This window comes from Geotrypetes seraphini, chromosome 11 (genome assembly GCF_902459505.1).
Source record: "Geotrypetes seraphini chromosome 11, aGeoSer1.1, whole genome shotgun sequence".
NCBI lineage: Eukaryota > Metazoa > Chordata > Amphibia > Gymnophiona > Dermophiidae > Geotrypetes > Geotrypetes seraphini.
Genome location: NC_047094.1, coordinates 25,852,559 through 25,924,647, shown reverse-complemented (window position 1 = coordinate 25,924,647; position 72,089 = coordinate 25,852,559). Strand labels below are relative to the sequence as shown.

General features: G+C 44.7%; 1 protein-coding gene across 2 annotated transcripts; it reads right to left on the bottom strand.

The window, feature by feature from the left end:
- Nucleotides 1-14,175: 14,175 nt before the first annotated feature.
- Nucleotides 14,176-53,386, bottom strand: RAC1 (Rac family small GTPase 1). Of its 2 annotated transcripts, XM_033963226.1 has the most exons (7): nt 53,126-53,386; nt 43,567-43,638; nt 43,226-43,343; nt 42,063-42,098; nt 41,609-41,671; nt 23,370-23,529; nt 14,176-16,092 (listed from the first exon to the last, which is right to left on the bottom strand). In XM_033963226.1, exons 1-7 carry the CDS (start codon nt 53,158-53,160, stop codon nt 15,962-15,964), a joined length of 615 nt encoding a protein of 204 aa, XP_033819117.1. In that variant the 5' UTR covers nt 53,161-53,386; the 3' UTR covers nt 14,176-15,961. The 2 variants fall into 2 exon arrangements, with proteins under 2 accessions (XP_033819117.1, XP_033819118.1); XM_033963227.1 differs by lacking the exon at nt 42,063-42,098 and having other exon boundaries at nt 53,126-53,371.
- Nucleotides 53,387-72,089: the final 18,703 nt, after the last annotated feature.

Below are 72,089 nucleotides of genomic sequence, written 5' to 3'. Positions count from 1 at the left end.
TTCAGCGTCCTTCTCCACCCCTTTGTATTCCCCCATGTGCTTTCAGCGTCCTTCTCCCTCCTCTGTCTTCAAGTGCTTTCAGCGTCCTTCTCCCCCCCTCCTTCTCTACCGCCCCGGGTGCGGTGCAGCACAGCCAGCCAGGTCCCCTTACTTTTGTGGCACTTCCCCGACCGACTGACAACAGCCCCGGTCCGACAAACCTCCCTGCCCTTAACTGCGAATCTAAATTACCTTATTACAGCTGCTGTAAGAAGATAATTTAGATTCGCAGCTACAGGGCAGGGAGGATTGTCGGACCGGGGCTGTTGTCGGTCGGTCGGGGAAATGCCACAAAAGTAAGGGGACCTGGCCGGCTGTGCTGCAACCGGGGCGGGGTGTGGCGGGGCGGACCGCCCCGTCCCTTGGTAGCCATTCGAACCGCGAGGCTACTCTCCTCCTTACCTGCACTGCCTGCAGCACAGAGCCAAACGGAAGTCTTCCCGACTCAGTCGCGCGGCTCTTCTCTCTACCTTCTCTGCTTGCAGCACAGAGCCGAACGGAAGTCTTCCCGACGTCAGCGCTGACGTCGGAGGGAGGGAGGGCTTTAAGCTTTAAGCCCTCCCTCCCCTCCGACGTCAGCGCTGACGTCGGGAAGACTTCCGTTCGGCTCTGTGCTGCAAGCAGAGAAGGTAGAGAGAAGAGCCGCGCGACTGAGTACATCCAGCCCCGCAGGAACCCCGCGACCCTCGGAGGCGTCCCCACGGGATCCCCGCGACCCTAGGGGGCGTCCCCACGGGATCCCCGTGACCCAAAGTGGGAACCCGCGGGATGCCCGCGGGATTCCCGTCGTCCCTGTGCAGCTCTCTAACCTATATCATGCAGCTGTTGGTTATGTTTCTATCTCCACTTGCTGGTTGATGAGTATAACTATTCCACTGTTCTAGAATAGGGTGAAGGACTAAAAGGAAAGAAAATTATTTAGATAAGACCTAATTTCTCCATACTGAGCATTTAAAGCTGCAGTGTGCCCTTATTAGGAGGAGCATGCAGGACTGGGAACTGGAACTGTACTGGATTAAGAAGAACATTTATACAGGCTCTTTGTAAAAGTGGCAGGTATTCCTGGGTGCCTTAGGGCTCAATCTACATCAATACAAGCATCATCCTAGGGAGAATCTAGGGCTGCTGCGCACAGAGGGATGGTTATAATTGAATTCTTTATTTAACACTAAGATTAGAGGTCTAGGTTAGGAAGTGTTGTGCCTTTGGAAAAGTGGTTGTTGAAGGGGCTTTGTCCATTATCTGGGCTGAGTTTAGCAGGATCGAGCTGAATTTGTTTTTACCTGCTAATTTCTTTTCCTTCATTCTTGCTAAACTAGTCCAAAATAGGATTTCCATATTGCTCCAGAAAAAGGAGGACAGATTGAGACATCTGGGTTTTACTTCCATATGGTAATCCTAGTTCAAGACTCATGCTGGAACAGTCTACCTTCTTGTATGTCTCAGATTCTGGGTTTTTGGATCACAAATTATCCTGCTAGAGGTTTTTGGGTGGTTGTCTTAAATGCTGGATTATTTCCTTTATACTGTATAGTTAGGGTTCTTTAACTTCAGCTTGGACTGGTAGATTTATTCTTTATACTAGTGATGTCATTGAAACTAGTGTTGTCTGCCTCAGTCTACCCCTAAGAGAGACATAACACTTCTAGGCTGGTCTCACAGGATCAAGCAAACAATGCTAACTCACCTGTAGCAGATCACACCTACTGTTGTGCAGGAGCTCCCTAATAGAGCTTAACACAGCCAGCTCCTAAGAGAGATGATGGGTGGGATGCTGAGGACCTGTATTTTACTAAAGGAGAACATCTCGTACAAGGCCACAGCTAGCAAATCTTCTCAGATGGGATTGCCCTGATACTAGCTGCATGCAACAGTAAAACTGGTGGCGAGGAAACCGGTGATGGAATTCAAAACAGAGTGGCACAAACAGAGGATCTCCAATTAGAAAACAAATGGTAGAAAACAGTGTTCTTCAACTGCCGGTTTGTAGAAGTTTTCTACCGGCACACCCATTGGGCAGAACACTGTTCTTCAGCTGCCGATCCATGGTGTGATCAATGTGGTGTCTTTGGGCTAGCTCGCCGGGAGAGAGATAACAACAGTAGTCGGAATGCTTTTATTTTTTTTTTATATAGTGATTGATTTACATCTGCTGTCTGTTCAGGAAGAAAGGCATTTGTTTCTCTTTCGCTGGGGTTATACTGCTTGCAGAGTCTTGCATCTTAGGGTTTTGTTTGTAAATATTAGTACTTTTAGTTTTTGGTCCTGCATTTGCATGGGGTTATCTGTTTTCTGGTAGGAATGAATGTTTAATTTTGTAGTTAACCATTATATATAATAATTATATATAATAGTATAATAATTATAATAATTATATATAATAGTACTAATTGTAACACCATTTTATATATATATATATATATATATAATTATAATAATTATATATAATTGTAACACCATTTTATATATATATATATATATATATATATATATATATATATATATATATATATATATATATATAAAATGGTGTTACAATTAGTACTATTATGGGGGTGGAGATGGGCACAATTTAGCCCAGTGTTCATCAACTGCCAGTCTGCAAAATAATTATTTTATTTCCACCAGTCCATAGGTGTCAAAAGGTTAAAGAACTAAGGCTGGTTTTGGATAGACTTGCATGGTCTGTGTACCATATGTGGTGATTTGGTGTAGGATGGGCTAGGGAGGGCATCAATGGCAACTCCACTAACTTGGAACATGCAGATGTTACTGGCCAGACCTTATAGTCCTGCAAACAGGATGGTTGGATAAGCTGGAGTGAGTTTAGATGGCAACTTCAGCAGTTGGAACCTAGGACAATACCAGGTGAACTTTAGTCTATGGCCCAGAAATATCAATGAAGATACAAATTAATTTAATCATGTAATGGGCAGACTGGATGGACCGTTCAGGTCTATCTGCCATCATTTACTATGTTATAAGAAAGGTACTGTGACAGCCAGATACAGTGTCTAGGCTTTTGTGGAAGGCAGCCTAGAAAAGAAAAAATAGGCCTAGAGAGGACAGAGTTGGATTCTAATTGCCAAAGCTATTGTGGAGGACCAACTGGCCAAACCTATTGCCACATTGGAACTTCCCTTCCAAAACAATAGTGAGATGTGAATACCACAGCTCTGCAGTCTCCTCCACAAAGGGTAGTGATATTTCCTCATCACAAATATGAGATACCTTAAATAACTGTATGCATCTTTCAAGTCAAGAGGACATAACCAGTCTCCTTTCTGGAAGTAGGAAATGAGATGCCCAAGGGAAGTCACCTTGAATTTCTCCTGAAATAAACTTGTTGGAGGCCCTCAAGGCTAGAATAAGATAGAATCCCACCTTTACCTTATTTGGGATGGTCAAGGAACAAGGAGTAAAATCCATAGCCCGGAACTTCCTCTCCAATGTCAGAATGTGGGGGGGGGGGGGGGGGGGGGAGCCCTTGTGCAGTTGCTGATGCACAGTCAGAAGAAGTGCAACCAGAGACTCATGAAATCACCAGGCAACAAAGGTAGGAAAAATGATTTTCAATTTAGTCATCAAAATGTGTCCGTTTTGAGAATTTATAACTGCTGTCTATATTTTGCACTATGGCCCCCTGTTCCAAAACACAATAACAGTTTTTAGCACAGGGAGCCTATGAGCTTCGGGAGCAGTGCGGGGCATTCAGCGCAGCTTATTATAAGGGGAAGGGGTATATTTGTTTATTTTTGTATAGTTGTTACTGAGGTGACATTGCATATTTTAAAGTCATCTGCCTTGACCTCTTTGGGGAAAAAAACCCCTGAATATAAATAATTAACATTTTCTCTGCGTACAGTGTGCTTTGTGTTTTTTTTTTAATTTTATTGTTGGTAGATCATTTTGACTTGGTCATTTTAAAAGTAGCTCGCAAGCCAAAAAAGTGTGGGAACCCCTGCTCTAGTGTGTCCAATAGGGCTGCTGTGGCAGAGACCAAAAACACACATGGCAGCCGGTACCTTAAGTTAATTGTCAAACAAACATGCATTAGCTGGAAAGCAGATTCCTGTTGCACCACAGTGCCCCCATGCAACAGACCGTAGCACGTGATATCACATTACAGGACACAAGACACCACTGTGAACTCAAAAAGGAAACTGTAAATACCAAATCCTGGCTGGTAGACTTGTGGCCCTAGACAGGAGAAAATGCACATATCCAACCTCACTGCAGATCTACTGGCACAAAAACAGTAAGGACTGCTGTACTGTCCTCGGTGCAAACTAGAAATTGCTGTGGGGTAGTTATATCATAGCTCCCTCTAGAACAGTTATTCAACCACCGGTCCGCAAAAAGTGCCGGTGTCAGCTGACGTGAAACTTCCTGTTGCCGTCGCTATGCCGACACTCCTGCCTTCCACCTTCTACTCCTGCCGTGTATGTCTCCGCACCCTCAGACAAGCAGGGGCAGCTTTGTGTGCTTTTAACTTCGGCACACAGCTGCCCCTAAGCAGTATTTTAGCCACGGTTTCATGAGGCAGCCTCGGGGCCTTTGATAGGCCGGCCCACATCACATCATCAAAGCGGGCCGGCCTACCAAAGGCCCCGAGGCTGCCTCATGAAACCGCGGCTAAAATACTGCTTAGGGGCAGCTGTGTGCTGAAGTTAAAAGCACACAGAGCTGCCGCTAGCCTACATCGAGGAAACATTTGCTGGAGAGGGAAGGGAGAAGGGGTACTCCTGGACAAGGGAGGGGAAGGAGCTACTGGTGACAGGGGAGAAGGGAAAGGGAAGAGAGTTACTGTTGGATAAGGGGAGGAAGAAAGGGAGAAGGTACTGCTGGAACATTGGAAGGAAACAGCTGGCAGGGAGATTAGAGGAGGGGAAGGAGTCAGGATGGAATGGAGAGATCAGATGAGGGAAAGGGGAGAGAAAGAGGAATGACAAAGTAGAAAGAGATAGATGCTGGGTAGGGGGATCAGATGAAAAATAAGGAAAGAGGGACAAAGATGCTAGATCTGGTGTAGGAGAGAGGGACATAGAAATAACGCAGATACCATATGGAAGGAGGAGGGGTAGAGGGCAGACAATGGATGGATGAGGCAGATGCTGGATTGAAGAGACAGAGGGCAGATGCTGGATGGAAGAGAGTGAAAAGAAGATGAAAGCAGAAACCAGAGACGACAAAAGGTAGAAAAAAATAATTTTATTTCTATCTTGTGATTAGAATATAATCAGATTTAAAATATGTATCCTGCTAGAGCTGATGTTAGACATAACTGGGGAGTGCAAAGCCCAGGCAGTGCTTCTTTAGCTTCTAGCTGGCTTAGGGCTCTCTCTGACCAGGAGGCAGTTGCCCAAGTTGCACTCCCCCTAACACCATTCCTGCCATGTGTGACTGCAGTATTCCGTTAGCATGATATTTGTGTAGCATTCTGTAATAATTTGGCTTATTCAGTTTTCTTGATAGTAGAGGGGATATATGTGAAGGGGAGGGGAGACGGGGTTTTGTTGATCCTTGCCCTGTATTATTTATATTTATAAAATGACAATTGTACAGAATATTGTTTCTTTTTATACTTTAATAAAATATGTTCAATATAAAATCATAATAACTATTTGAGGCTTGTGCGGATGGGATCAGATGGTTAATGGGACCAAGCTCGCGGGGATGGGGCGGCAATGGGGGTTTTAAAAATTTCAGTCTTATTAGTTTGCCGGTCCACAAAATTATTTTATTTCCGCCGGTCCATAGGTGTAAAAAGGTTGAAGAACACTGCTCTAGAACAGTGGTCTCAAACTCAAACCCTGTGCAGGGCCACATTTTGGATTTGTAGGGCCGCAGAAAAAATAGTTCATGTCTTATTAAAGAAGGAGAAATTAGGTTCTTACCTGCTAATTTACTTTCTTTTAGCTTTTCCAGACCAGTAGAGGTTAATCATTACAAATGGGTATATATCCAATCATGACCAGCAGGTGGAGACTGAAAACAAAACTGTGGGATAGTATATAATATACTCCCTTCTCTATTTACCTCAGTCTGCCGAATAGCCAAGCAGAACCAAGAACTGGAAAACAGAAAGAAAACAATACTCCGAACAGGAATAACAACTAACATACCCAAATGCTGTTGGAAAATGCAGAGGAGAAATACAAGAAGGAAAATGTCCCCACAGCTCGCCAGCTAAGCCAGCCGAACCACAGCCGCTGTTCTTTAATTCTCCCCGGCCCTAGAAAAATACTAGAAACCGCAGCAAAAATCAAAAACTGCCCGCGAAACAGCCCCAACAACAACAGACAGGGTGGGGACCTCTACTGGTCTGGAGAAGCTAAAAGAAAGTAAATTAGCAGGTAAGAACCTAATTTCTCCTTCTTTAGCACTCTCCAGACCAGTAGAGGTTAATCTTTACAAATGTGATGTACCAAAGCAGTCCCTCTCACGGGCGGGACCCCCGCAGGGCCGATACCAGAACACGCTCACCGAACACCGCGTCCCAACGCGCCTGAACATGTACCCGATAATGACTAACAAAGGAATGCAAGGAGGACCAAACCGCAGCCTTACAAATATCCACTGGAGGCACGAGCGACGACTCAGCCCAAGAAGCTGCCTGATCCCGAATGGAATGAGCCTTGAGAAACTCCGGAACGGGCTTGTCTCAGAAGATAAGCGGAAGCAATCGTCTCCTTGATCCAGCGCGCAATAGTAGCCTTAGAAGCGCCAGCCCCCCGACGAGGACCCGCCAGAAGGACAAAGAGATGATCGGATTTCCAGACTTCCTGGGTCCGCTGCACATAAGAGCGAAGGACCCGACCGACATCCAACTTGCGCAGCTGCCGTTGCTCAGAAGAGCCCTCCCGACTACCCAAGACTAGGAGGACCACCGATTGATTGACATGAAAAGGAAAAACTACTTTCGGCAGAAAGGAAGGAACAGGCCGCAAGACAACCCGCTCCCTAGAAAACTCCAAGAAAGGAGCCCTACAAGAGAAAGCCTGTAGCTCAGAAATACGCCTAGCGGAAGTAATGGCCACCAAAAAGACCGCCTTCAGAGTAAGGTCCTTCAAAGAGCAGCCGTCCAATGGCTCGAAAGGCGGGCGCGCCAAAACAGAGAGAACCAGATTGAGATCCCAAGATGGAACAGAGGGCCGTATGGTAGGCCTGAGCAACTTGGCCACCCGCAAAAAGCGAATCACATCAGGAATGGCCGACAAACGCTGACCTGTCACCAACCCTCGAAAAGCCGACAGGGCCGCAAGTTGAACCCGGAGAGAAGACCAAGCCAGGCCTCTATCCAGGCCATCCTGCAAGAACTCTAGAATGGTAGGCAGGGAAGCGCGAAAAGAGACCACTCCCCGCGCCCAGCACCACCCCTCAAAGAGACGCCAAACCCGCACATAAGCCCGAGAGGTAGAAAGCCTCCAGGACCCCAAGAGCTTAGAGATCACCTTATCTGAATATCCCTTCTTACTAAGGCAACCCCTTTCAAGAGCCAAGCCGTAAAACAGAAGGGAGACTGGTCGAACATGGGAATGGGACCCTGCGTCAGAAGATCGTCCAAGAGAGGCAGAGGAAGAGGATCCGCCACCAGATGCCTCACCAGGTCTGCGTACCACGGACGTCGAGGCCAATCCGGAGCCACCAGAACCACCAGACCCGGATGGTGAACAATGCGAAGAAGTACTCTGCCCACTAATGGCCAAGGAGGGAACACATACAACAGCCCCTCTGTTGGCAATGGTTGGACCAGAGCATCCAGACCCTTGGCCAGACTGTCCCTGCAACGACTGAAGAAGCGGGGCACTTTGGCGTTGCCACTCGTGGCCATCAGGGGCCGCCCCCAAGCCTGCACTATCAACTGCAAAGCCACGGAGCCGAGACACCACTCTCCTGGATCCAAGAAGTGACGACTGAGGAAGCCCGCCTGAACATTTTCTACCCCGGCAATGTGAGAGGCCGAGAGGTGCAGAAGATGGGACTCCGCCCAAATCATGAGCCGAGCCGCCTCCTGCGCCACCTGAGTGCTCTTGGTGCCCCCCGACGATTGACATAAGCCACCGCCGTGGCATTGTCCGACAGGACTCTGACCGACTTGCCCAACAAAAGGGAATGGAAAACTAACAGCGCCGGACGGACCGCTCTGGTCTCCAACACGTTGATCGACCAGGAGGCCTCCTCCGTGGACCAGGTGCCCTGAGCTGAGTGACCCAAACACTGAGCCCCCCAACCGAGGAGACTCGCATCCGTATGGAGCACCGTCCACTGCGGGAGATCCAGACCCACCCCTTGAACCAGGTGAGGGGTCCAGAGCCACCAATGCAAACTGCAGCGCGCCACGCCTCACAGGGGGACAGGAACATCCAAACCGTGCCTCTGGGGTGACCACCTCCAGAGCCGAGTATACTGAAGAGGACGCATGTGGGCCCGCGCCCACCTCACCACGTCCAGGGACGCCGCCATCGACCCCAAGACTTGGAGGAAATCTCGCGCCCGAGGACACCGTGACGCCAAAAGAAGGCGAATCTGAGATTGCAATTTGCTTACCCGGGCCTCTGGAAGGAAGACCTTCCCCAAGGAGGTGTCTAACAGAACCCCAAGGTACTCCAGACGCTGAGCCGGGACCAACCGACTTTTGGAAAGGTTGACCACCCGAGCCGTAACCCAGGAGCTCTCCTGCAACGACTTTGCCTGAATCAACCAGTCATCCAGGTAAGGGTGCACCAGCAAGGCCGCCGCGACGACCACCATCACCTTGGTGAACGTCTGGGGAGCCGTGGCCAGACCAAAGGGAAGCGCACAGAACTGATAGTGCCAACCCAAGATCGCAAAGCGAAGGAAGCGCTGATGAGAGGCCCGAATGGGAACATGCAAGTAGGCCTCCGTCAGATCGAGAGAAGTGAGAAACTCCCCCGGCTGAACCGCCAGAATGACCGACCGCAGAGTTTCCATGCGAAAAGAGGGAATCTTGAGAGCCCTGTTGACCCCCTTCAAATCCAGGATGGGCCGAAAAGTCCCCTCCTTCTTGGGCACCACAAAGTAAATTGAGTACCTGCCGGTGCACCACTCTGGAGGGGGCACTGGAACAACTGCCTTGAGATCTAGCAAGCGCTGAAGGGTCTGGCGAAAAGCCTGCATCTTCCAAGGAGCCTGACATGGAGAGGCTAGGAAAAGGTCCGGCAGAGAGCGGGCGAACTCCAGGGCATAACCGTCCCGCACCACCTCCAGGACCCACTGATCGGACGTGATCTCGGCCCATCTTGGGAAAAAATTTGCACAGCCAGGCCCCCACCGGAACCAAAGGGGGCGCCGGCAAGGAGTCATTGTGCAGGACGGGAAGCGGGGGAACCGGTGGAAGGATTCCCTGCCCCCCGAAAGGGCTGCATGCGCCGGAAAAACCGACCCCGGGAAAACCCTGGAGCCGGGAAAGAAGCATCCCCACGCCCAGGACGATACTTGCGGAACTCCCGCAAACGCTCCCGGGTAGTGCCACCCCGAGACGCCGGGCGGGCATGGTCCTCAGGCAGACGGGGCACCTTTGAGTCCGTCAGAGTCTGAAGCAACTTATCTAATTCCTCCCCAAACAAAAAAGACCCCCGGAAGGGAAATTTAGTAAGTTTAGCTTTGGACGCAGCATCCGCCGACCAAGCGCGAAGCCACAAAATACGCTGTGCGGCCACGCCAAAGGCCATAGACTTAGCCGAGATCCGCACCAAGTCATAAAGAGCATCCGAGAGGAACGAGGCAGCCATCTCAATCTTCGCCACCTCCTGATCCACCAAAGACCAGTCATCAGACTCCCGATCCAGGACACGCTCAGCCCACCGAAACATGGTGCGAGCCACCAGCCCCCCACAAATAGCCGCCTGGACCCCAAAGGCAGAGACCTGAAAATTTTGCTTAAGAATGTTCTCCAACTTGCGCTCCTCAGAGTCCCGCAAGGCAGAACCGCCCTCAACAGTCACGGTATGCCGCTTAGAAATCGCCAAGACCACCGCGTCTACGACTGGCGACGTTAAAGTAGCCCGATCCCCCTCTGGGATGGGATACAAACGAGCCATGACGCGCGCTAAACGAAACGGCGCCTCCGGCGTTTTCCACTGCTCCAGTACAATATCCCGAATATCCTGATGCATGGGAAAAGAGCGGGAAACGGTACGGATCCCCCGAAGCAGAGGGTCCCCCACACATGGAGTCTCCGGCGGCGCATCCTCAAAACACAACACCGAAGAAACCTGTTGAATCAGGTCCGGTAGCTCATCTCTCTGAAAAAGGCGCACCACGGACGCCTCTTCGCCGGAGGACGGGAAACCCGACAACCCGCCGCCAGCGGCCGTCCCCTCAAGAGGGTCCTGGAAATCCTCAAAAGGGTCCAGGTCCTTATCCAGACCGACACGCTCCTCAGACCATAAATCCTCGTCCCAAGACACCCGTGGACGCTTGGACGAGGGAGGAGGAGGAGGGGACGCCACAACAGACGAGAGAGGCAAAGCCGCAGGGAGCGCGGAGGAAACCCCACTCCCCGAAACCCCCTGGGCGCATCCGGGACCCCCAGCTGCCTGAAAATAGGCTCTGCACAATGAAAAAAATAAATCAGGGGAAAAACCCTCCGGGGGTCCCAAGGGACTCCCTGCCACAGCAGGGGACCCAGCAGAAACCTGCCCTTGTTTTTCCAATACAGGGGGAAGGTCACCTGAGGTGGAAGACAAAATGGAGGGGCCAGACTGTGAAAATGGCGACTTTCCCGCCAAAAATGCTCCCTCTATAGCCTGTAGCAGCTGAGAAGCCTGAACAGTCCCAGCCGCTAAAACAGGCAAGTCGGAATCAGCTGTCAAAAAATCAGCTGAGAGGGAATCCTTCAGGGAATCCCTCCGTGGGCAGTTGGGGAAGACCGGGCTTTCCCACTGCTCCCAGCTGACTCGCGAGGCACCATCGGCAGGGAGCTCTGGGCGCCTGCAGCCGCTGCCGACGGAGCTCCACCACCTCACCGGCCCAAACTACCGAATTCAGTCTGGCCGCAAGTGCCTCGCGGCTGGACCGAATTGTGTCCCACTCCCCAGGAGAAGGGCACAATTGCTCCATACGCGACCTAGCTAGAAACAAAGTGCCGGTTAGATGAAAAAAATACAGTAAAAAATAGTAACCTGACAGGGAAGCAACCCTGCAGACCGGCACTACCTCAGGATTTTTTTTTTTTTAACAGAACAGACTCCACAGGCTCTCGAAGCAATATGCCTTGCTTGATTTAGGGGGCAAGGCTTACTGCTGAGGCTCCTCTAAAAAAATGTGGGGAGGTGGAGGAAGTGGGGGGAGGGACCCCGCTCGAGACCCGCCGGGTTTGACACCCCCGAGGTCGGACGGACCCCCAAACAGGGCCCGCCCAAGCTCCGTCCGGCCAAAAACAGGGACTAGAAACCCCCTAAACAAATTCCAATAGCCCTACCAAGGGAGATGGGTACAGATCACTCAACACCTGCTGGAGACTGAAAGAAGACTGAGGTAAATAGAGAAGGGAGTATATTATATACTGTCCCACAGTTTTGTTTTCAGTCTCCACCTGCTGGTCATGATTGGATATATACCCATTTGTTTTTTTTTTAATATCTTTATTCGTTTTTACATTATGCAAACAGGTGTACAATAATTCAAGTCATACTATACATTCTTCACTTGAAACTCTACATTCATTTTATACCATAAACTATCTCCCCTCCCTCCCTTTCCATATATTACCCCTCATAATGTCATAAAACCCACCCATCCCTCCTCCCCCTACATATATTTAATGGGGATAAATATAATTATTTATTTATTATAATACTCAATTAATGGTCTCCACACCTCTTTAAATTTCTTATAATAACCTCTCTTGATTGCCAATGTTTTTTCCATTTCATACACCTGACAAACCGAACTCCACCAGAAACAATAATTCAATCCTCTATAGTCTTTCCAGTTATGTGTTATATGTTGGATGGCAACTCCTGTTAAAATCATTAACAGTTTGTTATTATTCGATGAAATTTGACTTTTGGTCCTCATAGACATTCCAAACAAAACTGTGTCATATGATAGGGCCACAGGATTCTCTAACATACAATTTATTTGACCCCAGATCAATTTCCAAAAATTATTAATAAAAGGACAATAAAATAATAAATGATCTAGAGTTCCAGCCTCAAGATGACAATGCCAACATCTATTAGACTTAGAGCAATCCAATTTTTGTAAGCGAACAGGGGTCCAGAGTGCTCTATGCAACAGGAAAAACCATGTTTGCCTCATAGACGCAGACATTGTACATCTTATCCTCCAAGACCAAATACGTGGCCATTGAGATGCATTAATTTGATGCTTAATCTCAATGCTCCAAATATCTCTAAGTACAGTCCTTGGTTTTTTATTTAAATATCCAGATAATGTTTTATACCACTGTGCGGCCTGGTGACCCATAAAATCTGCCTGGAAGCATAAGAATTCTAGAGTAAAATGAGTATTTAAAGACTTCCATTCAGGGAACCCTGCCTGAATAGCCTGCTTCAATTGCAACCACTTATAACTTTGTTTTTTATTAAGTCCAAATTTATGTTGCAATTGTGAAAACTCCAGCAGCTTACCATCATTAATAACATCATCTAAAGTACGTATTCCTGCTTCAATCCAATCCTTCCAGACAATCATAAAACCGCCTATTTGTATCTTGGAGTTCAGCCATATATTTTGACAAGTAGATTTTTGAATAGTAATAGGAGTTAAGTTGTTTACATACTTTAATGTTGTCCATGTGTCCATTAATATCCTATTGGTTTTCCTTATTCTAGGCATTTTAATGCTAAGCAGATGACGAAGCCTGATAGGAGACATGAGCTGCCACTCCAACCATAACCAATCTGGAAGCTTCTCCATGAGTTCTGGGAGGACCCAATACATACCTTGGCGCAATATATAGGATTGATGAAACCTATAAAAATTTGGAAAATTTACCCCTCCCTCCTCAATTGGTTTTTGTAAAGTCACTAGAGCAATTCTTACAGCTTTACCCAGCCAAATAAATTTACTAAGAATATTATTTAACTTTTTGTAAAAAGACCCCTGAAAAAAAACTGGTATCATTCCCATTTGATAACAAACCACAGGCAATATCATCATTTTGACAGTTTGAACTCTTCCCCACCAAGATAAATGTAAAGGATTCCATTGCTCACATAACTCTGTTACTTTTTGCAATAAACTTTTTTCATTCATTTGTAAAGATACCCATTTGTAAAGATTAACCTCTACTGGTCTGGAGAGTGCTAAATAAATGACAATTTTGCATGAGGTAAAACTCTTTATAGTTTATAAATCTCTCCACCCCAAAGTTAATCCTACCCAGCCTCCCGGTCTTAGTTTCAGCTAATTACCGCAACCTGCAGAGAGGATTGTGGTGCTGTAGCGTTCATTGCAGGCTTCCATCAGCCTCCGCCCCTCCTCTGACATCAGGGGCAGAATCGCAGCAGAGGAAACATGCTGCTGAGGATGACGGCAGCCTGCAAAGATCGCTACAGTACTGACAATCCTCTCTGCAGGCTGCAGTAATTATCTGAAGGTAAGAGCAAGAGGCCAGTGGGGGAAGCCAGAGGATGCTGCAAAGAGTGGGCAGCACTAGTACAGACCATGGGTCGTGAGTTTGAGACCACTGCTCTAGAAGAAATTCTGGGAATACAACTTTCTTATTTGTTTGGTTAGGAATCCTTCTTTTCAGAATAAAAAAGGCATGTTCTCAATCATACAAAGCAAGTACACTACCCTGGATATAACAAGTCTTTTGCTTTTATATCATACACTTCCAAAATTCAATAACTAATCAAAACAAGTAACATACAGAGAAGACTGCTGCAGTGCTGAAAATCAGGGAAAACCTATCCCAGCGTTACCACATTCTGCTCAAAGTGGAGTACATCAAAACAAAATGAAATGAGCTTAGGTGGAGAAGACGGACCTCTCAGCAACTTAGAGTCTCACACCCCTCCATCTTTTAGATGTCTTATATGTATTTTGTCCATAGCCACAAATTGTTTTCAAATTATTTGAAGAGGAATATTTGCACAAAGTAGAGTCCAAAATTTACTAAAAATTCAGCCATTAACAATAACTGATTCAAGGGTTTATTAATTCAAACATGCACGTAAAACACTAATTGCATTAGCAAAAATCAATGTAAAAACACTGTTCACAATATTGCAACTTTTGCAAAAGTTCTTTAATTTTGTTCTAGTGGTTGGAAGGCTGTAGTTTGACATTTTTCATTCTTGCCAGTGTTTATACTGTACAGGACATTGTTATCACAAGCATTAATTTACAGAACCTCACAGATCCAAGATAACAGTACTAATAAAACAAAAATGATGTATATGTAGGTGAGGTAAAGGACAATGTTAATATTAGTAAGTTACAGTGTTGGTATACCTGGCAAAAACAGGAAAGTTTCAGAAGATTCGTAATTTAAAAGAATGTCAAAAGTAGAAAAAATGTCTGTAAAGCTAATTCACATGATTTTTACACCTAGTGTTAAACTACTAAAGAAAGCTCCTTATTCCAGACTTACTTGACCAAAGCTAACAGGAATACATTTCAGCTTTCTACACTACAAAAATGCAAGATGCTAGTATAACAGAATGATCCTAAAATATAAGTTCTATTGCTCAGTAAGAAAGACATTCTAAGAAAAGCATTTAGTTTAACATTTGTGGGAATGACCAGTTTGAAACCATATCAAATGAATGCCCAAACGAAAACCTTTGAATCAAATACTTAGAAAACCAACCTATATTGTATTTGTGACAATTTCCTTTCATTAATCCTATGTCCATTTTGCCTTGTGATTCTCATTTTCAGAAAGTTAAAATACTGTCACTCATCACATGCAAAATCCAAATGTGTTTTTACATCCATCTCAAAATCTTACTCTTTAGAGAACATCTTTTAATTTTATATACAACGGGCCCATTCAGACATTTCCTCTATCAAGTTAGTATATTTGCCAACAGCTGAATCAGACAGACAATCTCACTAACTTGATCTATACTACAGCCTCCAAGTAACCTTCTGTCTATGAAAACAAACAGATGGAACTGAGTAACTTCTTGAATTGGGGGGGGGATTTTTACAAATCTGTCCCGATGATCCTGTTTTCAGGCTATCCATAACGAGCACACACAATTCATTGCAGATAGCCCAAAAAAAAAAAAAATTTGATTGGCCGATGGCTAACATGAACATGTTTAGGATACATGCTAGAATATCTTTTTGAACAAGATGAGGGAGTGCTAAGTCAGCTCTTGTTAAATCCAGCATTCAGTGAACTAAAATTTTAGGCAAATACTTCACTTTATTCTACAATACAATGCAGTGAAGATAAGATAAGATGGGTTAGAATGAATGCATCAAACCACAATATACCATTTCATTGTGGACACTGAACTTTTACATAAAGGCAAAAAACAACAACAAAAAAACCCAGTAACTTTATATATCAAAGTATCAGAACTTAACAGCAATTACAGACAAAATGTCAATTTTTCTTGTAGCGCTTTAGTGTTTGTAGCACAGTAATGCTTTTAAGTTCAGTTTATATTTTGGCAACATTTTTGATTAGTCTCCGAGCAAGAAATGAATTTTCTATTTAAAAATAAGGCCTTTAAACTTGGATTATCTTATTGAGGATTTAATTCTACTAGCCTGAAGTATTTGTCAAATATTTAAACAAGACCATGTTTTACATAGGTTCAAAAATGGTATTTTTTTTAAATTTTTTTAGAGAAAAATAAAACTAAATTATAAACAAAAAAAGGAGGGGAAATTGGCATTTTGAGTCTGAACTTCCAATGTTCTGAGCAAAGCTTACAAGGTTCAGAGTGGATTGGGGTGAGGTTAATGTTCACAGCAACCTGCATTTTCTCTTCTTCTTCTTGATGGGAGGTGGACAGAGAACAGCTCTAATGGCTTCATCAAACACAGTCTTGAGACCTCGCTGTGTAAGTGCCGAGCATTCCAGATATTTCACTGCACCTGCAGAACACCAAAGCAAAGATCTTAAAATGCTAAGTATTAGACAGACTATTCTAGCTGTTAATACAGTGCATGCATCATATGCTGCCAACTGTGGTACAAAAACAAATGCTAGAGCAGCCCTATATGCAGTCCAGAATGAGAGGAGAGAATGCAAAACAGAGCTTCATCACTCCAAAGAAAAGTATTTATGTTTAACATTTATATACCACTTATAACTTAAGCTCTGTACATTCAGGTACTCGAGCATTTTTCTCTATCTGTCCCAGCAGGGGGATTAGGCGTCTTGCCCAGGGTCACAAGGAGCAGCATGGGATTTGAACCCACAACCTCAGGGTACTAAGACTGTAGCTCTAACCACTGTGCCACACAACTCCCCTGGTATGAGTATGAAAATTATATTTAAATGTCTATTCTGTTAATCCTGATTGCTGGCCAGCTCAAAGTAAATTACAAAAAAACAAACAACACATCCTATTTAATAGTGCAAATACAGTGATTTACAAAACAATGCCTAAAATAAATACAGCCTACTTCATCACCTCCGCCCCCCCCAATCCAACGAGATACAGTACTACTTCATGGTCCTGATAAAATACCAAAAACACAATGTCATTTCTTAATTTGTATATTTAGGCCCTTAATACAATTGTAATCTCCATATGGTAGTCTAGAGATAGGTTACTTGCTTGTTAATAATGGATCTAATTTTGGGACTTATTCCTCTATTTATTATAAGCATTAATATAAATTCTTACTAAAAAGAAAACACACTAATATACCTTTTAAAAAATGTTTTCCAGATTGTGTCATACAATTTACACAACCAGCTGTAGCCAATTCCTTTATATGGAGAGGGAAAGCATGCCAAAAAGTTCAGGAAAAAAAGCAGCTGCTCTCATCCTCACATCTCAATGTGTTTCCGTTTACAGGATAATCTCATTTTTTTAGCTGGCTCAAACTTTACATACATATGAGTTTTAGCTGTATATAGTTTGGCCTGATACCCTTAAACACAGAACCCTAAATGTCACCTGCTGAATAGCAAAAAGCTAATACAATATTCTGAGCAAGAGTAAGGCTTTCTCCCAGGCCTTCCCACCCAAAATTATCTTGGTTACTGTATTCTGAATTGGTTGCAACCTTCTCAGCAGATACTTTGGTAAAGTTGCAGCAAATCCAAATGGCTACAGACCACTCCTTGCATTATAGTCCTAAAAGCACTTATCTCAATATGAGATGCATTCACAAGCCTTTTTACCGTCTTTACTCAATTTTCCAGTTTTAATGCAGAAGACGACTACTACCAAGCACTTCCAACTGCACTTCAAATGGAACATCCTCGACTAATTCTAGGAAAGCTTTTAGTAGAGGCTCTTTATTAAACTATTAAATGTGTTTTCTCCCATCCAAGCTGTTATAATATATACAGTAACTAGCAAAGCGATTAACTGATAATTCCCAAGATATTTCAAGTGGCAGGGAAATCTGTATATCCTCTGTTTTTTCAATCCCAAGAAAAAATACTGTACTATTCTAAACACCACCATCTATCTTTAAAAAAAATGTTTTTCAGATTGTGTCAGACAATTTACATATAAACAGCTGTAGCCAATTCCTTTATATGTTTCAAGTTTCAAGTTTATTAGGATTTTATATACCGCCTATCAAGGTTATCTAAGCGGTTTTTACAATCAGGTACTCAAGCATTTTCCCTATCTGTCCCGGTGGGCTCACAATCTATCTAACGTACCTGGGGCTATGGAGGACTGAGTGATTTGCCCAGGGTCACAAGGAGCAGCGCGGGGTTTGAACCCACAACCCCAGGGTGCTGAGGCTGTAGATCCAACCACTGTGCCACACACTCCTCCATATGGAGAGGCAAACAGGCCAAGGTAATAAAAAAGTACACATTGAACAAAATGAGCGTTTGGGCCAAACTCTGACAAAACTCCTAGCTTGATCAATGAGAACATGATTCTTTCCCTCGGTTACAATCCTTTGGTGGTGGTCATCAGTCAGAAAAGATCCAAATAACTGAACTGTCCATGAACTTAAGCAAAATCCGATGGTTCACTGTGTCAAAAATGGCAATCAAGGAGATTGGTAGTTCTGATTCTCTCTCATCCATCCACAGTTGAACAATCAATGTGCTGATACTATTACTAATTTCTATAGAGAACCGACGAGAGGAAATGCCACTCTGGATCTAATCCTAAATGGGCTAAAGGGACCTGCAAAGGAAGTGGAAGTAGTGGGACCGTTGGAAAACAGCGATCATAATATGATCAAGTTCAAGGTGGAAATAGGAATACTGAAAAGAAAGAGAACCATAGCGACAACTTGGAAGGGCAACTACGAAGCAATGAGGGGAATCTAATCTAATCTAATCTAATCCTTAAGTTTATATACCGCATCATCTCCATGAGAATGGAGCTCGACACGGTTTACAAGAACTTAAAATAGTGCGTAGAATGGTAAAGAAGAAACTTAGGAACACTTCCAAAAAATGGCAGACGGTAGAACATGCCTGGTCCTTTTTCAAGGACACGGTGAGCGAGGCGCAAAATCTGTATTTCCCCAGATTCAGAAAAGGGTGCAACAAGAGTCGAACAAAAGACCCAGCGTGGATAACTAAAATAGTGAAGGAAGCGATAAGAAAAACTCATTCAGAAAATGGAAAAAGGACAAATCTGAGGGAAACTGGAAAGATCACAGAAAGTATCAAAAAGAATGTCATCGTGTGGTTCGAAAAGCCAAAAAAGAGTATGAAGAGAGGCTAGCCAGGGAAGCACGAAATTTCAAGCCGTTCTTTAGATATATTAAAGGGAAACAGCCGGCTAGGGAAGAGATGGGATCACTGGACGACGGAGACCGGAAGGGAGCGGTGGAGAAAGAGGTCGCAGAAAGACTTAACATGTTCTTTTCATCTGTATTTACAAGCGAAGACACAACCAACTTACCGGAACCTGAACAAATCTTCAATGGAAATCAAGCACAAAAGTTAACATCCATGGAAGTGAGCTTTGATGATGTGCGCAGGCAGATAGAAAAACTAAAAACTGACAAATCGCCGGGTCCGGATGGAATCCATCCAAGGGTTCTGAAGGAACTAAAGGAGGAAATAGCGCAACTACTGCAGCAAATTTGCAACCTATCTCTGAAAACAGGTGTGATTCCGGAGAATTGGAAGATAGCCCAACGTTACGCCCATCTTTAAAAAGGGATCAAGAGGTGACCCGGGAAATTAAAGACCGGTGAGTCTGACCTCGGTTCCGGGGAAAATGGCGGAAGCACTGATAAAAGAAAACATCGATGAACATTTTGAAAGAAACAAACTTCTGATAACCAGCCAACATGGTTTCTGCAGGGGGAGATCGTGCCTGACTAACTTATTGCACTTCTTCGATGGAATTAACAAACAGATGGACAGAGGAGACCCCATAGACATCATATACCTAGATTTCCAGAAAGCCTTTGACAAGGTGTCTCATGAACGTCTACTCCGGAAACTGAGGAACCATGGGGTGGACGGAGATGTGCATAGACGGATCAGAAACTGGTTAGAGGGTAGGAAACAGAGGGTAGGGGTGAAGGGCCACTACTCAGACTGGAGAAAGGTCGAGTGGTGTTCCGCAGGGCTCGGTGCTCGGGCCGCTGCTTTTTAACATATTCATAAATGATCTAGAAACAGGGACGAAGTGTGAGATAATAAAATTTGCGGACGACACCAAACTATTTAGTGGAGCTCGGACAAAAGAGGACTGCGAAGAAATGCAAAGAGACTTGGACAAACTAGGGGAATGGGCAGAGAGATGGCAGATGAAATTCAATGTTAAGAAGTGTAAAGTATTGCATGTGGGAAGCAAAAACCTGAGGTATAATTATACGATGGGAGGGATGTTATTGACTGAGAGTACCCAAGAAAGGGACTTGGGGGTAATGGTGGACATGACAATGAAGCCGACGGCAAGGTGCGCAGCTGCCGCTAAGAGAGCGAATAGAATGCTAGGTATAATCAAGAAGGGTATTACAACCAGAACGAAAGAAGTTATCCTGCCGCTGTATCGGGCAATGGTGCATCCACATCTTGAGTACTGCATCCAGTATTGGTCACCGTACCTTAAGAAGGATATGGCGTTACTCGAGAGAGTTCAGAGGACAGCAACACGACTGATTAAGGGGATGGAAAGCCTTTCATACGCTGAGAGATTGGAAAAACTGGGACTCTTTTCCCTGGAAAAGAGAAGATTAAGAGGGGATATGATAGAGACTTACAAGATCATGAAGGGCATAGAGAGAGTAGAGAGGGACAGATTCTTCAAACTTTCAGAAAATAAAAAAACAAGAGGGCATTCTGAAAAGTTGAAAGGGGACAAATTCAAAACAAATGCTAGGAAGTTCTTCTTTACACAACGTGTGGTGGACACCTGGAATGCAATTCCAGAGGACGTTATAGGGCAGAGTACGGTACTGGGGTTTAAGAAAAGATTGGACAAATTCCTGCTGGAAAAGGGGATAGAGGGGTATAGATAGAAATTTACTGCACAGGTCCTGGACCTGTTGGGCCGCCGTGTGAGCGGACTGGTGGCCGCGATAGACCTCAGGTCTGACCCAGCGGAGGCATTTCTTATGTTCTTATGATGCTAGACGTATGCCAGTAGTCTCAAACTCAAACCCTTTCCAGGGCCATATTTTGGATTTGTAGGTACTTGGAGGGCCTCAGAAAAAAATGGTTAATGTCTTATTAAAGAAATGACAATTTTGCATGGAAGTAAAACTCTTTATAGTTTATAAATCTTTCCTTTTGGCTAAGTCTTAATAATAATATTGTCATTTATAGCTAAAGAGACATATGATCAAGAAACTGTTTTATTTTACTTTTGTGATTATGATAAACATACCGAGGGCCTCAAAATAGTACCTGGCGGGCCACGAGTTTGAGACCACTGATGTACGCAGTGCTGTACACTAACATATAAGAGACAATTCATGCTTAAAAGAGCCAGACTGTACAATCCAGACTCCCTGTCATAGTCAAAAACTCTGTAGTTGTGCAGCAACAATCAATTTGGCCAGAATTGGTAAAATTGCATCCAGCATTATTTTGTTTATAAGCAGTGCCTACTTGTTGTCAACTAAGTTATCTAGTCCAGTATTTCCCAATTCGGTCCTGGAGTACCCCCTTACCAGTCAGATTTTCAGGATATTCACAATGAATTTCATGCAGATCTTTCGTGCATATTCATTGTGGATATCCTGAAAACCTAACTGGCAAAGGGGTACTCCGGCACTACCTTGGGAAACACTGGTCTAGTGCTTTTACTCAAGCCAATGCTTCTTAACCCAGTCTCTGGGGCACCCTCAACCAACTGGGTTTTCAGGATATCCACAGAGACACAGACTTGTATGCATATCTCTCATGCATATTCACTGTGGCTTGGAGGCCAACTGAATTTCATTTTTGGCAACAAAACTGGCCTAAAAATCTAAACCTGGATTTTGAAGCTGCAGATACTCCTCCCCAATCTTGCTAACCTGTTTCTTCATCTTCAACCTACCTCCTCTTATCAAAGAAATACATACAAAGCCACATCACCCACCAACCTTGTTAAATGCTACTTGGCTCCATAACTCCTTTTTTTTAAAAAAAAAATCTTTATTCCTTTTTATTTCTCTCAACAAGTGTACAATATTATCCATAACTCCTCTTGATGTAGAAAAGATTTTTGAATAATCACAGCCTTGTCTATTTAAAAAAAATAAACAAACAAACCCCAGGCAGCTCAATACAATCTAGCCTTTCCATGAACTGAGGTAGTAGCGAGGGCATTGCTGTAACTCATACACCAAACAAAATGATTCCTTAGTTTGAATCTCCAGATGTCCAAACCACCCCCACCCCCGTCATGTATAGCAGCTATTACTGTTCTTTTATAAACCCTGAACTAAATCTCCCATTGAGTATTAAGCTCCACCCTACTCAAACACTGCCAGAGACGTTCCAGGCGCTTACAGTTCTGTTTCAGGACTCTAATTTCATTTGTGAACAATCTCACAAAATACAGAGTTGCATGTCCTTTATAGAGCCTATGGCTCCCAAACATAGGAAACAATCTGTTTCCACTACTACTTCTAGCACTATCAACCATTTCTTCTCCAACTATTTCCACAAGCTTCTCTAAATCAATTTTGCTCAAGATTGTGGCACTTAGGAACTCTTATTCTCATTTCCTAACCTACACTCCTTCCAGGTTTCTCACTACCTCTTATGCTTACTAAGGGTGCACTAGAAAAAAAAAACATTAAAACTGAATATCAAGGTTGGCTAAATGGAAAAATTTTGGCTTCCACTGGTTGTTTGTGTTCGCAAAGTACTAGTTAATCTCCCTAAAAACAGCAGCAGGGGTATTGCACTACAAACTTCTGATCAGAACTAACAAAATCATCCTGTCCAGAGGTTGATGGTAGATAAGATGAAAAGAACCTTAAACCACTCCCACCTCCATTATACACAAAACATCTCACAGTCCTGACTATGCTTATAAAACCAAGTGGAAAATAAAACAGGTGAAAGGAATATTCAAGGTTATTTTGATAACAAAAATAAAAGAATTTTAGCTCTTCTTCATGTCACTGACTAGCATCACTGTTTTGTGTAGCAGGTATGACTGACTGATGGTTGTTTGGATTTATGACACCTCAAACTGACATTATGGTAAACATAGTAAGCTTCCACAAATATGGCTATGATAGTAAATACTTATACCAGTCCCAAAATGCTGAATAATTGATAGTATTACCAGACTGGACTAGTGAAAACAGTTTCAAATAATAATTTTACTTATATGATGTTTCATGAGTATGCCTCAGCCCCACCACTCCACCGCTGTACTATCTTGTGACTGCGTGGAGATTTATGTGACTCCCAGACGTTGGCTGACAAAGCTAAGTATTTGCATCACCTTTATATAGAGGATAATATTTTATGATCGCATGAAGGATTTTTCATGGTTTTACACACATACTAAAAAATATGAGCAGCCGATGATGAAGTGCCACATAAATCTCCACGCAGTCACAAGGTAGTACAGCGGTGGAGTGGTGGGGCTGAGGCATACTCATGAAACATCATATAAGTAAAATTATTATTTGAAACTGTTTTCACTAGTCCAGTCTGGTGATACTATCAATTATGGTAAACATAGACATCTCATACCAAGAATGGTGTGTTTTTACACTTTTAATACAATGATACCATTGAAAATATCTCATACCAATTTCTTTTGCCATCGCAAGGCCCTGTGGATATGTAATCGGAGTTAACTTCTTCTCCTTCAGTTTCTCTATTGTGTCCTTATCATCTCTCAGATCAAGCTTGGTACCTACTAGTATGATGGGAGTGTTCGGGCAATGGTGTCGCACTTCAGGATACCACTACAGTAACAAAAGTTGCATAATATAAGTCACTGTAACTAATCAAAACATTTTATTCTTCATTTGTTAGTTACCGAATGTCCTGGACTGCAATGATTACCCCAGCCTTGAAAACCACAGGAAGAAATGCTGAACCATTCCCAGTTTACTCAGAGAAGGGTGTGTTGTCTAAATATCCCCAAAGAGGTAACAGAGTTGCATACTGAATATACAGAGCTCTGAATTTGGTACAATAAAAATATTTAATATTAAGATGACAGAAGATCTGGTCTGAATAAAAATAAAATGGATACACAGTTCAGCAGGACTTGCATTCTGCTAACTTTTAATTCTGACAGACTACCTGAAAAGCACAGTTACTTACCATAACAGGTGTTATCCAGGGACAGCAGGCAGCTATTCTCACATATGGGTGACGTCATCCGACGGAGCCCCGATGCAGACGCCTCACAAGAAGACTTGCTTAAAGAAACTAGAAGTTGAGTCGCCCGCACCACGCATGCCTTCCCTCCCAGTGCACAGGGCACGTCTCCTCAGTTCAGATAGCTAGCAGAGAAGCCAACCAGGGGAGGTGGATGGGTTGCGAGAATAGCTGCCTGCTGTCCCTGGACAACACCTGTTACGGTAAGTAACTGTGCTTTATCCCAGGACAAGCAGGCAGGTATTCTCACATATGGGTGACCTCCAAGCTAACCAGAAAGGGATGGTGGGAGTGTTGGCAACTTAGGAGAATAAATTTTGTAATACTGTTTGGCCAAACTGTCCATCCCGTCTGGAGAAAGTATCCAGACAATAGTGAGAAGTGAAGGTATGAACTGAGGACCAAGTGGCAGCCTTGCAAATCTCCTCAATCGGTGTCGATCTGAGGAAAGCCAATATGAACGACTGGGTTAGGTCAAAAAGCACAGTTACTTACCGTAACAGGTGTTATCCAGGGACAGCAGGCAGATATTCTTTACGCATGGGTGACGTCACCGACGGAGCCCACGGTACGGACCTTTTTACTAGAAAGTTCTAGTTGGCCGCACCGCGCGTGCGCGAGTGCCTTCCCGCCCGACGGAGGAGTGCGTGGTCCCCAGTTAGTATAAGCCAGCTAAGAAGCCAACCCGGGGAGGAGGGTGGGACGTAAGAATATCTGCCTGCTGTCCCTGGATAACACCTGTTACGGTAAGTAACTGTGCTTTATCCCAGGACAAGCAGGCAGCATATTCTTTACGCATGGGTGACCTCCAAGCTAACAAAGAGGGAGGAGGGATGGTTGGCCATTAGGAAAATAAATTCTGAAGTACAGATTGGCCGAAGTGCCCATCCCGTCTGGAGAAAGCATCCAGACAGTAGTGAGTAGTGAATGTGTGAACTGAGGACCAGGTGGCCGCCTTGCAGATTTCCTCAATGGGTGTGGAACGGAGGAAAGCAACAGAAGCGGCCATAGCTCTTACCCTGTGGGCCGTGACAGCACCGTCTAGTGACAGACCGGCCCGAGCGTAACAGAACGCGATGCAAGCTGCAAGCCAGTTGGATAGCGTCCGTTTAGAGACCGGTCGACCCAAACGATTCGGGTCGAAGGTCAGGAAGAGCTGAGGGGACAAGCGGTGAGCCCTTGTACGATCGAGATAGTAAGCCAGGGCACGCTTGCAGTCAAGACTGTGCAATGCCTGTTCTCCGGGATGTGAATGAGGTTTCGGGAAGAACACAGGCAAAACAATGGACTGGTTGAGGTGAAAAGCTGAGACCACCTTTGGAAGGAATTTTGGATGGGTGCGCAGAACCACCTTGTCATGGTGAAAAATAGTGAACGGTGGATCGGCAACCAGTGCATGAAGCTCACTAACCCTCCTGGCAGAGGTGATGGCAATGAGGAAAAGAACCTTCCATGTCAGAAATTTGAGCGAAGTTGTGGCAAGTGGCTCAAAGGGAGGTTTCATGAGGGCAGACAAAACCACATTCAGGTCCCAGACGACCGGAGGAGGCTTCAGAGGTGGTTTGATGTTGAAGAGGCCCCTCATGAATCGGGAAACCAGAGGGTGAGCCGTGAGAGGTTTTCCTAGGACAGGCTCATGAAATGTCGTGATGGCACTGAGATGGACTCTGATTGAGGTAGACTTGAGGCCTGCGTTGGACAGGGAGAGTAAGTAGTCCAGAACAGTTTCCACCGCTAAGGAGGTGGGATTGTGATGATGGCGGAGGCACCAAGAGGAGAACCTGGTCCACTTCTGATGGTAACATTGGAGGGTGGCCGGTTTCCTGGAGGCGTCCAAAATGAGACGGACAGGCTGAGACAGATTTCCTGAAGAGGTCAGCCCGAGAGAAACCAAGCTGTCAGGTGGAGGGAAGACAGATTGGGATGTAGTAGAGACTGATGTTGCTGTGTAAGTAGAGTAGGAAACACAGGCAGAGGAATGGGCTCCCTGGAGCTGAGTTGAAGTAGAAGGGAGAACCAGTGTTGACGAGGCCACCGGGGAGCTATGAGGATCATGGTGGCTCCGTCCCTGCGGAGTTTGGATAAAGTCCGCAACATCAGAGGTAGAGGAGGAAAGGCATAGAGGAACCGATCCGTCCAGTCGAGAAGGAATGCATCCGGGGCCAGACGATGAGGAGAGAAGAGTCTGGAGCAGAACTGGGGCAGCTGATGGTTGTGAGGAGCTGCGAATAGGTCCATCTGCGGAGTGCCCCAGCGAGCAAAGATGGAGTGGAGCGTGGGAGGATCCAAAGTCCACTCGTGAGGTTGAAGGACGCGGCTGAGATTGTCGGCCAGGGAGTTCTGTTCGCCCTGGATGTAGACCGCCTTGAGGAAGAGACTGCGGGCCGTGGCCCAGGTCCAGATACGAAGAGCCTCCTGACAAAGGAGGCGAGATCCTGTGCCGCCCTGTTTGTTTATGTAGTACATGGCGACTTGGTTGTCCGTGCACAGGAGCAGAACCTGAGGACAAAGAAGGTGCTGGAAGGCCTTGAGAGCATAGAACATGGCTCGTAGTTCTAGAAAATTGATGTGATGTCGACGCTCCTGTGGGGTCCAAAGACCCTGGGTGCGTAGGTCTCCCAGGTGAGCTCCCCATGCATAAGGGGAGGCATCCGTGGTGATGATCATGGAATGTGGGGGCAGATGCAACAGAAGGCCCCTGGAAAGGTTTGAGGAGTTCAACCACCATTGTAGAGATCGCTGAAGAGATGATGTCACAGAGATGGGATGAGAAAGAAGATTCGAGGTCTGTGACCACTGGTCGGCCAGAGTCCATTGAGGTGTCCTGAGGTGGAGTCGTGCTAAGGGAAGCACATGCACCGTTGATGCCATGTGTCCCAGGAGGACCATCATCTGTCGAGCTGGGATGGTGTGATGAAGAAGCACCTGATGACAGAGGTGGAGCAGAGTCCGTCGACGATCGGAGGGGAGGAATGCCCTCATTAGTGTGGTATCGAGAACTGCTCCGATGAACTGAAGGCGCTGTGTGGGAAGCAGATGCGACTTGGGGTAGTTGATCTCGAACCCCAGTAGATGGAGAAGAGAGATGGTATGTTGAGTGGCTTGTAGCACAAGAGGAGACGTAGGAGCTGTCACTAACCAATCGTCCAAGTAGGGAAACACTTGGAGGTTGTGAGACCTGAGGAAGGCCGCCGCCACAATGAGGCATTTGGTGAACACCCTGGGTGATGAAGCGAGGCCAAAAGGTAGCACCTTGTACTGATAATGGCGATGGTGCACCTGGAATCGCAGGTAGCGACGTGAAGTTGGATTGATTGGTATGTGAGTGTAGGCCTCTTTGAGGTCCAGGGAACATAGCCAGTCGTTGTGAGAGAGATGAGGGTAAAGCGTGGCAAGGGAGAGCATTCTGAACTTCTCCTTGACTAGACACTTGTTGAGGTCCCTGAGATCGAGAATGGGACGAAGGTCTCCTGTCTTTTTGGGTACCAGGAAGTAGCGGGAGTAGAATCCCTGACCCCTTTGATCTGGAGGTACTTCTTCGATGGCATTGAGAAGGAGGAGGGATTGAACCTCCCTCAGGAGGAGGGGGGTTTGAGTTGAGAGAGAAGCAGACTCGACGGGAGGATTGTCTGGCGGAAGAGTCTGGAAGTTGAGGGAGTAGCCGTGGCGGATGATGTTGAGGACCCACTGGTCCGATGTGATGACCTCCCAACGGCTGAAGAAAATGTGGAGCCTGCCTCCGATTGGCTGAGGAAGAGGCAATGAGGGTGGAAGACTGGCTAAGCCCTGGAGAGAGGAGTCAAAAGGGCTGAGAAGGTTTGGCAGGAGGAAGAGGCTTTGCAGGTTGATTAGGCTGGGCACGAGCCTGGGTGTGTTGGTGCTGGCGGGCCCGCCTAGGTTGCTGTGCAGGTGGGTTGAGCGGTCTGGCAGAGAACCGGCGTTGATATGATGTCTGCGGTCTATAAGGACGAGCAGGAGGAGTCTTTTTCTTTGGTTTAATGAGAGTATCCCATCTGGTCTCATGGGCGGAGAGCTTCTGAGTGGTGGTATCCAGGGACTCTCCGAATAGTTCATCTCCCAGACATGGGGCGTTGGCTAGACGGTCCTGATGGTTGACGTCTAGATCAGAGACCCTGAGCCAGGCCAGGCGGCGCATAGCCACAGCGATGGCAGATGCACGGGAGGAGAGCTCAAAGGAGTCATAGACAGAGCGCACCATGAACTTCCTCAGTTGAAGCAGGCTGGAGATGTGCTGCTGGAAAAGAGGGACCTTGTGCTCCGGCATGTATTTTTGCATGGAGGAGAGTTGCATTACCAGATGTTTCAGGTAGAAGGAAAAATGGAAGGAGTAGTTGTTTGCCCTATTGGCAAGCATGGCATTTTGGTAGAGCCGTTTGCCAAATTTGTCCATAGTTTTTCCTTCTCTGCCAGGAGGGGTGGAGGCATACACACTGGTGCCCTGAGTCTTTTTCAAGGTGGATTCTACCAGGAGAGACTCGTGGGGCAGTTGGGGTTTATCAAAACCTGGGATTGGTATGACCCTATAGAGACTGTCCAATTTACGGGGGGCCCCAGGGACAGTTAGCGGGTTCTCCCAATTTTTATAAAAAGTTTCCCGTAGGATATCGTGAACAGGTAACTTTAGGAACTCCTTGGGAGGTTGATCGAAATCCAGAGCCTCCAGGAAAGCTTGTGACTTTTTGGAGTCAGATTCCAATGGCAAAGACAAAGCCCCTGACAACTCCCTGAGAAATTTAGAGAAGGAAGATTGTTCAGGTTTGGAAGTGGTCTCGGGTGCGGAAGGCTCTTCGTCCGACGACGATGCATCCTCCTCGGTACCGGGGGGGGATTCTTCCCATAGGTCCGGGTCTCTGACATCGGTGGTTGCGTGTCGAGAGACCGGAGTGGACGGGTCGGCGTGGTGAGTCTTAGACAAAGACTTGCCTGAGCGTACCGAGACATTCCCTGGCGATGTAGACCTGTGTCTGTCCCGATCCCGGGAAGAACGGTGCCGGTCTGGGTCTTGGGAAGACCGGTGCCGGTCCGGGTCATGGGAAGACCGGTGTCCTGCTCGGTCCCGAGGAGGATCCGTCGTCGTTAAGGCGACTGGCTCGTGCGGTGCCGAGAGAATGGGCATGGAAGAGTCCATAGGTACCAATGGAGTGGATACCGGTTGGACGGTGCGGGGCTCGGGCCGGTCTGGTACCGAGAGCAGCGGTGCCAAGATAGATGGTAAGAGCTGCTGAAGTTGCTGGTGGAGTTGCTCTTGCAACTTGTCCTGGAGGATGGCCGCAATGCGGTCATCCAGGGGAGGCACCGGAACCACTTTTTTTCTTTTTTGGTTCCTTGGGTGCCGCTCTACACTCCGGCGATGAGGGAGCCGATGACGAGGCACTCACCGATATCGGAGTGGAGCGTTTCTTGGCCCGGCGTGGAGCCGAGAGGACTGGTGCCGTCCCCGAGGTGGGAGGGCGCTCAAGGGTGGAAGGCTTCTTAGCCGGCTTACCTGGCGCCGGAGGCGCCGACGTCGTCTCAGGCGGCGTCGAAGTGGTCGGTGTCGATTTCGACGGTGCCGCAGATGAAGATGTCGAATCCATAGACGGGCCGGTGCCGAAAAGTAAATTCTGTTGGATTTGACGATTCTTCAACGTGCGCTTTTTAAGAGTGGCACAGCGGGTGCAGGAGTCCGCCCGATGCTCTGGTCCCAGACACTGCAAGCACCAATTGTGTGGGTCAGTGAGGGAGATCGGGCGTGCACACCGCTGGCACTTCTTAAAGCCTGGTTGCGGGGGCATGAATGGAAACACGGCCTCCGCAAAATCAAACCCCGAGGCCTGGATCGTGGCAATAGGCCCCGCCGGGGTAGGAACGAAAAAATAAAACAAAAGAAAGGTTTTTTTTTTTTTTTTTTGGAATTGGGAAGAAAAAAGTACCCGAAGGTGAAAAACCGAAAAAAATAACGCGAGCGGGAAGGCAAAAGGAGGATTTCAACTCTGTTGAAAAAACACACGTCTTCTTCGCTCCGCGGAAATGAAGAAACTGGGGACCACGCACTCCTCCGTCGGGCGGGAAGGCACTCGCGCACGCGCGGTGCGGCCAACTAGAACTTTCTAGTAAAAAGGTCCGTACCGTGGGCTCCGTCGGTGACGTCACCCATGCGTAAAGAATATGCTGCCTGCTTGTCCTGGGATAAAAGCCTAGTTCCAAAAAACGGAATCACAAATAAACAGATAGAGGAACCAGTTCAAAAAATACTTTCCACTTTCAACGGTGCTCAGAATCCAAGATGGAATGTAAGAACTCAGAGTGGGGGATTAACCCCTACCAGAACTCTTGTGGTATCTATCATTGCACCATGACTGCTGTGAAAAGTTGTTTTGAAACATTGAATACAATAAATGATACTTTGTAACTTGCACACTTTCAATTTTCTTATAATGTATGAATGATTCAAAGGTTAAGTAACTTAGCTGAAGATTGCTGCTAGCGTTAGTTTGGCTGGGTCCTGACGCATTTCGCCTTACTGGCTTCCTCAGAGAACCCGCATACAATCTTGCATATTGTTATTTATCCTAAGAAAGACAGAAAAGTATGGTACATGTAAAAATGGGTATAAAAAACTCAAATTCATACCAAACTCTCGGCGCAGGAGGCAATGTACCTGGTTTGAAATCAGTGAAATATTCTTTTCCTGTGACATGAGCGCTCAGCTGAGCACCCGATATTTATGCTTGAGAAGAGATGTCAATCAACATCACTGATTTGATTTCACTGATTTCAAACCAGGTACATTGCCTCCTGCGCCGAGAGTTTGGTATGAATTTGAGTTTTTTATACCCATTTTTACATGTACCATACTTTTCTGTCTTTCTTAGGATAAATAACAATATGCAAGATTGTATGCGGGTTCTCTGAGGAAGCCAGTAAGGCGAAACGCGTCAGGACCCAGCCAAACTAACGCTAGCAGCAATCTTCAGCTAAGTTACTTAACCTTTGAATCATTCATACATTATAAGAAAATTGAAAGTGTGCAAGTTACAAAGTATCATTTATTGTATTCAATGTTTCAAAACAACTTTTCACAGCAGTCATGGTGCAATGATAGATACCACAAGAGTTCTGGTAGGGGTTAATCCCCCACTCTGAGTTCTTACATTCCATCTTGGATTCTGAGCACCGTTGAAAGTGGAAAGTATTTTTTGAACTGGTTCCTCTATCTGTTTATTTGATCTGAGGAAAGCTACAGAAGCTGCCATTGCTCTGACTTTATGGGCTGTGACTTTACTGTGAAGTGGTAATTCAGCCTGGGCATAGCAGAAAGAGATATAAGCCGCCATCCAATTAGAGATGATGCGTTTAGAAATTGGATGTCCCAACTTATTTGGATCAAAAGAGACAAAAAGTTAAGGAGCAGTTCTGTGTGGTTTGGTGTGTTCCAAGTAGAAGGCGAAAGCACGTTTACAGTCCAGAGTATGAAGAGCGGATTCTACAGGTTGAGAATGAGGCTTTGGAAAAAACACTGGAAATACGATAGATTGGTTGAGATGAAATTCTGAGACCACTTTAGGTAGGAATTTCGGATGAGTACGAAGAACCACCTTGTCATGATGGAACACAGTGAATGGTGGATCAGTAACCAAAGCTTGCAGCTCACTGAATCGTCGAGCAGAAGTGAGGGCAATGAGAAACACCACTTTCCAAGTGAGATACTTCAAATGAGCCTTATCAATTGGTTCAAATGGAGGCTTCATGAGTTGAGAAAGGACAACATTGAGGTCCCAAACCACAGGAGGCGGTTTGAGAGGAGGTTTGACATTGAAAAGTCCTTTCATGAATCTGGAAACTACCGGATGAGCAGAGAGGGGTTTCCCTTCAATAGGCTGATGAAAAGCTGCAATTACACTGAGATAGACTCAAATGGATGTAGACTTGAGTCCAGAGTTGGATAGGTGCAAAAGATAATCCAAAACAGATAAGGAGGAATGTTGAGGCTCCTTATGATGAGAGAAACACCATGTAGAAAATCTTGTCCATTTTTGGTGATAGCATTGTCTAGTTGTAAGCTTTCTAGAAGCTTCTAAAACATATCTGACAGATTGAGAAAACTGAAGAGGAGTTAAGTTGAAAGGTACCAGGCTGTCAGGTGTAGAGACTGCAGGTTGGGATGAAGCAGAGATCCTTGACTGTGTAAGCAGAGAAGGAAAAACTGGTAGAAGGTATGGCTCCTTGCTGCTGAGTTGAAGTAGAAGGGAATACCATGGTTGTCTCGGCCACCGAGGAGCAATTAGAATCATGGTGGCATGATCGTTCTTCAATTTGACTAGAGTCTTGAGAATGAGAGGGAATGGAGGAAATGCGTAGAGGAATAGATTCGTCCATTGTAGAAGAAAAGCATCTGCCTCGAGACAGTGAGGAGAGTAAATCCTGGAGCAGAACTGAGGCAGTTTGAAGTTGTGGGGAGCTGCAAAGAGGTCTATCTGAGGTGTTCCCCACTGTGAGAAAATGTGATGAAGAGACGAGGAATGGAGAGTCCATTCGTGAGGTTGCAGAAGACGACTCAAGTTGTCCGCCAAGGAATTCTGAGCCCCTTGAATGTAGACAGCTTTCAGGAAGGTGTTGTGACGGATTGCCCAGTCCCAAACTTCCAGAGCTTCTTGACAAAGGGAGGCAGACCCCGTCCCTCCCTGTTGTTGACATAATACATGGCGACTTGGTTGTCCGTGTGGACGAGGACTACTGTGTCATGAAGGAGATGTTGAAAAGCATGGAGAGCTTTGAGGAAACATAGAAGATGACGCTCTGAGTTCCAACTGATTGATATGACACTGACGATCCGTACTGGTCCAGAGGCCTTGAGTACGGAGACCATCGAGATGAGCGCCCCAAGCGTATGACGACGAGTCTGTCGTGAGGACCTTTTGATGAGGGGGCATGTGAAAAAACAAGCCTCTGGAAAGATTGGAAGAGAGCATCCACCAACGGAGAGACTTCTTCAAAGGAGGAATGACTGTGATGTGTCGAGAAAAAGGATTGCAAACCTGCGTCCATTGAGATGCCAGGGTCCACTGAGGAATTCTGAGGTGAAGTCTGGCAAAAGGAGTCACGTGTACTGTGGAGGCCATGTGACCTAGAAGTACCATCAAGTGTCTTGCTGAGATGGAAGAGCGGGAATACACTGTATGACAGAGTTGAAGAAGAGCTTCCAGATGTTGTTGTGGAAAGAATGCTCAGAGTTGGAGAGTGTCCAGAACAGCTCCAATGAATTGTAGATTCTGAGAGAGTTGAAGTTGAGATTTGGGAAAGTTGATTTCGAATCCCAAACTTTGTAGGAACCAGGTAGTCCGTTGGGTCGCTACAATAACCCCTTGAGAGGTGGAATCTTTGATGAGCCAGTCGTCGAGGTAAGGAAATACCTGAAGACCATGATTCCGTAGAGCTGCCGCTACCACAACCAGGCACTTGGTGAACACTCTGGGAGACTAGGCCAGGCCGAAGGGTAGTACTCTGTATTGAAAATGCAGATTCCCCACCCGAAATCTGAGGTATTGACACGAGGCTGGATGAATGAGGATATGAGTATAGGCCTCCTTGAGATCCAGAGAACATAGCCAATCGTTCTGCTCGAGAAGGGGATAGAGAGATGCCAGGGACAACATTTGAAACTTTTCTTTGAGCAAATATTTGTTGAGAGCCCTGAGATCCAAAATGGGTCGCAGATCGCCCATCTTCTTCGGTACAAGGAAGTAACGGGAGTAAAACCCCCTGCTCTGCTGTTCCAAAGGAACTGGTTCGATGGCATGGAGACGAAGCAGAGCATGAGCTTCCTGAAGAAGAAGGGCGGTCTGGGATGGATTGGAAGGATACTCTCTTGGAGGAAGCTCTGGTGGAACCTGAGTGAAATGAAGAGAATATCCTTCCCTTATGATGGTAAGTACCCAGAGGTCGGATGTAATGACCGTCCATCGATTGTAAAAATGATGGAGACGACCTCCTATTGGTGGAAAAGGAGTCAAGAGACAGAACGATGGAGGTTATGCTCTTTTGTAAACAGTCAAAAAGGCTGAGAAGCCTTAGGTGCAGCAGAAGGTTGAGGTTTCTGAGACTTCTGAGACGGCTGTTTCTTCAAAGGAGGGCAGGTGTAAGGTGCCGGCTTTGGAGGAAAACACCTCTGGTAGATAACAGGAGGGCGTGCAGGCCTAGAAGGAGCTGGCTTAGGCTTAGATCTGCTATGGAGGCAAAAGATTTGGCATGATCAGACAACTTCTTGGTGGCTGCCTCGATGGACTCATCGAAAAGGTCATTGCCCTCACAAGAGATGTTGGCTAGACGGTCCTGACGGTTAGAGTTCATGTCAATAGTGCGAAGCCAGGCTAGACGACGCATGGCCACAGAGCAAGCTGCTGCTCGGGCAGAGAGCTCAAAGGCATCATAAGAGGATTGTAGAAGATGGATACGTAACTGAGAGAAAGAAGCAATGTCTTCTTGGAACTCAAAATGCATGGTATCATCCAAGTAATTCAAAAATTTTGGCAAAAGAGACAAAAGAAATTCAAAGTAATTGATGAAATGAAAATTATACTTAAGGACTCTAGAAGACATCATCGCATTCTGGTAGATACGACGTCCAAATTTGTCCATGGTTTTTCCTTCCCGGCCAGGAGGAACTGTGGCATAAACTCTGGAAGGATAAACTCTGTAACTCTTTAAAGAGGATTCCACAAGCAGGGATTGATGAGACAACTGGGAGTTGTCAAAGCTTTTATGATGGACCGTTTTATATCTGGAGTCCAACTTTCCTGGAACTGCTGGAATGGAAAAAGGAGTCTCCATGCATCTAGTAAAAGTTTGATCAAGAAGCTTATGAAGTGTAAGCTTATGAAGGGTAAGCTGGAGGTTGAGGAAGATGCATGACCTCGAGGTATTCTTTAGAATATTTAGAGCCAGTGTCTAATGGAACGCTCAAGTCCACAGCCATCTGTCTCAAAAAAGAGGAGAAAGATAACTGATCTGCAGTTGCATGGCCTCGAGAAGGACTCGAGGATGTCGAGGCAGCTGGAGTTGAAGAAGCAGAAGCCTCGGCTGGAAACCATGGTGCTAAGGAACCTGGAGACTTGGACGAGGCACTGGAAATCGGAATATCCTCGAGGGCCGGCATCGGAGACCTGGAACGAGGAGTTAGTGGTCTTGTCGAGGCCGGAGGGGATCGAGGCTTCGAGGAATGATGCCTGGAAGAATGCCTCGAAGCAGGCCTCGAGTGGTGTCGAGAACTGTGTCTCTAACTGGATCTCGAGGACTGAGCAGAGGTTGCCTCGGAAGCAGAAGATCGAAGATCTATAGGCGTGGAAGAGGAGCCTCAAAGCACTTTCGACGACTGGACAGCCTTTGTAGAGTGTGAGGCATCCTGTCGACGCACTCGCACAGAATCTTCTCCATGTGTTTCGTGCTTGGAAGCCAGACCAGACACTTTCAGAGACTCTGCTCCCTGCATCGAGTGTGGAGGATCAGACCGGGGCAAAGGCAGCTCGACCTCGCGGGAGACTGCTGCATGCCCAGGCTGGAGAAGAGTGAGCAGTGTGGGTCCCATGTTAGTAAGGACCTTAATAATCTGCTCCTCCAAAGAGGTCTGGGACGAAGCCGGCAAGGAGGGTACCGCGTCTGAAATCGGCCCATCTGCCTTGGCTGAAGGGTCCCGCACAGTGGTGTGAGAGTGTTTCGACTTGGGAGGCTTCGTCACTTAATCACCACTGGCAGAACAGAGTGCTGAGCTATCTGACCTGAGGAGATAGGAGAAGAAATCGCAGCAGAGGGTGTCGAAGCAAAAGCCGCTCCAAACGACGAAGGTCTGACGAGGCTCGAGGTGGAAGCAATAGAGGCAGAGGCTTTGACGGGGGTCGAGGCCGAAGACACCTTCGATATCGAGGGATTAGTAGACTCCATCACGAAGAGGCTATCCACCAGGATGTAACGACGCTTGAAAGCACGAGGCTTAAGTGTTTGGCAAGGCAGGCACGAGGTAGGATGATGCTTCGGCCCAAGGCACTTGAGGCAGCGTCCGTGAGAGATATCGTGCGCTTGCACTTGCAACACCGTTTGAAACTGGTAACAGGCCGGGGCATAGACAAAAATACAGCCGACGCAAAGTCGAAGCCCGCGGGCTGCAGCCTGTACCAGACGAACGGAAGCAATTTTTTTTTTTTTTAAAGAAAGAAAAGTAAGAACACAGCGATTCGTGAGAAAAATAAAACACAAACTGTGGTAAGAGAAGGCACGAATGACGAAGTTACCGGAGAGAGCCAAAAAGACGGACTTCTCGGCTCCGCGGAAAACTAAGAACTGAGGAGACGCGCCCTGTGCACTGGGCGGGAAGGCACTCACGCATGCGCGGTACGGGTGACACGAAACTTCTAGTTTCTTCAAGCAAGTCTGCTTATGAGGCGTCCACATCGGGGCTCCGTCAGATGACATCACCTATATGTGAGAATACCTGCCTGCTTGTCCTGGGATAAAACAAAGCTCCAGCATTATTTCCTTATGCACTTTTCCACTGGCCCCGTTCAGGAGAGTAGGGTAAAGGTTAAACTTGCCAATGCATTTTAAATGCATCTCAAAACTCAAGTCAGAAATAAAGGAAAATAATTCAGCGGTTGCTGAAAAGATATGCAAGGATATACTCTGAATGGCCAGAACAGTTCAAAGTAGGTGTCAAGGAATCAGAAAGTGGTAAATGACAGATAAATGTAACTCAATCTGAAAACTAAATCTTTTCCACAGATCACATTTCATTCTTAAAAAATATTGATGTAGTTTGCATTAGCAATTTATCTCTTCAAGCACCAAAGGCCTCACAGTGACTGAACATTTTCACAGGTGCCTTGAACAGAATGCCCTACACCCAATTACTAAAAGTACCACTTATATAGTGCTGAACGGTGTATGGAGTGCTGTACATTTTGACATTTCTAGACAGTCCCTGCTCGGAAGAGCTTACAATCTAACTTGAACAGACATGACATATAAGGTTGGGGGATGCAGAACCCAAAGTGAGAGGAGTTAGGAATCAAAAGCACTATCAAAGAGGTGGGTTTTTAACTGGGCCTTGAACACTGCAACAGATGGAGCCCACTGTAGGGATTCGAGCGCCTTGTTCCAAGCATACGGCGCAGCAAGGCACAAGGGATGGAATCTGGAGTTGGCAGTTGAAGAGAAGAGCACATATAGGAGGGACTTGCCAGCTGAGTGGAGCTCGTATGGGGGGGAAGGGATCATAGGGGGAGATAAGTGAAGAGAGACAGTGAGTGCATTTGTAGTGAATTGTATTCGGAAACAGATGAAAAACCAATGAAGTGACTAAGAGAGGGGCAACGTAAGCATAGCAGCTCTCTTGGAATATGAATCATGCAGCCAAATTCTGGGCAGATTGGAGGGGAGCGAGACGGCTAAATGGAAGGCCTGAAAGTAGCGAGTTGCAGTAGTTTAAGTGCAAGGTGATGAGGGTATGGATAAGTGTTTTGGTAGTGTGCTCAGAAAGGAAGGGTCAGATTTTGGTAATATTATAGGAGGAAGAAGCAGCAGGTTTTAGCGATATGTTGTAATATATGGATGATGAAGACGAGAGAGGAGTCAAAGATGACCTCGAGATTACGAGCAGACAAAACAGGAAGTATGAGAGTGTTGTCCACAGAGACAGAGAACAAGGGAAGCGGAGAAGTTGATTTAGGCAGGAAGATGAGCAGCTCTGTTTTAGCCATATTCAATTTTAGATGGCGGCGAGACATCTAGGTGGCAATGTCAGACAGGCAGGCTGAGACTCTGGTCTGGGTTTTGGTAGAGATATTTGGTGCAGAGAAGTAGATCTTGGAGTCGTCTGCATAGATGTGATACTGGAAGCCATGGGAGGAGATCAGCACTCCTAGTGAGCAAGCGTAGATTGAGAAAAGGAGTGGTTCCAGGACAGAGCCTTGAGGTACACCAATCAATAGCAGGAAGACTGTGGAGGAGGAACCACCATTGCATACACTGGTGCAATGGGAGAGATACCTCTGCATTTTGATCCACAGTGACCTGTACTAAATTTATTTAGCCTTTCATAAAATTACTTCCATCAACTCTCAATTCAGTTGTGTAAAAAAACAATCAAATAAAATAGCTTTTCAGAATTACAAAGAGTCTACTATGCATAAATGTTACAAGAAAACATTTTGAACAGCAAATAACTCAAGGAAATAATAATTTGAAAAATTAACAAAGCAGTAACAAAAATCAAAATATTCACTAGTTATGTCACCGCCAATTCTACTCTTGAGAATACCAGGGACCAGCAATGGGCTTCTGCACCAACCCTCTTTTCCCTTTGTTGTTGAGCCCTCCAATACTCAGAAGCCGCAAGGACTTGAGGCACAGGCCCACACACATTTTTGGTTATCAATCATCTAAATTGCTGGTACTTTTTTTAATAAATTTTTTTATAATGTCAACAAGTAACATATAAAAATGTGCAAACTACTTCTATATCTTCACATTAAGCAATTTTAAGCAAATTAGTCCACATCATGGAGAAACAATCAAGTGATAAAAACAAAAAAGCCTTAATAGAAACTATAAGTCACAAAACAACAGGCATATACTTTCTATACCCCTATATGGTCCAACTTAATAAAAAAAAAAAAAAAAAAAAAAAAAAAAAAGTTACCCACGCCTTGTTGTAAAGGAAAATTTCCAGATGAGAAGGATCTAAAAAAAATATAGGAATTATTTCCATATGTTACCAGACATTTGCAGGGAAGTTTTAAGAAAAAAGTTCTCCCATCTCCAAAACCTTAGGCTTCAGCTGTAGGAAAGCCTTTCGTCTCATTTAAGTCTGGAAATATAGATATTGCCTTCCCCCCCCCCCCCAAAAAAAAAAAAAAAAAGTGTTGCTTTCTTAGCAAAAAAAGATGTTAAAAAATTATCATTTTTTCAGAAAAATTATTTAAAAAATAAATAAATAAAAAATAAGATTAGTAACGCAGCTTTTTTCAAAATGTTATCCTGTGAAGATTCCAGAAAATTAGTTTAATCTAGACTAACTGGAGAATTTAGTACATCAAATTTATCTTTACTATTTTGAAATATCTTTGGCCCCCTTTTATCAAGCTGTGTTGGGGTATTTTTAATCACTGGCCATTGCGGTAAAAGCTCCAATGCATACAGAATTACTATGAGCATCGGAGCTTTTACTACAGTGGCCGGTAATAAAAAAAACCCTAATGTGGCTTGATGAAAAGGGGGCCTTTACTAGATAAACAAATCTCTGTTTTTTTCCTCTAACTTTTTCTATTTTATTCTAATTTTTCCTTTTAATTGTAAACCAGTATGAAGCTTTATTTTAGACCATTTGGCAGTATATCAAGTGATAATAAAATAAATAATGTACTGCCAGCAGAGAGGAGTAAAAATATCAGATATCTGGCAAAGAGGCAGGAGAATTACTGGGTGTGGAACCAAACCAAATCAGCAGGCAAAGTCCAGGAACAAAGCAAGAGTCAAGGCAGGCAGAGCAAGTCTGTTATATAATGAGAGATTAGTAGGGTCAAACAGCAGCAAAAGACAAGGCACAGACTCAAGCCTTGATTCCTGTAGAAATTTCTGATATAGAGAGGTAAATCTGGGAGTTGTCAGCATAGAGGTAATATTGAAAACCGTGGGAGGTCAGAGCACCAAGGGAATAAGTATTGATAAAGAAGAGATCCCAGGACAGAGCCATGGAGTACTCCGACACAGTGGGAGAGCAGTGGAAGAGGATCCACCACTCATACACTAAAGATATGATGTGAGAGAAGAAGAATCCAAGAAAGAACAGAGCCCTGAAATCCAAGTGAGGACAGCATATCAAAGAGAAGGTGGTGGTCTACAACAATAGTTCCCAACCCTGTCCTGGAGGACCCCCAGGCCAGTCGGGTTTTCAGGATAGCCCTAATGAATATGCATGGAGTAGATCTCTCTCATGCATATTCATTAGGGCTATCCTGAAAACCCGACTGGCCTGGGGGTCCTCCAGGATAGGGTTGGGAACCACTGGTCTACAGTGTCAAAAGCAGTAGATAGACCCAAGAAGGATGAGGATAGATTAGATGACTTTGTATCTGGCCAGGAACAGGTCATTGGACACTTTAGCAAGGGGAGTTTCCATAGAGTGCAGGGGGAGGTCAAGAATAGCTAGGGATGACAGAAAAGTTAAGACAACGATGATGAACAGCATATTCAAGTTGCTTGCTTAAGGAGAGAGATGGGGCAATAGTTAAAAGGGCAGGTATGATCCAGTAAAAATTTTTTTGAGAAATAGTGTGATTACAATAGAAGAGCTTGTGATGAGTAGATGGGTAGGAATCAGATCAGAGGAGCAGGGAATGAGTTTGGAGGAGGAGAGAAGAGAGAAGATGTACAGTTTCCTCTTCAGTGATTTCAGGAAAGAAGAAAAGGTGACAGTGGCCGGAGGAGGTGGCTTGGTTGAGAACACAAGGTTAATCTTGTGAACCTTGTCATACAAGTACTCAGCCACAGTATCCTAACCACCCCCTCCCCAATTTAATATCTCACCCTTTCCTTCCTGTTCCCCTATACTGTGTGTCAGTTAACACACATTGTCCTTTTCTGCTGTGTGTTACTGCTGCAGCCAATCTCTATGCCCACAGAGGCAGCCTGCCATGTCCCACTCATTCTGATACTGACTTTCTGTCATGGAGTGTGTTGGGACACAATAGATCTTCCACATGGGAATAGAGAAGTATACTTTGGAGGAAAGGTGGGAGGAGGTAAAAAAGTGCACAAGGCGAATCTCTTTCATTTGAAAGGAAGCTCAAGAATGAGAAGGCATAGGATGAAGTTAAAAGGTGGTAGGCTCAGGAGTAATCTAAGGAAATACTTTTTTACAGAAAGGGTGGTCGATGCGTGGAATAGGCTCTCGGTAAAAGATGGGGAGACAACAAAACTGTGTCTGAATTCAAGAAAGTGTGGGATAGGCACATGGGATGTCTTAGGGAGTTGAAGAGATGGTGGATGCTGTGGATGGGCCATTTGCCCTTTATCTGCCATCATATTTCTATCTTTGAGATTGGTTGCAGCTATCCCACCACAGCAGCATATAGCTGGAGCAGCGGTAGCCTATGTGCCACCTGAAAACATGCATGGCAACAAAATAAGTGTGTAGGAGGCCAATCAGCAGAGATGCTTACTACCAATCAAGGTGTGCCAAAATCAACAGCCTGAGACTACACAACAACATAAAAGGACAAGAGGGGGCCAGGGTTCACTTCCTGTGTGGGACCAGAGGTGAGTGAGTGACAGTGCACACATGAAACCTACTGTAGTTAAGAGATACAAAATATAGTTCAACTAAAAAAAGTCACGATTCCCTACCTTCCTGAACAGCAGTCCCTCATCCCACTGGATAAGGAACACAGAAAAACAGGACAGAAGACATATTCTATTATGCACAGGTGAGGCTGCATACTAACCCCCACTCCAATAAATAAATAAATAGAAAAATAAAGTCTCTTAAGCCATTTGAACAACAACAAAAACAACTAGGAAGGGGGGGTGTGAGATCTGTCACTTTCCACCCTAAAAACTACTCGAACCATAACAATCATCATAAGGGAAAAACAGAAATAAATTACTTGCCTTAGCACGGACATTTTCAAAGGAAGCAGGACTCACAAGTGAAAAGCAAATTAAGAATACATCCTGTGGGGAGGAAAAAATTACAATATTGTTAATCTTATCATATTTAAAATATATTCTACCTGATTTTGTGCATCAACAAAAGCAATTAGGGTATAAGATATGATAGGAATTCAAAGAAATGGAAACACCAGTAGGTAAGAAAAATAGTAACAAAAGAGAGAGAGAGAAACCAATTTAAAAGGATACTGAAGAATCAGCGAAACTTTGTAATTTGCTTCCCAAATTGTTTCTCCATCAAGGGACATTGAGCAGCAGATAATCAGGGTACCCACTAAGCATGCAAGCTCCACCAATGCCCATACTTCCCACACCTTAGTCAGCCATTCAGTGACAAGCAACAGGCAGGCAGTGCATTTACCTAACCAGCATCATCAAGTAATAATTCACTCACCGAAACAGCTGAAGCTGGGGAACTCTGGCTTACAGCCTAACAAAAAATATTTTGGTTCAAACGGAATCTGAATTTTAGCCGCTGCCCCCTTCCTTGCTGAGCATAGCACTGTTTGATTGCGAGATAGACTGAACTAGTTAACATACTATATTGCTCATGCCACACACAGGTGCAAATGGCAAAAACCATTTCATAGTTATGCTTTATGTTGGTTGAGGTTTATGGAAACTTGAGTATTCCAATTATAACCTGCTTATTTTAGTTAATATTGCAGATGCTAATTTGAGATGCAGCCCAAACTAAAATGTTTCAGTTTTTGCATGCTTTGACATACTGTAATATTTGAAAGGTTTTATCTGACTTGACAGAAACAGAAAAAACCTACTAGCATCAATTAGTTCAGGATCTTGTGTTAGCCTGCCTTATTAATACAAACAGATATGTCATTCTTCTCTGGCAGGGCAGTAGAACAGGTGTGGGCAAACTATGTCCCTTGAGCCAGAACTGTCCCACACCCCACTGCATAAAAATGCATTGCCTCCAGCCATCAACACTGTTCTCCCATAGCTGCCCTAACATCAAGGAAGGCCTAAAATGCTTTAACATGCTTGACCCACATCCAATATAGCAATTTCAGACCTTCCATGACATCACCAGGGCTGCCAAGAAAGAAAGAGAGATGCAGTCATACAGTCAGCCAAAGGGAGAGTCAAGCATTGCGTATTGTCAAAAGAGCAGAAGCCAGCTGCCACAGTCCTAATGGCTGGCCAACAGCAGAAATGTTCCCGAAAACAAAATGAAATAACACATGGATTTTACATTAGATTTCAGGGTTTACATACTATTACAACAGCAGAGACTGAATATGATCTCCAAACAATAAAAGTGACATTATGTATGGGTATTAGTAGCACCCAACTGTTCAACCCATACCTCATCACTGATGAAACATTTTCAATAAAAGAAAATATTTTGGCAAAACAGAAGGGGAAAAAAATGAACAGCAAAGCAACAGCAAGCGAAAGCACCACAGCCAGGGGATTTCTAACAGTCTATCATTGCTCCTACGCCATGAACAGTGCTCCATGTTAAAAGTATGTTAAGAACCACACTACTATATTTTTACAGGCCTCTTAGAAAACTTATCAGACCACAGTATTTACCGTTTGCGGATAAGATAACGGACGTAATCTGTCATAATCCTCCTGTCCAGCTGTATCCCATAAACCCAAGTTAACTGGTTTTCCATCAACCATTACATTTGCAGAATAATTGTCGAAACTACAAAATAGAAATAAAATTGTTAGCGTTTCACACAATAGTTTGGGTTTTTTTTAATGAAGGCTTTCCTTGTTAAAATTATAGTTTATTGGTTTTTGAAGTAAAAGGCTGAAGATATGTATCTAGTTAGATCAAAATTTAGCCTTAAAAGATTTTCAAGCAATTGGAGATTTTATTTTAGATAAAGCTACTAAAATAAAATTTACAAGTAAAAAGCACTTACACGGTGGGGATGTATTCTCCAGGAAATGCATTGGTTGTATAACTGATCAGTAGGCATGTTTTACCTACAGCACTGTAAAAAATAAAATAAAATTAGAAAAATGCAATAATAAATACATTTTCAACAGGATGCTAATTAGATTCTTCTGTTATTGACAAATTAAATAGAAAAACCTGTGGGGAAAATATTTCTAGTCAATTCCCAGACAGCAAGACAAAAAGTATCGCCATACCAGCAAATGGCCATATTTTCTCTACCTACCTACATGCACTGTTTGATTAACTCAATTTAGAAGATTCACCAGAGTCAAGATAATGCTGAAAGTCAAAATGCAATGAAACTTTTACAAAAGTAAGGAAAACACTAAACAGACTTATCTCCCCTCCTTTACAAAACCACGCTAGCGTTTTTAGCACCAGCCGTGGTGATAACAGCTTGGACGCTCATAGGAATTCTACGAGCATGGGAGCTGTTACCGTGGCGGCCGCTGCTAAAAAAAAAGCTAGTGTGGCTTTGTAAAGGAGGGGGTTAGGATAGCCAAGAATTTATATTCAACAGACCAAAAAACACTGTATAACCATGTAAGCTAGGAAATATCTTAAAAACTTCTAACATGTTATTTTTGGTGACCAATGAAAGATTAGGTTCTTACCTCGATAATCTTCTTTTTTGTAGATGTGTCTAATAATCCTGCATGGTACGGTCTTGTCCATTAACCCACAGGTTGCTGCAGAAGGATGTCAATTATCTTTCGACTCCACCTCCTTCCCAGAGGGCTGTGCCATGCTCCCTCAGTTCGTCCCAAAGCAGTGCAAAATATTCATAAGAAGGAAGGGTACTGGGAATATCTATCCTCAACAGTCCAATTCTGTTCTACTCTAACAAATATAACAAGGTTAACAAAGATCAACATGGAAATGGCATGCAACCACCACTAATATTCCTGGAGCTCATAGTTACTCACATAACTATTTATCAGGCAAAAATACCTGGGGGTTGTTTTGGGCTTTTTTAAAGATTCATCCTAGCTGAGCTGCAGCAGCACTTTCCAGTAGTGCTGCCTGATTAAGGGAAAAATATTGATTCGATTTTCCGGCTCAATCGGGCATCCTAACGGGTTTATTTTGTTGCCTTTCCACCCCCCCAATCCCCGTTTCCCTCTCTTACTAAGGCTAGCGTGCCTTAGTAAAAGATCTCTCTAGAGAGAGAAAGAGATCTTTTACTAAGGCGCACTAGCCTTAGTAAAAGACCCATATCTCTCTCGATAGTATATGTTTAGTATTTTTATTGTTGGTAAATCATTTTGACTTGGTCAATTTAAAAGTAGCTCGCAAGCCAAAAAAGTGTGGGCTCCCTTGCCATAGAGCATGTACTGGAAGAATCTGGCTTGGGCAGATACTTCATAGTGCCCAAGAAAGGCTCAGACAATTGGAGACCAATACTGGATCTCAAATCTGTCAGTGCAGCACTGAAAATGCCTCATTTCCACATGGAGACCGTTTGGTCAGTCATCGTGGCGGTGGCATTGGGGGACTTCTTAGCCTCCTTGGATTTGATAGAGGGCTACCTTCATATTCCCATCTTTCCAGCCCCCAGGAAGTACTTAAGATTTCATGTACTGGAACAACATTTCCAGTTTCCACACTGCCATTTGGACTAGCCATGGCACAACACACCTTTACCAAGGTGATGGTAGTGGTGACTGCATATCTCCACAAGGCAGGATCCAGGTGCACCTGTACCTGGATGGCTGGCTGATTTGAGCCCAGCCAAAGAGGAAGAACAGATGGTGACATGATTGGGTGTATCTATCTATCTATCTATCTGACAAGTGCACCTCTTCTGTCCTCCAGACTTCGTTCCATTCCCCAACCATCTCTCTGTCCTTCCAGGAATCCAGCTTTTCTTCCTCTCTCCTCCACCCCTATTGGCATCATCTCCCTCTCTCTCCTTCCTCTGTTATGACCTTGAATCTCTCTGTTCTTCCTCAGGGTCTCTCCCCCTCTGTCTCTTCTGTCTGCACCTCCCATAGTCCAACATCTGCCCCCCCCCCCCTTTGTTTCAGGTTCCTCCCTCTATCTTCCTTCTGCTAACATTTTGAGTTATCCCACCTTTGGTCCAGGTCTTTGTCTCCCCCCTCACCAGGGCCTGGCATCTCTCTCTCCTCGGTTCAGGATGCTTCCCTTCTCTAATCCCTCTAATAGTCCAGGATCTGCCCTGTCTTCCCCCTCCCTTTTGGTTCAAGGCTGCTTTCCCGCCCCTCAAGGTTCTTTTGTCTTCCCCCCCCTCCCCCCGATCCAGCGTCTCTAAGGCAACCTCCATCCCACCGGGGCCCTCATGACGGGCACAGTCTTACCCCGACGTGCAGGCCTTACCTCCACTGCTTCCCTCAGACTGGATCATCGAGCAGTTCTTGCCTCCATTCTTCCCACTGGGCCTAACTACCATAGTTTAAAGTAATTACGGCAGCCTGCAGAGCTAACATAGCAGGCTGCCGTTGGCATCTGTAGCACATTCCCTCTGCCGCGTCCTCACACCTCCTCTGACGTCAGGGGCGGGACCGCCGCAGAGGGAACATGCTACAGAGGCTGACAGCAGCCTGCTATGTTGCTCTGCAGGCTGCTGTAATTACTTTAAAGGTGAGACAGTGAGCATGGGGGAATGCTAGGGAGAACAATGTCTCTGCGATCTACCAGCGTTGCCTTTGCGATAGACCAGTAGATCGCGATCGACGTTTTGGGCACCCCTGCTCTATGGTATGAATATCTAAGAACCACTAAAAAGTCCAATAGGTACAATGCAGCAAAGAGTGTGAGAACAGGCAATGAGAAATCCACCAGAGCCAGCAGGGGGAAAAAAAAAAAAAAAAAATCAAGCCTTCTTTATTTCAATCCAGGATGTACAGTAATAAGGACCCGATACAGTCCCCATGAGGCAGTGGAGGATTAAGAAACTTGCCCAGGGTCACAAGGAGCAGCACGAGGTTTGAACCCATAACCTCAGTGTGCTGAGGCTGTAGTTCTAACCACTATACCACACTCTCCTTGGATTACATACAATGAACAGGATTAACTAGGATATACTGTACATATAGAACAAAATATTATCCCAATTAACTTTTTTTTAATTTTTTAATAATTCTTTATTCATTTTCAAATTTGACAAGTGCACAAAATAATATAATTCAACAAGTTATTACACAATAGCACTTTGATATCTACTACATAAAAATCTAATGATACATTTAACCCCCCTACCTCCCAACCTTCATCTTATTTTCAATCAGAATATATACATATTATAATACTAAGATTGAATTTCCAAAATAAGAAATTTTGAGTGCTTTTTTTTTTTTTTAAATTGTAAGCATTACTATAGATCAGTGTTTTTCAACCTTTTTACACCTATGAACCGGCAGGAATAAAAGAATTATTCTGTAGACCGGTATCGGTCCGTGGACCGGCGGTTGAAGAACACTGGGCTAAGTCGTGGGCCAGACCCCGCCCATCTCTACCCAATCTCCACCCCAGACCCCGCCCCATAATAGTACTAATTGTAACAGTATTTTTTCCATTCATTTTTCACAGATACACAATATAATCTTATTAACAACACATAATGGTTAACCACAAAATTAAACTACACAAAGCACACTGACAGCAGATGTAAATTCTCAAAATTGACATTCAATCACTAAATTCAAAAATAAAATCATTCCCCCCCTATCTTTGTTGTCTACCTCCCTCCATGCTATACCTTACCTTCTGGCCCCTGGTATTATCTTCAGGCCGGCTACCTCTTCCTCACTGATGCAGTGCACAAAGCTGCGGGCAGCAGCTGCTTGCGCATCCCGTGCCTCATCTGGAAGCCTTCCCTCTGACGTTGCAACGTCAGAAAGAAGACTTCCAGTTCAGGCACAGGATGCCCGTAGGAGCCACTGCCCGTGGCTTTGTGCACTGAATCAGTGAGGAAGAGGGAGCTGGCTCGAAGATAATGCTGCATCGATCATACCGTGGACCGGCGGTTGAAGAACACTGTTTTGGGCCTGATGCACGTGCTGGCCCTGTGGACCGGCAATAAATTTCTGTGGACCGGCACCGGTCTATGGACCGGTGGTTGAAGAACATATTTGAATTGGCAAGATAGACCACACAGAAGTGGCCTGATAAGGAAAGGAGATAGAATACAATCTTTTAGATACAGTTCCATTTAAACTGGGGAATTTACTTATTCAATTTTTTGGCTTGTCCTCCCAAAGGAGCTCAGAATGAGTTACAAATCAGATATTCAAGCATTTTCCCTCTGTCCCAGTGGGTTCATAATCTAATGTACCTGGGGCAGTGGAGGATTAAGTGACTTTTCCAGGGTCACAAGGAGCAGCACAGGGTTTGAATCTACAACCTCAGGGTGCTGAGGCTGTAGCTCTAGCCACTACACCACACTCTCCTCCAATTGTAAAGTCAAAGCACGAGGGTAAATAAAAAAGTAAAGGCAAAATACATTTAACAGCTTTAATAGAAGTAACTGTGAGCAACTGAATTTCCTTGTTATCATCAGGAGACGAATCAAGACGCATGTGGTTAAGCACAACCACCAGCAGGTGGAGATAGAGAACAGCAGAGTTGCAAGCCAGTACCTCGGATGGCATGCTCTATACCAGTGGTCTCAAAGTCCCTCCTCGAGGGCCGCAATCCAGTCGGGTTTTCAGGATTTCCCCAGTGAATATGCATGAGATTTATGTGCATGCACTGCTTTCAATGCATATTCATTGGGGAAATCCTGAAAACCTGACTGGATTGCGGCCCTCAAGGAGGGACTTTGAGATCCCTGCTCTATACCTTTCCAGTATACTCATCTCCAGCAGACGGATAGATAGACTTTCCCATGCTCCTGGATCTTTCCTTTAAGATCTAGGTCCCACTGTATGTTGGCATATGTGGTAGTCTAGGGGTTTTTTGCTTCCAAGTGCTTCTGGAATATACCTGGAGGAGCCAGGTCAATACCCCCCCCCCCCCCGTACTCCTACTGCTCGGTACTTCCTCAAGGCTCCCTCCTCACTTACAAATTAAAAACAAAACAAAACACTGATCCACCCATGTCTCATCACCAGTGATAATTCTCTCCAGAATACTCAGATCTTCTTCATACCATTTCAGGAACTGGGTTGCAACCTCCACATGCTGTTACTTGTGCAGATCAGTAAGCTGTTTGGGAGCCCATCATGCACAGACTTTCCTGTATTCCAAGTCTTCATGCATTATAGCAAAAGCAGATCCATAGCTATCATCCAAATTTGCAGCCAAGACACTGTTATCCGTTGGTCTTCTTTAATCAAGGCATCCACCCTGTCAATGTGCTCTTGTGTGCGCAATTTGATGGGCGACCAGAATTACCTTCGTCAGTTACACCTGTTCTTCCTGCTTTAAACCTTGTTCCCCACTCATAAATCTTTGTTGATTCACGGTGCGACGTGCAATACTGAGTCAATATCCAACAGTGAATGTCCACAGGTTTCAGTCTCTATGCCCAAAGTGCACTACTGCACGTTGTTCTTCAATGTTGCAATCTTATAATGGACCTTGCGGCTGCCACACGACTGATGAGAAAGTTGAGATTTATCAAATCCTGGAATTGGAGTTTTTCTAAACAGTACATAGAATCTAACTTCTATGGAGCCACAGGAACTGAAAAAGGTGACTCCCAGTTTTTATATGATGTATCCTTTAAAATTGTATGTAAAGGTAACTTTAATGATTCTTTAGGAGGCTGGTCATTGTCCATAGTCTCCAAGAACTCTTGAGAATACTTTGTATCTGCTTCTAATAGATAATTCTTGACCCAACTGCTTGATGAAACGTGTGAAAGATAGTTTCTCAATAGGAGAAGGGTCCCTAGATTTACGAGGTGAACCTGAAATTAGTAGTGATGAGATATTTCCATATCTGTATGAAGCTGAAGGTCAGAATCTTGATGTAATGAAGGTGACCTCAAGGGACACTTTGGCTTATGATGATCTGAAGGAGGAGATGAGTAACATACATGTTTTCTTTGTATGCTTTCCAGATTTTGAGGAGCAATGTGAAGAGGAAGAATTGTGTTTGGCTGAGTGGTAACAAGGAGAATGTCTGGATTCATGACGGTTGTGTGGTGAACGACTACGCCTAGATGTAAAACGTGGAATATGACCTTCCCTCGATGAACATCTCAATGACCGTCTTGATGCATGTCCAGCGATGGTGATCGATGCATTCCCTTGAGGTCATTTTTTTTCTCTCAATCGATGTTTCTCTAGATGAATACTTCGATGATTTTTTTTCTTCGATGAAAACCTTGATGGGGATTGGCATTGAAAGGGGGCAATAGTACCCACATTTTGCATCGTTGGACACTCAGGATGGACTGATACTGGAGAAGTCGTTCCTAGCCCAAACTGGTGTCCAAACTCAGCTCGGATCACAGCATCAAGCTTTTGTTTGAAAGATGACACTGATATCTTTGGATTGGAAACCAGTACCATATGTGTCACGGCTCTCTCTGAAGAGGATGATGATATATATATATCTACACCTCTTGTCTTAGAGAGGAGCTGTAGGGGCTTACACTTGGTTGGCATGATTTGGCTCAATGCCTGAATTACCAGCGCCAACCGGCCAAGGCAGCACTGTGAACAGGCTGCTTGAGCCAGCCCCACAAAGGCCTTCCCTCTGTTGCATCACTTCCTATAGATAGATGACGCAGCACAGGGAAAGCCCTAGGAGGGCTGGCTGCAAGCAGCCCATGCTTGTAATCCAAAGCACTCATATCAAAGCGAATTTCCCCATAAGAAAATGGGAACTCAGACAATTCGTTCCACAATCCAAAATCTTTAATACAAAATACTGTACCGTATAAAGTAAAAATATATACAGTACAATAAAACAAATTAACCTGCACTTTACTTCTGAAAAGAATTATGGCTGGCGTGAGGGAGACAAGAGAGAGGAGAGGATGAGGGTTATTTTGTAAGACGACTGTCGCTATAAGTAACAATAATTGCTATCTGTTGGCTCACTGGAATCTGTTTCTTTTTGTGTGACTTTAACAAGGAACCTATCCAATGACAGTTGCTTCTGCCTCCTTTTGAGGATTTCACAGAAATGTGACATTGCATTGTTGTTAAACAGATTCATTGTTCACACTGCTACAGCCTTATTCGGGTGGTGCTTTCCTACAAAATTTTGCACTCTTTCCCACATTTTAAACATCTCTCTAATCTCATTTGAAGTAAGATTCCTCCGTCTTTCTTCTCCTCCTCCTCAGATGAGATCTCCTCCATAACCTCTTGCTGTTGCGCACGATGCAGACTCATTAGTTCATGGGCTGGAGTCGTGTTGGGAGGAAGGAACTTGACCTTAATGAACTCCAATTCCTCCATTAAGTCGTCCTCAAGGCCAGAAAGACTGAGTGGCAGATTCTTTTCTAAAAGGTTTTTCTTTACTGCAGGACCAAAGGCCTCATTGATCCACTCAACGAACAAGATATGAGTGACTCAAGCCTTGCTGTTGGACCTCCACATAATGTTTAACTGGCTTTTCTGCACCTTGAATTTCTTGAAGGCTCATGGATTCTCAGAATTGTACACGAGCAGGGACTTGACTTTGAAATCCCTACAGAACAAGAGGGCGAGACGGTCTTTCATGGGCTTGTGACTGAGCATTGCATTTTCTGCTGTAATGTAGGTCCTCTTAAGCATCTTTTCCTAAAAAAGCCCTGTCTCATCACAGTTAAAAACTTGCTGTGGCCGGTAACACTCGGAAACCATGAGCTCCTGGAACTCGGCAGCGAATGCCAGTTCTCCTCTTAAAGTTATCAAACCATCCCGTGTTCACCTTGAAGCCTTCTTCATTTTCTGTTGACGTATCTGGCAGTTTACTTACGAGGTCAGCATACAAAGCCTTTGCCTTCTCACAGATAAAAGTTCTCAGTCATAGTATCACCTGTGAGTTACTTCTCGTTTATCTATACGACAAGCAACTTTTCTACATTGTCCAGAATTCATGGCTGTTGCTTTGATACACTTGTGACTCCTTTCGCTGCATCTAGCCTCCTTATTTTTTCTTTTTTTAATATTGTACAAATTGTCGAGGTAGATTTGTTATAACATCTTGCAATGTTGGCCACTAACATATCTCGTTCATGCTTCTGGATTTCCTTAACTTCAACCCTAATCATCTTCGTACTGCCTTCCTTTTCATCTTTCTTCGTGGGGGCCATTATTGCAGTAAGGTTACAGTACAGTCATTACAATCCCGCAGTTGTGATGCGTGTATTCTGTACGTACTTGTATTGCAAGACCTCGCTCGTTTAGAAGTCACTACACTCCCGCAGCGTCAGAAAGAAGAACCATCAGTTTAGTTGTCATGCGTAAATACTGTAGATACTTGTATTGCAAGACCTTGTTCATTTAGAAGTCACTACATTCCCGCAGCGTCAGAAAGAAGAACAATCAGCTTAGTTCGTTTATGAAGTTAAAATTTAATAAAACATTTTTCTTGTCTTGCAAAACACTCACACACCAAGTTACTCGCAATCCAAGGTTGTACTGTATATGGTGCTCAAGCCAAGACATCTGAACACAGGCACTACTAGAATTAAATCATAACTTGGCCTGTGTGTGTCTACTACCTATGGTCTTAAAATCTGACTTACATAGAAATGGAGACATTCTAAAATATTAATAAATATTAAATTTTTAAAAAGCATTTTCACTGTATACCTCCCTTATTTTATAACTATAATGTTGATCAGATTTCTCAACAGACTTTTTCCTAAACAGAAACTATTAGTAGCAGTGCAAGTTCTATCACAGCTATTTCTGCTAACTCAACATTTTATAGGTTTTACCCTGGAGGAATACGACTTGCAGCTTGTTGGTCCCAATAACTGATTTCAAAGTCCTCGATCGAGTGCTTTAGTGTCCAGAAACAGTTGTCATCCCTAATTAACAATCATCAACCGACAGCAGTTTGCCAACCGGACTAAATGCCAAAACTTGTACCGATCACACCCAAATTCCGTTACAAAGGGGGTCCCACCCAATTTCCCCCCCCCCCTACGAAAAACAAATGCATTGATACGCCTAGAAAACGTCGATTTTAAAAAAAAAACACACCTTCAGATAGCTTTCAAAAATTTTCAGACTAAAAAGCAGGTGGTTTGCAGCATTTCCAAACGACTTCGCCGACAGCACCACGAAAAAAGCACGGACGAGGAGTCGGGCTCCCACGTCGCCCGTTAATACTGCAAACGAAAACATCCTAGAGCCCGGTTATGTTGATCCGAAGGGGAGAGACGATGGGGGGAGGGGGGGAATCGAAGCCAACAAAAAAAAAGTTTTAATTCCTAATTTCAACACCGGCCCAAGAGTTAGCACGAGAGGCCCGAGGGGCAGGGCGCACACCTCCTCCAAAGGCTCTGCGGGGACACGAACACCATGTCTTCTTTGGGTACCCTTAGTGAACAGCGTAAACAAAACAAAAATAATAGAAGAAAAAAAAAATTTCATAATACGGTCACTCACCCGTCCCCAACCACCACACACTTAATGGCCTGCATGGGTGCGCTAGCGTCGAAGCTCCTCGCTGCCCGGCGTCGGACGAGCGGCCCTGGGACTGGCGAAGGGAAGAGTTCGACTCCGGGCGACAAATCACTGTCGGCTCCTTTTCGTTTCCACTCTCCGCTTTTATCTCCCGCGCCTCACTCGGTGCCTGGCAGCCGATAACAGGCAGCCACCACCCAAAAGAGCTGGGCTGAAGAACTGCAGAGAAACAGGAAGCAGCGGAAGCCTCGGCTCACATCCGGCCTCACCTCACCGCTCGGCAGCTCGGGGAAGCTTCGGCGCGAGGGGGGGGGGGATGTGACGTCACACGCGGGAGCGGCCGTTGCTGTGCAGTTTGCTGTTCCTCGAAACGGCGCGTCTTGTGGGAGGTTATTGTGGTCTGGTGGTGTAGACTGGCACCTGGGTTCTGCTTGGACGGTGGCTCCTGAGCAACAAAGTACTTAAGTAAAAGTAAAGATAAGCTCATATTTTGACATTTAAGTAAAAAATATGATGAAAAACATTTACTCAAGTAAAAAACTTAGCGCCTAAAACAATGGACCACCGGTGCACCGGCACCTCTCCCCCACATGCCCCTTTAATTCACCCCCATCGTACCTCTAACTCTTTGCTGGCACGAGTAGCAGCTTTGCTCCTTGTGCCAGCCTCAGCGCGCCCCTCTGATGTCACTTTTGGGTCCCGTGATTAGGAAGTAGAGAATGACACGGTTCCCATTTCCAGCGGTTAACCACAGGAACAGGCAAAAATTTGAAATACCACCGGTGTGGGAACAAAACATTTTACCGCTCCCCAGGAGTGATAAAAGGCTTTGATCCATTGAGGGAACACCCCTCCCCCCAGCTCTATCCCTCCCCCTCGCAAGTCTGACGGCTCCAGCCCACCCCCTCATGGGTTTGGCGGCTCCAGCCCACTCATCTCGCTCAAGGGTCCGGTGGCTCCAACCTATCTCCCCTCGCTCGTGGGTCAGCTGCTCCAGCCGGCTTCCCTATCTCCCTGCTGCTGGCATATACTTGTACCTTGAAAAGCGAGCCAATCAACAGTGCTCACGGTCGCGGCCTTCCCTCTGCCGGGCTTCTTCTTATAAGCAACTTCCTGTTTTTGCAAAAAGAGGAAGTTGCATCATAAGGAGGCACCCGGCAGAGGGAAGGCAACAACGGGCACCTAAAAATCGGCCCCAGAATCACTCCTCTTTAGGTGCTTTAGGCTGCCTATGCCACTGTGGGTGTGACTAACACTGGATGTAGCATTAGGTAGCCTAAAGCACCTAAGGAGACATGATTCAAATCAAAGGTAGGCACTGGAAATGTAGGCCTCAAAAACACTGGCCTACTTTTCCAGCACCTACTTTTGCTAAAGGTGTGATTCTGTACCCAGCACTGTTGCGTGATTGACACTCGATAGGTGGCCACTTTTAAGGCCCTGCCAACAATAGCGCTGGTTACAGAATCTGGGCCTTTATGATTAGCTTTTTTTATTAGCTTCTTCCTCAGATCAGAAATCAGTAAAAGTAACAAATGTTATCTTGTACTTCTTTACACTTCAGTCATGGTACCACTGGGGCTTGCGCACAGCTGAGAACATGAAAGTTATGCAGTTGGTAGTTCCACTACCAGCAGGGTTTCCCAAGATGGACAGGCTTTAGTGGAGATGACAGACTAACGATGTACCACCCATTTGGGCAGCAGCATATGGGCAATGTTGGAGGTGGAAGATTGTGTCTGATGCAACAGCCACATCAAACTTATACTGCGTAGAAAAAAGGCCCAGCAATCTACTTCTGTATTCTACCTAGAACACTTGATGATGATGATGAAACATAAAGAATCAACATATAATGGTGGAATATGGTCCCCTAGGTCAGAAGGCATTCACCATGCTACTAGGGAAGAGCTGATCGGCACCCAGAGTATGCCCAGTGTTTGTGAAGCTGACGGATCAAAGCCGCCAGGACGTCCTAATGCTGATGTTGCTGGACAGAAAAGAGAGATCTGAAGCTGTAAAGATATTCTTAATATAGGAACATGGAGCATATGAAACATGAACCAAAGAAAATTGGAACTTGTTGAGTTGAAGATCAAATGGAAAAAACAAAATTGATTTGATAGGGATCAGTGAACTCAAATGGACAGGATAGGGCAGGGCCATTTTCAATCAAACAAGCATTGGATCTGCTACTCTGGATATGAAACACACAGGAAAAATGGCGTGGAATTCATCCTCATCAATAAGTTTTCAAAAATGGTATTAAAGTGTAATGTTATCAGTGATAGAGTCATGCCAATCCACCTACAGGGAAAGCCGATCAATGTCACCTCAATCCAAGTATAAGTAATGTCAGACGCAGCTTCAAAATGAATTAGATCTAACTCGAGGGTATATCTGGAGTTGCAAATGAAAGGCCCCTTTTACAAAGTTGTGGTTGAAACTCCTGGCACATTTGCCGCATGGGCATCACTACCATAGTTTTGTAAAAGGGACCCAAGATTTTGTAACACCAGATCCCATTTCCAGTTTTGATTTGTTTACAAGTTCAAAGGAGGACGTCAGATCTGAAAAACAAAACCATTTGTGGGATTTACACAAATTGCTCTTTATGTTCAAAGAAGAATTCATCATAGTAGTTAATTATATAGACCTCTATTCTATTAATTTTTGATCTATATAAGGCTCGTGTGCTGGAAAAAAAGATCTGGGGCTGCTCTGTGCAGATTTAGGGCTCCTTTTATTAAACAGTATTAGAAAGTTTTACAGCAGGCCGGCAAGGTAAATGTTCCAATGCTCGTAGGAATTGAATGAGCGCTGAAGCATATACCTTGCCAGCCCACAGTAAAACTCTCTACCAGTGCTTGATAAAAGCCGGCATTAATTCTTAGCATAATTGTTTCCCATACCCAAGAATCAAGAGTTCAAATTAATTTGTTTGTTTCAATTTTATAGTTTCCAAATTAATGTCAGCATCTTGAATCAGTAATTTTCATATGAAATGAGCCATTCCCTTTCCAGACCTGCTGAGAAATGTATTTATTTATAGCATAATTAATAACACATAAATTAATTAATAATTTTCTCTGCGATGCATATTGAAGAGATAATATATTGACAGAATGTATAAAGATTTTGTGTTGCTAAGGAAACATTATGTAGCAGATGGTAGTATTAAATTATTTTATATTTTTCATTATTGATTGCTTAAATGTTAGCTTGTGAAGTATAAATTAAACTAAAGCATTTGAATATAGCAAAAGTAACAAGCTGTTAAATTCTGTACTTAACATTTTTCTACCTAGCTACTGAGTTATTAAGCATATCTTTCAAATTCTTGTGGTTAAGTCTTAATCCTGTGTTTGTAACTTACAATTATGTGTATGGGAACAGTCTGCATGCCGGAAGCAAGGTAATTGTTAACATGTTCAGACTAGATGAGAAGGAGACATTTGTTTTTGTGTAAATACCAGTAAATGTAACTACAAAAGAGCCAAGCTAAACAATATGTTAAGTCTTGGTTCTTAATCTTTCAGTTTTATTGATATTAAAACTGGGGCTCATTTTCAAAGCACTTAAGAGTTACAAAGTTCCATTGGTTGCTATATGTAACTTTATAAGTTGTATTTTCAAAGCAATTAATCTGTAGATCATATGATTGTAATGGCAGATATTCACCAAGGAAAAATTACCTAGTTCAGCAATGTTTGAATATAGTTATAGTGCCTTGTAAAAGTCTACACACTCATACACTTTTCACACTCTGCTAACTAAAAAAGTACAATTCAGAAAAGTACAATACAATATAGTGTCTTATATACCACAGTTATCTGCAGGAATCTATGTGGTTTACAATAAGAATTAGATAAGCTGTGGAACCTAAATTTTTAGAGTGGGAGGTGATTGTTGGGAGGAAGGGGTGAAGATAAGAGAGTAGTAGATCTATGTCTTTAGTTTCTTCCTGAAATCAAGGTATGTAGTGGGTTGTCTTAGTTGTATTGGCAGTTTGTTCCAAATGTTCCAAAAGTAACCTCAAACATCTTCCGCTCTGCTTTTTGAGGTGATGGAAGGAGTAGTTGCGATACACATGAGTTGAAGGAGGAGTGTGGGACTTTGATATCAGATGTTAGTTCCTAGAGTTTTCTCCATAAATCACTTTATGAACCATGCAGGCTATCTTGTTCAACGGTAGGTAGCCAATGCAGTAGTTGTAGTAATGGATTTGCCCTTTCGTATCGATTCTTTTTGAGAATTAGTCTTGCGGCCATGTTTTGTAGTAGTTGAAGTCTCTTGTGGTTTTTTTCTGTAATGTCACTGTATAGTGAGTTGCAGTAGTCCTGAAACTGGTCTCTGTGAGGACTGGTCTAATTGCCTTCAGTTGTCTCATCTTAAAGAAGAATTTTTTTTACTACAGAGGTGATATGCATGTTGTAGGCTAAGTTTGAGTCTAGTGTAATTCCCAGTACAAAATAGAAGTGAGATCTATACAGCATTATACCTTAAGAACATAAGAAGTGCCGTCTCCGGAACAGACCCTAGGTCCATCAAGTCCGGCGATCCACACATACGGAGGCACCGCCAGGTGTACCCTCGCATAGTATTAGTCTCCATATCACTCTAAGCTTCTCATAAGAGATGTGCATCTAGCTTAACCTTACCTATGTCACCTTAAGCTACTCATAAGGAGATGTACATCTAACTTACAATTTAAATATTCAAAAAGCGATTACGAATTAAAATAAAAAGTCTTGATTGCATAGGTCACAGCCCTTGACTCAATACCTGGTGGAAGCCCTATTTGCAGCCATAACAGGCATGAATCATTTAAGATAAGCATCTACCAGCTATGGATAGCAGGATAGTGCAAGTTTTTGCCTATTCTTGGCAGCATAACTCAGGCTCTTTTAAGTTTTCTGGAATCTGTAGACTGCAGTCTTCAAACTTGACACAGATTTACTGTGGAATTCAATTCTAGGCTTTGACATACTCAAGGACATAAGAATAGGCACCCTGGGTCAGACCAATGGTCCAGCTAGCCCAGTATCCTGTTTACATAGAGGCCAATCCAGGTCACAAGTACCTGGAAAAAACCCAATTAGTAGCAATATTTCATGTTACTGATCTCAGGGCAAGCACTGGCTTCCCCCATGTCTTGTCTCAATAGTAGGCTATGGACTTTTTCTCCAGGAACTTCTCCAATCCTTGTTTAAACCTGTCTACCTTAGCTGCTATTACCACATCCTCTGGCAATGCATTCCAGAGCTTAACTATTCTCTGAGTAAAAAATATTTCCCTGTAACTTTAAGTGTCCCCTAGTCTTTGTAATTTTTGATGGAGTAAAAAATGGATTCACTTGTACCCGTTCTATACCACTCAGGATTTTGTAGACTTAGATCTTATCTCCCCTCAGCCATCTCTTTTCCAAGTTAGAGTCCTAACCTCTTTAGTCTTTCCTCATGAGGAGTTCCATCCCCTATATCATCTTGGTCACTCTTCTTTGAATTTTTTCCAAGTTTATTAAAATTTACTATCCCACTCCAAGGGTCAGAGTCTTCTGGGCGGCTTACAATCTAAAACGCCAAATTAAAATTATATAAATCAATATATAAAAAATAAAATTAAAATAATTTAAAGTTAACTTAAAATTACATAAATCAATAATCCATACAAACAAACCATAAATTTCTAATGTCTCCATACTAAACCGTTGTTAACCATTCCCATACAAGTTAGAAAACAGGAATGCTTTTAAATCTGTTTTAAATTTATCTAATCCCCCCCTTTTTTTATATATATATCTTTATTCATTTTTAAAATATGAAAACAAGTGTACAATAAACCAAGTCATAATATACATTCTTCACTTGAAACTCTAAGGTCATCTTATACTATAAATTACCTCCCATCCCAAATATTTTTGTAATTACCTATCACATTTTCATAAAACCCACCCTCCCACCCACTACATACTAAATGGGGATAAATATAATTATTTATTATAGTAATCTATTAATGGTCCCCACACATCTTTAAATTTCTTATAATAACCTTTTCTAACCGCCAATGTTTATCTAATCCCCCCTTTTACAAAACTGTAGTGTGGTTTTTAACACTGGCCAAAGCGGTAACAGCTTCCATGCTCATAGGCATTCTGTGAGTGTTGGTATTAGTACTACCGTGGCCAGCACTAAAAACCATGCTACGGTTTTGTAAAGGGGGGGATATAGTGGTGAAAAGGGACAGATTGAAGGGATGCAAGGGGGAGGAATATTGGACATAATTATGGAGGGAAAGATGTGGCATGGTGCTGGAGAGGAGTGATAGAAGGAGAAATGGGTATGGGGCTGGTGGGCAGTGGTGAAAAATGCTGCACATGATGAGAGAGAGAGAAACATTGGACTCATGGAGGGACAGAGAGAGATGTTGGTTGAGGAAGGGAATGAGGTCCAGAGGAGAGGAAGTGTGCAGGAGGCAGAAAGAAAGAAATATTGGATATACAGTCAGAAGAAAGTGCAACCAAAAACTCATGAAATCACCAGCCAACAAATGTAGGAAATATGATTTTATTTTCAATTTAGTGATCAAAATGTGTCATAAGAACATAAGATTTGCCGCTGCTGGGTCAGACCAGTGGTCCATTGTGCCCAGCAGTCCGCTCATGCGGCGGCTCCTAGATCAAAGACCAGAGCCCTATTTGAGTCTAGCCTTACCTGCGTATGTTCTGTTCCAGCAGGAACTTATCCAACCATTTCTTGAATCCCTGAAGGGTGCTTTCCCCCATAACAGCCGCTGGAAGTGTTCCAGATTTCTACCACTGTCTGAATGAAGAAGAACTTCCTTACGTTTGTACGGAATCTATTCTCTTTTAACTTTAGCGAGTGCCCTCTGGTTCTCTTCACCTCAGAGAGGGTGAACAATCTCTCTTTCTCTACTAAGTCTATTCCCTTCAATATCTTGAATGTTTCAATCAAGTCCCCTCTCAGTCTCTTTTCAAGGGAAAAGCCCAGTTTCTCTAGCCTCTCATTGTACAGCAACTCTTCCAGTCCCTTAACCATTTTTGTCGCTCTTCTCTGGACCCTTTTGAGTAGTACTATGTCCTTTTTCATGTATGGCGACCAGTGTTGGATGCAGTATTCCAGGTGGGGGCGTACCTTGGCCCAATACAACGGCATGATAACCTTTTCAGATCTGTTTGTGATTCCCTTTCTTAATCAATCCTAGCATTCTGTTTGCCCTTTGCGTGGATGGTTTCATTGTCTTGTCTACAAGTACTCCCAAGTTTCTTTCCTGGGGGCTCTCTCCGAGTACAGCACCAGACATCCTGTATTGGTGCATATGATTTTTGTTACCAATATGCATCACCTTGCACTTATCCACGTTGTCCATTTTGAGAATTTATATCTGCTGTCTATATTTTGCATGATATTTTTCTGTTTTTCTAGTTATTACGGAGATGACATTGCATATTTTAAAGTCATCTGACTTAACTTCTTTGGAAAACCCCCCCAAATATAAATGATAATTAGCATTTTCTCTGCATATGCGCCCCTTTTATTAAACTGCAATAGCGGTTTTTAGTGCAGGGAGCCACGCTGAATGCCCCACGCTCATAGAGTTCCTATGAGCATCAGGAGCAGCACGCAGCATTCAGCGTGGCTCCCGGCGCTAAAAATTGCTATTGCGGTATAATAAAAGGGGGCCATAGTGTTCTTTAGGGTTTAAAAAAAAAATTTGTGATTACCATTATGTATTAAAAAGATTATATTGTGTGTATATGAAAAATGAATGGAAGAAATTGCATTACAGTTAGTACAATTATTATGGGAGTGGGGTTAGGGGTGGAGCCTGGGCAGGTCTGGGGCAGAGCCTGGGCGGGGGTACTCAGATGATATTTGTTAGACTTAGGGGTACTTGGCTTGAAGAAGTTGAGAAACACTGGTATAGGCCAGGCTGGTAGCAGAAGTAATCAATGGCAATGATGGTGACTGCCAAAGGGGGGCAGAGCTGCAATATTTCCAATTGGGGCTGGCAGCAGCAGCAGCAGCAGCAATGGTCACCAAGAATAATGGGGAAACAGAAATGAAGATTGGTTATGGAGATGTCAAGTACTTTGCTTTCTGGCTCTCTACTTTTCTCAGCCTTCAGACACATATAGTGTTAAGCACAAGTTTGCTATCCATGTCAAGTTTTGGGGTGAAAATCACTAATATAGTAATCTTAGGCTTCACACCTTCTTCAATAGTATCTTTAAACTAGGAACTTTAGAGGAATGGGCTGTTCAAAACAGTATCTTGATGCCAACAGTTTTGAGTTTAAAATGATGGACCTGACAACATCCCAAAATATATTCACACACATTAAAATGTTCTTATAGCTCTCCCCAGTATACTTTTGCATAACTGCCCAAGTGTTATTTCAGCAGCTCCACTATGTTTAGACCTTTGCTACATATAGGCATTTATTTGGGACAATTCTTCCCTCAAACATTCTAAGGTCATTTGCTGTTTTTCACAGATTATTTTAACAAGGGAACTAATTTTTGCGAACTCCAGATCCTTCTATATAATTATCACCTGTAACTTTTCTAATTCTCTCTTTACTTAAATCGTAACCTTATCATTCATTTGGCTCTGGACTGGAGTTGAGCATTTGGCCTGCTGTTCCCTTATGTTCTCAGCCATTGCCTCACACTCTTCTTGCCAAGCCTGCTGAGAATATTGGAGCCTTCCTCAACCTTGCCTACCATTTCAACCTGTTCCTGCTGAAGTTTGGCACATAAGTCCATTGCTTGCTCATGTTATAACTGCTGCTTGACTATTTGGGCCTCATATTGCTCACTGGTCTCTTAGAGAGTAGCTTCTAGTTGGTTGGCCTCTACACAACATCACAGCATCTGTGCCTGTCACTACGAGTATATAAATACATATATATAGTTTAGGGATTTTTTATTATTTAAATATACAACAGTAAAAAAAATTTATTTGTGGTGCAGCATAAATACAGGGAGGGGAGGAGGAGGAGTGGATCACATGGCTCAGGCTTAGGAAGATAAAATGGCATCACTTGTTAATTATATGTTTGAACAAGATTTAAATATGGTTATGCATGCATTTATATTTTCACAATTTGCAACTTTATTCTTTGAACCAAAAAAAAGGATTTTTCCTGACATGGCACAGATGATAAATGAAAGGCAAAAAGTTTTCTGTCCATGAGACAGGAAATGTTAGACTTAGGTGCTAATTTTATGCTATGGTATCCCTGTAAACCGTTCTGAGCTCCCCTGGGAGAATAGTATAGAAAATTAAATAAATTGAATTGAATGAATTAAGTAATAGATACATGCTTTATTGTCCTGGAATAAATTTAGTTAAAGAAGCTCATACCAAGTCAAACCTCTAAGCCTTTTCAACCTGTAGATCCCACTAACAAACTAAATGCTATAGTTTCCTTTTTTTTTTCCTATGACTATAAATCCATCATCCAGTGTTAATTAATTTATTTATTTAATTCGATTTCTATCCCATCCTCCCAGTAGCTCAGAACGGGTTACATAGAAACATAGAAAAATGACGGCAGAAAAGGGCCAAAGCCCATCAAGTCTGCCCACTCTAGTGACCCTTCTCCTTGATTTTGCTCACCACCCCCTGCCTTTACATCATTAGAGATCCTACATGTTGGCCTCAATCACCTGCCGTGGGAGTTCATTCCAATGATCGACCACCCTCTCGGTGAAGAAATGCATTCTGGAGTCACCATGAAATTTCCCTCCCCTGATTTTCAGCGGATGCCCTCTGGTGGATGAAGGTCCCATAAGACGGAAGATATCCTCTTCCACCTCGATACGGCCCGTGATATATTTAAATGTCTCAATCATGTCCCCTCTCTCTCTTCGTTCTTCAAGTGAGTACAGCTGCAATTTATTCAGCCTTACTTCATACGTGAGATCCTTGAGCCCCGAAACCATCCTGGTGGCCATCCGCTGAACTGACTCAATTCTCAGCACATCTTTCCGGTAATGTGGTCTCCAGAATTGAACACAATATTCCAATTGAGGTCTCACCATGGATCTGTACAGTGGCATTATGACTTCTGACATCCTGCTGATAAAACCTCTACGGATACAACCCATCATTTGCCTTGCCTTGGAGGAAGCCTTTTCCACTTGATTGGCAGTTTTCATGTCATCACTAATGATTACTTCTAAATCCCGTTCTTCCGTGGTCCTAGCTAAGGTCTCATCATTTAACGTGTAAGTCCTGCACAGATTTCTTTTACCCAGGTGCATCACTTTACATTTTTTAGCATTGAAGTTGAGCTGCCAAATCGATGACCATTGTTCCAATAGTAGTAGGACCTGCGTCATACTGTCAGGCATAGTGCTTTTACCTACTATGTTGCACAGTTTGGCGTCATCGGTGAACAATGATATTTTTCCTCTGAGCACTTGGGTCATATCACTTATGAATATGTTGAATAGGATTGGACCCAAGACCGAGCCTTGTGGCACTCCACTGGTCACATCCGATGTTTTGGATGGGGTACCATTTACCATCACCCTCTGAAGTCTACTGCTCAGCCAATCCTTAACCCATGCAGCTAGTGTTTCCCCTAATCCCAGCGATTTCAGCTTGTTCAATAACTTGCGGTGTGGGACGCTATCAAAAGCTTTGCTGAAGTCCAAATACACTACGTCCAGGGACTCCCCGGCATCTAGTTGTCTTGTTACCCAGTCGAAGAAGCTAATCAGATTTGATTGGCAGGACCTGTCCTTGGTAAATCCATGTTGATGGGGATCACGTAGATCTTCCTCATCCAGGATTGTATCAAGTTTCTGTTTAATCAGTGTTTCCATGAGTTTGCATACTATGGATGTGAGACTCACCGGTCTGTAATTCACCGTCTCTGTCTTGCAGCCCTTTTTGTGGAGTGGAATAACGTTAGCTGTTTTCCAGTCCAAGGGGACTCTTCCCGTGCTTAGGGAGAGATTGAAGAGCACAGATAATGGTTCCGCCAGGACTTCACTCAACTCTCTGAGCACCTTGGGGTGTAGGTTGTCTGGCTTTGTTTACTTTGAGTCTTGAAAGTTCGCAGTAGACGCTACTGGGCGTAAACTTGAAGTCTTGAAATGGGTCTTTCTGGCTTTCCCTTGTCCGTAAAAGTGGACCGGATCCCGGCGCCTCACAGGTGAAGACCGAGCAAAAGTATTCATTTAGTAGTTCGGCCTTAGTGGAATCCGATTCTGCATAATTCCCGTCCGATTTCCTGAGTCGTTCTATCCCATCTTTGTTTCTTTTCCTGTCACTAATATACCTAAAGAAGGATTTATCCCCTTTCTTAATGTTCCGTGCTAGATTCTCCTCTATTCGGAGCTTGGCCTCTCTGACTGCCTTCTTGACAGCTTTAGACCTGTCCAAATAGTCTTCTTTTGCCTCCTGCTTTCCTAAATGTTTGTAGGCAATAAATGCTTTTTTCTTCTCCTTAATGAGGTCCGAAATTTCAGTACTGAACCACTGGGGTCTTTTGTTTCTCCGACTTTTGCTGACTGTTTTTACGTAGCGATTTGTTACTTCATGCAGGGTGGATTTCAGAGTCGACCACATATTCTCCATGTTGTCAGTTTATGCTTGGTTTTTCAGCTCTCGATGGACAAAATCTCCCATGCGTTTGAAGTCTGTGCCTCTAAAGTTGAGGACTCTTGTCACTGTATTTGATCTAGAGAAACCCCACTTGAGGTTAAGCCATACCATGTTATGGTCGCTGGAGGCCAGCATATCGCCTACCGATACTTCTGTGACGCTGTCTCCGTTGGTGAGTACCAGGTCCAGTATCGCCTGGTTTCTAGTGGGCTCCAGTACCATTTGTTTGAGTCGTACACCCTTTATGGAGGTTAATATTCTTCTGCTGCCACAGGTAGTCGCAGAGAGTGTGTTCCAATCTGCATCAGGCATGTTGAAGTCCCCTAGCAGAACTGTGTCCCCACGCAAAGTGATGTTCTCTATATCTTCGATCAGTTCTATATCCTTGTCTTCCTGTTGTTTTGGAGGTCTATATACCACACCAAGGTATAGGCATTTTTTGTTCCCTCTGGCCAGATTCACCCAGAGGGATTCCCCGGAGTATCTAACATCTGTGATTCTGGTAGTCTTGATGTTTTCTTTAATGTATAGTGCTACCCCTCCTCCTAACTTGCCCTCTTTGTCTCGACGAAGCAGTTTGTAGCCCGGTATAACCATATCACACCCGTGCGAGTCCGTGAACCAGGTCTCAGATATTGCCACCACGTCTAGGTCTGCGTTTATTATTTCATTCTCCAATTCCAGTATTTTGTTGCCCAAACTGTGTGCATTAACATACATAGCCCTCCATACCTTATTGTTGTTAAGTCCCTGTGAAGAGATTCCCTTCTGATTTAGTGTGACTCCCAGTTTATCGTGTAAAATATGGGTACTTACCTTGGACTCAGAAGTGTGGTTGTGGCTCGCCACCTCAGGATAGTTTCTTACTGCTCTGGAATGTGAGTGGATATCCTCCCCCAACTTACCTAGTTTAAAGCCCTACGAAGTAGGCGGGCTAGTCGATGTCCGAATATGTTTTTACCTCTCCTGGTCAGGTGGAGTCCGTCTGGTCCCTGTAGTCCCTGTAGCGCCTCTCCATGGTCTAGGAATCCAAAGTTCATCTCAATGCACCATCCGCGAAGCCACTCGTTAGTCCATTTGATACGCTCTTTTCTGGCTTTGCCTTTGTCTCTTACTGGGAGGATCGATGAGAAGACCACCTGTGCTCCTATCTGCTTTAGCTTCTAACCAGGGCTCCGAAGTCTTTGAGTATGTTCTCCGAGGTGCTCCTGGCAGTGTCATTCGTACCTACATGGATGAGAAGCATAGGGAAATGATCATGAGGTTTTAGAAGTTTATCTAGACAGGTGGTGACATCTCGGATCTTGGCTCCAGGGAGACAGCAGACCTCCCTTGAATGCATATCTGGTCTGCAGATTGGTCCCTCAGTGCCCCGCAGCATGGAGTCCCCAATGACCACCACTCTGCGCTCCTTCCGGGGGGGGCCGAACCGTGCGCTCCTGAATTGAAGTTATGTGCTGGGTATCTTCCTGAGCCTCTTCTGGTACCTCCTCGGCGGTTCCAGCTTGTAAGATCTGGAATCTGTTCCTCAGGGTGAGTTGTGGGGTCGATGTAGAACTACCCTGTTTGTGAAAAAAGAAAGAAGAGGAGGAGGTTACCAGCTGCCAGGAACCAGCATCTCCAATCATTTCCTGTACTCCAATTGTTGAATCTAAAGCTGGAGGTTTGGGTGTCACGGGGATGGACTTGTCATGGGTCTGGTCTGTGATATGGGACAACTCCTGGATGACAACATCGATGAAGGCTTCGTCCTCCCTGATGCTCCGTAAGCGCTTCACCTCCTCCCTGAGGCTCCACAGTTCCTGCAAGGTGTCCCCATCTAACTGTCCTATCTCCTCAGTCTGGGTAGAGGCTGTAGTGTACCGTGGGAGGGTGGCCTCTGTCTGCACAGAGACTTCTGCCCTCCGTCCAGTTTCACCCTCCTCCTTCTGTACACAGTCCTTAGCCATCCTCTGAGTCCCTCCGGTGACTGGAGTGTTGAACTTGATAGTACTCTTGGTGCTCTGTGTCCTCCCTGCCATTTCCAAGTTGCTGTTAAGACCTGCTTATTTGAGGGGAAAAGTTTGAGAGATTAGTGTTGAAAAGGACAAAAAGTTAGAGAGATACAAGAAAAGATTGTCCTGACTGAGAGTGTGCAAGAAGAGTGTATGAGGAGTGTAGGAAAACTCACCTGCTTGAGTGCGCAAGAAGTGTATGAAGAGTGTGCCTGTTTGATTGTAAGAAGATGAAGAGTGTGCCTGCTTGCGTGTAAGAGGAGTTGCCTGTTCAAGAGTTTTAGATTTGGCCCTGTTTGAGGTAGTGTAAGAGTTAAAGGAAAAGGGTGTAAGTAGAGTGTTGGCCTGTTTTGGGTTAGGAAAAGGGTGTAAGTAGAGTGTTAGCCTGTTTTGGGTTAGAAGGGTCCGCTTGCTACCCTAGGGTGTCCTGCTTTCTGTAAATAGGCTCTTCTTAAGGCTCTTCGCAAAGGCGCACTCGCTAAGGCGAACGCCTTTGCCGCTCGCCTTCGCCGCGCGCCAAACGGCTGTGCGCCGTTGGCTCCCCTCCTATTAAGGGGGAGTCCAGTCGATGATGCTGCTGCTGATGCGTGCGGGTGGGCGGAGCTTACTCTCGCCGCTAGCTCTCCTCTGCCCCTTCCTCACAGTCGCTGCTTGCCTGCTCCTTCCTGGCCCCAGCCGCTGCCTGCCTGCCCTTCTGACCACGCGGATCGCAGTGGTCTTCGCGCCACGGCTCCCCTCCTATTAAGGGGGAGTCCGGGCAATGACGCTGCTGCTGATGCGTGTGGGTGGGCGGAGCTTACTCTCACCGCCGCCGCTAGCTCTCCTCTGCCCCTTCCTCACAGCCGCTGCTTGCCTGCTCCTTCCTGGCCCCAGCCGCTGCTTGCCTGCTCCTTCCTGGCCCCAGCCACTGCCTGCCTTTCTGACCACGCGGATTGCAGTGGTCTTCGCGTCGCGGCTCCCCTCCTATTAAGGGGGAGTCCGGGCGATGACGCTGCTGCTGATGCGTGCGGGTGGGCAGAGCTTACTCTTGCCGCCGCCGCTAGCTCTCCTCTGCCCCTTCCTCACAGCCAACAAGCCAACATTCACAGTGAAATACATTTGGAAAGTACAATGACTATATAACAGCTTAGCACAAGTTTAGAAGAGCAGGGAATAGAGGATAGATTGGCAGAAGTATTTAAAGGAACTACATTGGTTAGAAAAGTTGACAGTGTAGTATCTTGAAACCAAGCATAGAAGGGCAGTGACTTCCAGTCTGCTTAGGAGGGGGTATTCAGGGGATTTCCTGGGTGGAGCACAAAGAAATGGTTCTAAGGGATAGCAATTAGCGGTGGAGGGAGAGGGATTGATTGCAGTTGGAATTTAGTTGAAGAGGAGGGTCTTCACCACTTTCTGGAAGGTTATCAGCAACATTTTAAACACTGACCATGGTCAGATCTTCAGTACCAGGCCATGTCAAGACTCCAAAACTATCTAATGATACTTTGTCTGACGTGGTGGTCCAAATGAGGGAAGAGCAAAATCTACTCGCTCCTGCCCCTCGCAGCTGCTATAGGTAAATGGCTGCCTTTGAGCTGTCCTAACTTGGCCAGGTTAGCTGTGCGGGACCCAGCACTGAATATTGCCTGCATCCACATAAGCAGTGGCTTCTCTTCAGTGCCACTTCTTATATTGCCTGCACCCATATAACCAGTGGGATCTTCAAAACGTTTCTGCACTTTTATTTAAACACTATTTATTAAATATCTCAAAAGCAAATTACATCCCTGTTTTCCACATAATCACCCTGTTTTGTGATACATTTTTTACATAACATTCTATGACATGTTCTCTTACCACTTCTTCCGCCCCAACCATTTCCCACAAAAATATGAAAGTGCGGAAACTTTTTGAAGAACCCTCGTATATGTGACCTGCAAGCCCAAGGGCTATTGTAGTGGTGAACCTCTTGGTACAGTAGGTTTTCTCTGTTCCTGGAGGACTCACACTTAGAGATACCATATGGATCCAGGAAAAGGAGGATGGATTGAGGTTTCACTTCTACTGAAATCAATGGAAGTAAGCATGACAGATAGAGACATCTGGGCTTTACTTCCACTGAAAGCATTGGAAGTAAAACCCGGATGTCTCAATCCATCCTCCTTTTTCTGGAGCCATAAGGTAACCCTACTCACAATACAATATGAGAGAGTTTATGTGGGATTTGTACCTGGGTCACTTTTATGTGAAGTCCACTGACCACTAGGCTGCCCCTCTGTACTGCTAGGATATACTCGTATATGTGGCTAGTTTACTAGGAATTCTGCCAGACAGACATCCATATGGCTTGTTTTTCTACAAATTTCCCTGGGATATTTATTTTTAAAAATGATACTTACAGATGGACATTTTGGCCCTAATTCTATAAATTCAGCCTAAGACACCGATATCTGCACCTAATTAACCCCCCTTTTACAAAATAGCAAAAGCGTTTTTTACCGTAGACCAGTGGTCTCAAACACGCGGCCCATGGGCCGCATGTGGCTCTCCAGGTTTTATTTGCGGCCCAAAGTCTGGACGCGATCAACAGCATTTCTCTTCCCCTTTCCCTTCCTTTTGGAGAAGCAGCGTGTCTGGCCGGCTCGTTCCGTTCAAAGCCGCGGGTTGGCGGCTCCTCGCACTATCCACTCCTGCATCAGAAGCCTCTCTGACGTCACAACATCAGAGAGGCTTCAGAAGCAGGCGCAGATCTCGCAAGGAGCTGCCACCCGTGGCTTTGAATGGAACGAGCCGGCCAGACACGCTGCTGCTCCACAAGGAAGAAACGGAAGGGGACGGGAAAGAGAAATGCTTCTGCTACATAGGAAAGGGGGACCCTAGGGAAATGCTGCTGCTGTACATGGAAAGGAAGAGGGAGGGAAAGGGGAAGAGAAATGCCTCTCCTGCACAGGAAAGGGGGAAGGGAAATGCTGCTTTTGTTGCTGCTGCACCCAATTGGGGAAAGAGAGGGAAGGAAGGAGAAGGGAGAGGAGAGGAACAAGAGAAGAAGCCAAGTTCATGGGAGGGAGGGAAGGAAAGGAGATATCAGACCATGGAGGGGGAGGGAGAGATACCAGGGCATGGGGGAAGGGAAGGAGACAGATGCCAGACCAGGGGAAAGGAAGGAAGGAGGGAGGGAGAGAAAGGAAGGAAAGAGATGCCAGACCATGGAAATAGGACGGAAGAAGAGAGAGATAGGAAGGGAAGGGAAGACATGGAAACGTAAATTTTGAAAAGAAAGCAGAAAAATTGAACATTAAGTTAATGCCAAAGATAGATGCAAGGCAGAAAGTGAAGACGGAGAGAAAAACAGTCAAAGGACAAGAAGGCCCTGGAAACATAGTTGAAAGCACAGAAAAATAAAGTCACCAGACAACAAAGGTAGGGAAAATGATTTTATTTTCAATATAGTGATTGAAATGTGCCAGTTTTGAGAAAGAAAAGATATTAAACTTTAAATGTGAGGGCTGCAGAAAAAATAGAGTACTTGGAGGGCCGCAGAAAAAATAGTTAATGTCTTATTAAAGAAACTAGCTTTATAGCCCATTACATTAACGGGTGCTAGAATATGTGTGTGTATGTGTCCGTCTTTATTTCTTTCTCTCTCTGTCTCCTTAGCCACTTTCTGTATTTCTGTCTTTCTTTCTTTTGGCTGTCCACCACCCCCCTTGCGTGTTCCCCCTGTCCATTCTCCCTTCCTTTTACCTCCCCTGTGTCCACCACCACCCCTTCACTGCTCCCCTTAACCAGCAGAAGCCCTTCTCCGTTTGTTTTACCTCCCCCCTGTCCATCAGCACCTCTTCCTGTTCCCCCTGTCCAGCAGGCCTCCCTTCCTTTTTTCCCCCCCCTGTCCATCAGCACCTCTTCCTGCTCCCCCTGTCCATCAGTAAGCCTCCCTTCCTCCCCCCCCCCGTCCATCAGCACCTCTTCCTGCTCCCCCTGTCCAGCAGTAGGCCTCCCTTCCTTTTTTCCCCCCTGTCCATCAGCACCTCTTCCTGCTCCCCCCCTGTCCAGCAGTAGGCCTCCCTTCCTTTCCCCCCCCCGTCCATCAGCACCTCTTCCTGCTCCCTCTGTCCAGCAGTAGGCCTCCCTTCCTTTTTCCTCCCCTGTCCATCAGTACCTCTTCCTGCTCTCCCTGTCCACCAGTAGGCCTCCCTTTCTTTTCCCCTCCCCTTTCCAACAGCACCTCTTCGTGCTCCCCTTGTCCAGCAGTAGGCCTCCCTTCCTTTCCTCCCCTTTCTCTATCCCCCCAACAGTCCAGCATCTCTGTATTTACCATCAACCAAGCATCTCCCCTCTGTCTCCTCCTGTCAGCCGCTGCCATGGTGTTCAGCTCCGGCGCGTTGCTCAAAGGCAGAGCAGCGCCAGCAGCAGCAGCGTTTCCGGACACTGAGGGAGGCCTTCTCAAGGGGGCGGGACAGGCTGCTGAGGAGCTTCGGGGGCTGCTGCTGCTGTTAGCCCTTGCAGAGACGTCTTCTGATATTGTTTAGATTTTTACATGTCACCGCTGAGCTGGCGGCAGTGGCAGCGCCGCTTTCCCTCTCAGCGGGCCGGTTTTTTTTTTTTAATTTGAAAGTCGCCGCCGCTGCTGCAGCTCCTCTCTCGATCCTGGTGCAGTTCGAGAGAGGAGCCGTTACGATGCACAGTGAGAGCCGGGGTTGAGGAAGGCCGCCGCAGCTGTGTAAGTTTTTTTTTTAATTTGAAAGCCGCCGCCGCCGCCGCAGCCTGGGCCGCGCATGCGCACTCGTATTTTCGCGACAGCTCAGGGAACACGTTTTTTTTAGTGCGCATGCGTGACCTATCATTTTATTATATTAGATGACAATTTTGCATGAGGTAAAACTCTTTATAGTTTATATATTACATTACATTACATTACATTAGTGATTTCTATTCCGCTTGTACCTTGCGGTTCAAAGCGGATTACATAAGAAGAAGCTGGACATTTCCAGGAGGGTACATGACATTTAGGGTAAGACATAGTTACAGAATGAGTATAGACTTGGTAACATTGGATGAGAGCAGTTATATTACATTACATATCAAATCTTTTTCCGGTTTTTGGTCGGTTGAGGATTTGGTGTCAGGGAGTGGGTAACCTGGTCGGTGTATGTGGAAGAGGAGATTAGGTGTTATGAATATGCTTTTTGAAAAGTAGCGTTTTGAGTTCTTTGCGGAATGCTTTGAAGTCAGATGTTGAGGTTAATAATCTGGTTATGGAGGGTTCGAGTTTTGCTGCATGCGTTGCTATGAGGTTATCGTAAAGCTTTTTACGATGAGTGCCGTTGAGTG

Coding starts and splice junctions, on each gene's coding strand:
- RAC1 (XM_033963226.1), bottom strand. CDS start 53,160: ATGCAGGCCATTAAGTGTGTGGTGGTTGGGGACGG. Junction 42,099..43,225: donor CGTTATCTTATCCGCAAACG/GTAAATACTGTG, acceptor ATTTTTTGTTAG/GCTGTAAGCCAGAGTTCCCC. Junction 23,530..41,608: donor TTGAAAATGTCCGTGCTAAG/GCAAGTAATTTA, acceptor TTGTTACTGTAG/TGGTATCCTGAAGTGCGACA.